The sequence below is a fragment of the Peromyscus eremicus genome, chromosome 5 (assembly GCF_949786415.1).
Source record: "Peromyscus eremicus chromosome 5, PerEre_H2_v1, whole genome shotgun sequence".
Taxonomy (NCBI): domain Eukaryota; kingdom Metazoa; phylum Chordata; class Mammalia; order Rodentia; family Cricetidae; genus Peromyscus; species Peromyscus eremicus.
The window spans coordinates 13826529-13891507 of NC_081420.1; the positions used below are offsets into that span (position 1 = coordinate 13826529).

The 64979-nt window shown below is 44.5% G+C and overlaps 2 long non-coding RNA genes and 1 pseudogene across 4 annotated transcripts; all 3 read right to left on the reverse strand.

The window, feature by feature from the left end:
* Positions 1-15838: 15838 nt before the first annotated feature.
* LOC131910974 (uncharacterized) lies at positions 15839-35269 on the reverse strand. Of its 2 annotated transcripts, XR_009379273.1 has the most exons (4): positions 34996-35269; positions 34557-34759; positions 34417-34473; positions 15839-15905 (listed from the first exon to the last, which is right to left on the reverse strand). It is a non-coding gene; the product is annotated as an uncharacterized LOC131910974 (long non-coding RNA). The 2 variants fall into 2 exon arrangements; XR_009379272.1 differs by having other exon boundaries at positions 34557-35269.
* Positions 35270-38185: 2916 nt separating this feature from the next.
* LOC131910975 (uncharacterized) lies at positions 38186-51023 on the reverse strand. 2 transcript variants are annotated; one of them, XR_009379275.1, is made up of 4 exons: positions 50802-51021; positions 41284-41415; positions 41091-41201; positions 38186-38719 (listed from the first exon to the last, which is right to left on the reverse strand). It is a non-coding gene; the product is annotated as an uncharacterized LOC131910975 (long non-coding RNA). The 2 variants fall into 2 exon arrangements; XR_009379274.1 differs by having other exon boundaries at positions 41091-41415; positions 50802-51023.
* An 892-nt stretch (positions 51024-51915) lies between these two features.
* On the reverse strand, positions 51916-58536 carry LOC131910595 (elongation factor 1-gamma-like; annotated as a pseudogene).
* Between the last annotated feature and the right edge of the window lie 6443 nt (positions 58537-64979).

The following is a 64979-nucleotide window of genomic DNA, read 5'->3' on the forward strand; positions in this document are numbered from 1 at the left end:
CTGTGGTCTTGGTTTGGAATTTTATGTGGCTCAATTTGCTTCCTCTAGTGTTTGCAATATTCAATGACGCCATCCACACCCACCTTTAAACAAGACTGTTCCACCCCATGAGTACCATGGCCTCCTCATAACAACACAACAGCTGTAGCTTCTCTATGCCACCTTCGCATTTCTAGTGTTCCTGTTGCCATTCATCTCACTTACACAGAGGGCTATCCACCTTTGTGTGTACTTGTACATGCACACTTGTATACACTGTTATTCTGTGCCTAAACTGTTAGCGTTCCTTCCTTCCTTCGTTTTTCTTTTTGTGTACATGTTCACATATATGTGCATACATGTAGAAACTAGAGGACACCCTCGGGCGTCAATTAGATGCCCTTTGCCTTATGTTTTGAGGTCAGTCTCTCCTTGGGATGCTGGATTTGCTGATTAGGCTAGGCTGGTTATCAGGCAGATCCTGACTGATCTCCCCACCTCTGGGATTATGTCATATGCCAGGCTTTTACATGGGTGCTAAGGACCAATCCCAGGTGCTCTCAGGCTTGCACAACAAACGCTTTACCGACTGAGCAATCTTCCCCACCTCGGTTGGATGAATTATGAGTCAGAAAAAATGAGATGATTATGTGCTTTCTCCTTCAGTGTTCTTCCTTTCCTTATGTAGATTCAAGTTTCTGACCTGTATCCTTTTTCCTTCTCTGAGAATTTCCCTAAGTTTTGCCTACCTGAAATGTCTCTTACTTTTATGTGTATGTGTCTATGTGAGCATGTGCATGTGAGAGTGAGTTCCCCTAGAGACCAGGGGTTCAGATGCTCTGGAGCTGGGGATAAAGGAGGTTGTGAGCTGCCTGATGTGGGTGCTAGGAACTGACCTCAGGCCCTCTGCAAGAGCAGTAAGTCTCTTAACCACTGAGACATGTCTCCAGCCCTGGTCTTTCACCTTTGAAGGATAATTTCACAGCTGACAACACTCTATCATTGGTGGGGTTTTCTCTGGATATTTTTTAAAATAGGCTTTATTATTTATTGCTTATTTTCATTTTATGGAGTACAGGAGTCAAAGTCTCAATATGTAACTCTGGCTGGCCTAGAGCTCACTATGTAGATCAAGCTGACCTTGAACTGGGGGTGGGTGTAGGACAGCCAGGGGCTGGGGGGCAGCAATCCTCTCCTTCAGCCTGCCGGGAAGAGTGGTCTTACAAGCATTTGGCATCATGCTCAGCTTTAAACACAGGTTTTGAGTCTCTTTTATCTTAAGTATTTAATTTGATTAGTTTTAATTATGTGTAGGTACAGTAAAGTGGGGGCTTTCCCATTACTGCATAGGCCCCTAGGACTTGGCTCAATGTCATTCTCTTCAGGACAGCCTCTGCCAGGAAATCACTTACTGTAGCCCAGTCAAACAATAGCAACATTGACTAAGACTCCCCTGGGCCAGGAACACACACACACACACACACACACACACACACACACACACACACACTGCCAACCACAGCATATCTATCCTCTACCAGGCTACTCCAGGTCCACCACCTTGGACCTCTGTACCTCCTTCTACCACATATTAACACCTGCAATGGAACCTCAGGCTATCCCACTGGAGTATTCGGTCCCCAACCTCAATGCATGCTGGGTCTTTTACTAGGCAGATCTAGCCTGACTATGTTTTTATGTTTTCCCAGGCATCACTGGTGCTAATTATACAGAAAAAGTTAAAGTTATAGCTCATTCTCAAGGAATTTCCACAGTATGCTCTAATCAGCAGATAGGCTGATTAGTTATAGTCCGCTAGTTAAAGGAAATGATCGTGTGTTTACTGGTCTTGGGGGAACATAAGATTTTGGTTCATCTGATTGTTAGACGAGAAAAAACCATTTCCACCACTGTCTGATTAAAGCAACCTGTATTTAGACCGACCAGACCACTGCCTCCCCCTAAGTCAGGGTTTCCGAGAGCAGCCCCTCACTGGCTTGTGAGGTCCCTTGTCTGGGGAAGGGTTAGGTTGATAGAAAACAGCTGTAGAGATAACAGGCCATTACACCTGGACAGAAGAGTGGGGGACTCAGGGCTCCGGATGCCTGTGGGGTAGATAAGTGAAAGGGTACATAAGACGGAAGGGCAGGCACCACAGGTGTTCAGGAGTTTAGTGAGGCAATGGGAGGGGGGCAGAGGGGGGGCATGGCTTACAAGTTCAGCTTAGGTTGAAAACCATGGTTTGCAGGACTTATTAGGCTTAAGAAACAAATTTATTCATGTAAGGTATGGAGACGTAATAACAATGTGGCTCCTGTTTGGGTTTCACAGATGCTGCCTTTCGTTATAATCAGTGGGGCTACAACATCCTGAGTTGCAGCTAAAAATTGATGGCAATGGGTTTCAGAGCCTAGTTCAGCAGTTCTCAGCCTGCGGGTGGCATCCGCATTGGGGGGCCGCACATCAGATATCCTGCATATCACATATTTACAATTCATAGCAGTAACGAAAGTACAGTTATGGAGTAGCAACAAAATAATCATATGGTTGGGGGTCACCACGGCATGAGGGATTGTGTTAAAGGGTCGCAGGATTAGGAAGGTTGTGGGTACTGAGTTGATGTATCTGTGATAAGGCTTGAGTGCCTGGCCTAAGGTCTGGCCCCTGAAGGAGGCTATCACAGAGCTGCAGAGTGCTAGCCAAGCACAGAGCCCTCAGAGGAGTGCTGTCTTTACCGGAAAACAGATGAGGGTCAGCAAGGACAATTTCAACCATACTGAAACCATATTGTCTTCCCACCTTGCCCATTAATTTATGGAGAAGAGATGTGCTCTCTATGGAAGGAGCAATGGTGTATGTCCCCACGCCACTGCTGCCCATCAAATGTTTCAACAAGATTGTAACACCTGAGGGGGTTAAATTGAGAAGGACAAGAGATGATTTCTCCTATTTTCTCTGTCACCTGGGCATGAAGAGCCTATTGTATGGCTCACTGCACAGCCAGTCCGGGTGGATCAGTGGCCCCTCACTAAGGAGAAAGTAGCAGCTGCTGCATGGTTGGCTGAGGAGCAGCTTTAAGATGGACATATTGAGCCCATTACTAGTCCCTGGAATACTCCTATTTTTGTCATTAAGGAAAGGTCAGGACAATGGAGTTATCACAAGACCTCAGAGCTGACAATGGTTATGCAGCCTATAGGAGTTCTACAGCCTGGCCTCCCAGCTCCCTCCCCTGTGCCTTTTCCTCGGCACCTTATGATAGTAAAGGATGCATTCTTTACTATTCTCCCGTTATCCCCAGGACCTCCTCACTTTGCTTTCAGCCTCCCTTTATGTAATTTTCAGGAACCTATGAGAAGATTTCAATGGAAGATGTTACCACGGAGTATGGCCAATAGCTCCACCTCGTGCCAATAATTTATTGCTCAAATTTTATTTCCAGTAATAAAAAAATACCCCTCTCTCATGATTATTCATCATATTGATGATTTGTTTTTAGAAGCCCCTACTGGAGAATTATTAACTCAGTTGTTTTCTGCTGTCCAGCTTCATCTATAGGTTCAGCTAGCAAATACTCCAGGAAAAAATACGGCTCCATTTTCCTATTTTAGAGGAACATACTGTTTACCCACTGAAGGTACAAATACATGTGGATCAACTGCAAACACTTAATGACTTTCAGAAGATGTTAAGAGACATTAACTGGCTTAGACCTTCATTAAAAATTAATCACAAAGTGGGTGTGGTGGTGCACGTCTTTAATCCCAGCACTCAGGAGGCAGAGGCAGATGGATCTTTGTGAGTTCGAGGCCAGCCTGGTCTACAGTGTGAATTCCAGGACAGCCAGGGCTGTTACACAGAGAAATCCTGTCTCAAAAAAAAAAAAAATTAATCACAAAAGATTGTTCTCCTCTGTTTTCCATTCTAAGGGGGGATAGTGACCAGTCTTCTCCTAGACAACTTCACCCTGAAGGCAAAAGGACTTCGTAAAGCAAGCCATCACTCAGGCATAGTTGACCCATATTGACATGGAGCTTTCCCTCTCACTCATATTATTACTTATTCCTACAAATCCTCCGGCTGTATTCCACAGGGGGCCTATAGAGTGGATTTTTCTGCCTACTGATGTTGGCCATGCTTTGACCCTTTACTATGACTCCCTGTGGCTTGCATATCAAGATGTAGCCAGCACATCTGTCCAGAGTCAGAAATCCATCTGTTCAAGGATACAGCCAAGCATGGTGACCCACGCCTTTAATCCCAGAAAGCGAGCCTTTAATCCCAGGGAGTGGTGGTAGAAAGCAAAAAGGTATATAAGGTGTGAGGACCAGAAACTAGAAGCATTTGGTTGGTTAAGCGTTCAGGCTTCTAGCAACACAGTTCAACTGAGACCCATTCTGGATGAGGACTCAGAGGCCTTCAGTCTGAGGAAACAAGACCAGCTGAGGATCCAGCAAGGTGAGGTAGCTGTGGCTTGTTCTGGTTCTCTGATCTTCCAGTTCACCCCAATACCTGGCTCAGGTTTGATTTTATTAATAAGAACTTTTAAGATTCATGCTACATATCTGCCTGCATGCCCCTATGATTCCCACCCTGATAATAGACGGAACCTCTGAAACTATATGTAAATGTGTTCTTTAAAGAGTTAATGTGGTCATGGTGTCTCTTCGGTGCAATAAAAACCCTAAGACAGTAATCCTTTTGACAGTACTGGAAGGTATTTGTTGCTCAGGGGATGTTGGGATCTCTGGGACACTCAGGCACAAGTAACTCATCTGTTTTTTTAAAATAAAAACAGTGGAAGTGTCATGGGCTAGATCAACCTGAGGCTTTGCTCAAGGTCCTGATGTATGAAGAGGGAACATAGCTCCTCATCTAAAATTAGGACTAGGTTTTGCAGAGCCAGTAGTGGGCTGGGGCCAGGACCTTAAGGGAGCTGAGGCTTTGGATCCCGAGAAATGAACCCTTCCCACACTAAGGAACTGTGTATTCAATTCAAGGCCACTGTGTGCTCTGCCTCTGATGTCCTTGAGATATCCTGTGTTCCCCTTGTGTAACACTGATTTGCTTCCCACTGACTTAGCCCCATTGTATGACAGGTTTTGTTTTGTTTTGTTTTGTTGTTTTGGTTTTATTTTGCTTTGTTTGCTGACCTTGTCCCTATTTTCTCTTTCAGGAAAAGTTATAGATGATACTGTGCTTGACTTGCTTGGTATAATACATAGCTTTGTGAAAGTCCCCAATGCCAGCTTTCTTATGTTCTCTTTCTCATCCCTTGGGTCTACTCTCTATCAGGAGCCTGTCGCTGAACAACAATTTGATGGTCCAGGTCATCCAACCACAATGCCTTCTCCTGAAATCCTGGTCCAAAATAAACCCTCCCTGCCTCCAGCTGCTTCTTGTCAGACATTTGGTCACATCTCTGAGTAAAGGAATTAGTATAGTCTTTGGGGACAGAAAGTAAGGAAAAACTACTTTGGGTTGTACCCAGCTATGACCGGAATATTTCTTGCTGTGATCTTCCAAAGATCCATTGTGAGGAAATTATAGGCACCTGTCCATGGAGGCACTCTGGGGCTGCGTTTTTTGTGCTTATACTGCAGAAGCTGCTGGATGGTTGGAAAGTAGTTTGGACTTCAACACTGGAACTGATAGGAGTTGGAAGTTATTCATCTTTAGAAATTGACATCAGTGACCTCTTTGACCTCAACACAGTTTGTTTACTGGTTTGGTGGTTTTGGCTCATGGGGTTTGGTGTTTAAGTTTTGTGAAAGCCAAAGTTATGCTTTAAGTTTTAATTACTGTGCTGAAGAGATCCATAATACAAACATGCTTTCCAACCTGCAAGCCCCTTGTCCAAGGACAGATACATCCTGAGGTGCTGGAGGCTCTTGTTCATATAAGGGAACAAGCCACATTTTCACTTCCCTAGACAAGTTTGGTTGCCCCAATTGCACCAAATGTGCTTGGTCACACTAGGTGGGAAGTATGTAGGAAGGAGGGACAATCAGGATGTATTCTTGCCCCCAACTGGACAAAGGTGGGGAGTATGTAGCCTTGTGGGTTTACTTTTATGATTACCTAACCAACAATGGCTTGTGGCCATTTTCTGGGAACCTCGGAACTAACCTGACCAGTGTCCATCATCCTGGCCAGTATAAAGCTTGCTTCAAACTTGGCTCCAAATTATGGTAGTGGTCTTATTCTCACCCAGTGGGGTTAACTGTTTTAAGTTTTTATTTACTAATTTTTGTTTTGGGTTTAATTAGTGCTCATGTTTTCATTTTTATTACAGATGGTTGTGAGCCACCATGTGGTTCCTGGGAATTGAACTCAGGACCTTTGAAAGAACAAGCAGTGCTCTTAACCTCTGAGCCATCTCTCCAGCCCTGTTTTCATTTTTATTCATTAATATTTTCTATTTACTTTAAAAAATACTTGTTATTTCTTACTTTGGTTTCCCTTTCCTTATTCAAAAATGTAGTTTATACTGACTGTACACAATAAGGAAATTCATTATAACATTTCCATACATGCATATATTGCATTTAGATCATATTCATCTGCTCTAATTTTTCCCACATGACTAATGCCCCCCACCTCCACATGCTTTCATAAAAAGTCCCATCAACTTTTCCATGTTTCTGGGAAACTGGCTTGTTCCATGTATTTTTCTGAAAATGACAAAATTTTGTTTTTATGGCTAACTATGAGACTCTAGCCTTGATTCTGCTAAGATGCTGCCTTTTTTTTATCAATATGTGTATGTGGGATTACCTAGCACTCTTTGGTGAACTCACCTTAACCATGAACATTCCCAAGTAACCCTCAGGGTTTTAGTTGTATCTGTAAAAAGGTCACCTCCTTTTATCTCCAGTTTTACTGTCTTGGTCCTTTTGGACAGGTTTTAGTAACCTTGCTTGTCCTTTTCAATAGCCAGCTCTTCCTCTGACCCTGGTCATGCTGCATGTCCACCTCCTCCTCCAGCTGTCGTCAGCCGTGGGTTTGTTCTCATCTCCCCCCAAGTTATCATTGGGTTCCTGTGAGTACTTTCTGATGTTGGAATTGATAGCTATAAACATCTCTCTTAGACCCGTTTTTAATTTAAAAAAATAATTTATTTGGGGGGGGAATTTAATACATACAATTTAAACATTGTTTTCCTGTCACATTGACTCCCTCTTCCCCTTACAATTCCTGCTGGATCCACCACTCAGGTCCTCCTCCCAACGGCCTATCCAGCTAGTGCTGCTCATATCTGAGAGTGGGAGGCCACCTACCATGGGCCACACCCCTAAAGAAAATTGACTCTGGCCCCCCTACCAGTCATTAGCGGTCAGGAGCACCTCAGCTAAGGTTGAGGGCTCCTGTGCCCCTACCCCACCCATGCTGAAATGTTGATGGGCTTGATCTTGTTCAGGCTTTGCAGGCAACCAGAGCTGCTGTGAGTTCAGTGACTCTTGTCATACTCAGGAGACAAAATTTCACCCCAGATCTCCCTGACCTCTGGCTCTTACAATCTTCCCGCCTCCTCTTCCGCAATGTTCCCTGAGCCTTGATGGGAGTGGGTGTGATACAGATGTCCACGACACTTGTTCTCTCCACTTGATTAGGTCTGAGTCTGGATATTAACCACCAACCACAACACAAAGATGCTTCTTTGGTGAGGACCCGAGCTGGACTGGGTAGAGAGGTCTTTAGAAGGCAGTCTGATATTATATCCATTTAGCAAAAATAATAGTGGTGGGAATGGGAACTAGTTAGGGGAGGTTTAAGCAGGGAGAAGAGGAAGGATAAGAAAGGGAAAGGTTGGAGGGAAGGATAACACTACGGATACTTTAATGAACCACATAGAAAAACTATTTAAAATACACACACGCAGGCATGCGCACACGCATGCACACAGAGTTCAAATGAAGTTACTCTACATGGAGGATAATGCTTCTTCCAGAAGCCACAAGCTGCCAAATAAAAAGCCCACCCAGTGCCAGGTTTGGGATACCTCCCCTCAATTGCTGGTCAAGGGGTCCCAGAGATGCCCCCAAACACTGCAGGCTGTTACTACTGTTCTTGGCTTGGCTGCCCAACAACTTGATAGTAAGAAATCCCCCCGCCCCTTTGCTGAAGACACCACACACTTTGGCCACAGAACTTGAAGAACTCAAGCACTGGAAGTTCACTCCCTGCTGGCTAGCTTCTATCGTGCTGAATGGTGCCATGAGGGTGCTGAGGAAGTGTCACAGTCAGCCTCTGCTGTCAACTTGACACAAGCCTAGAGTCACCTGGGAAGTGGGGACTTAAGCTCAGGAATGGCCTCAAACGGACTGGCCTCTGGCCATTTCTCAACTGTTCACCGGTGTAGATGGTACCTATCCCACTATGGGTACACATTATCCGAAGGCAGGTAGGCCGGGGATATATAAGAAAGGCAGCTCATCTTGAGCCTGGGAGCAAGTCAGTAAGCAATATTTCTCCAATGTCTCTGCTTCAGTTCCTGCTCTAAGTTCCTGCCTTAGCTTTTCTGGATAATGGACTGCGACGCGACCCATGAGATGAAATAAACCCTTCCCTCCCCTAAGGGAGAGAAGTTGCTTTGGGTCTGTGTTTTATCACAGCAAGAGAAGCAAACCAGAACAGGAAGAAAGTCATAAAAAGTGTTACCCAGCTAGGAACCCTATGAGCTATCACAGTGATCAAGCTGACAATACAGGACACTGTAGTGGCATAGGTATTAGGGGGTGACCAACCACTTTCTTATTAGATTCAAGGCCTGTTACACAGGAATACATTCATACTTGATACTGTAGATCCAGTTAAGAACCTGAAGCTAGGGAGCTCGGGAGTCCTAGGGGCGAACCTACTCCTATTAATGTTTTAAACGTAGCACTGTGCAATGAATGGTGTCACTTCCCGGAAGTTAAGGTGGTAGCAATGGAGTGGGATCTGATGTCTAGGACCGCTAATGAAGACATCATCTGAGTATTACAATATTTTAATGACCCTTGGCTGTGGCACCACCTTTGCAGAGATGCAGCTGCCCGTGCCACATCTGCAGAGATACTCAACTGGTTTTGAAGATCTGAGCTCAACAAGAACAAAAACAATGCCTCCAACATCACTGAGGTAGACCATATAAAACCATTAGATCACCCAGACATCATCAAACTTTTCCACAGAACTGATACATCATCAAACTTGTTTGTCATCATGGAACCTGTGGCAGGAAGAGCGCTAGTGAGCCTCATTGGGGCATCGGGCTGTGCACCCGAGGAGGAAACAGTTCCCATTGTCTGGCAAAAGGTACTGGCAGTTCACTATCTCCACCAAAACAAAACAGCACACAAAAACATTTAACTGAAGAGCATCCTTGTAGCTGAGGAGAAACACCCAAATCCTGTAGGTAGAGTTTTCCTGCCTGGCCCACAGTCAGGACAAATCTCTCTCACCTGCCAGTCCCACAGCCGCTCAGACCCAACCAAGTAAACACAGAGACTTATATTGCTTACAAACTGTATGGCCGTGGCAGGCTTCTTGCTAACTGTTCTTACAGCTTAAATTAATCCATTTCCATTAATCTATACCTTGCCATGTGGCTCATGGCTTACCGGCATCTTCACATGCTATTTGTCATCATGGCAGCTGGCAGTGTCTCTCTGACTCAGCCTTCCACTTCCCAGCTTTATTCTCCTCCTTGTCCCGCCTATTTCAGTGTTTTATTTATTGACCAATCAGAGCAACACATTTGCCATACAGAACATCCCACAGCAAAACCCTGTGATTTCAGGCTGGCCACGAAAGTATCTCTGAGCAAAGACTGAGGAGGCGTGTGGCACCCTTTACTATATAACCTTAGAGGTGTTAGTGGGCAGACACTATGACAGACTTGCCAGTGACCTGTAGAGCCTTGGTATAGTGCTTTATGCAATGATGACAGGGTGCTTACCATGCTAAGCACCAACCTTTTCTGGGATGCTCCAGACGATCATGACTACAAAGTGATAATCCACCTAACCTCTTAAAAAAAAAACCAAAAAAACCAGAACACCAAAAACTTCACTGTGTACATACTCAGTGTCAACCCCGGATACCAGATGACTAGAGACCAGCTCACGGGGTACCCATGGCTGTTTCACAGTGAAGAAGGTCCACTACCTTCCTCTAGAGAAACAGCCCCACAAGTCTCAATCTCCAAGATTGTAGAGATCATGTTCACCATGGGATACAACTTCCATGAAACTGTGGAGTTTTTAAAAACATTGAATGTTTAATGAAGTCACAGCAACATACATCATATTAAGTTATTAAATTCCAGGGAGAGCTGTTAGCAGACAGTGAAGCCTATGCAGCCCTGTTTTGACAAAGGCCTTGCAGGGCCTCTCACTGTACTCCTCCCTCAAAAAGAGGAGTAGGAATGAACTGACTTTTCCACCTTCACATTGCTGAATGACCAGAAACAAAAGATGAAGGGTGGCAGAGGCCACAGCTCAACTTCCATGCTCTGCTGCCTGTGGATGACCTGCCCTTGCATATCATTCTCACATATGGTGCTGTGGGTTTTAACTTAGGCAGCGGTATTTTGAGCAACATTGAGATCAGCATGACATCCTATGATACCCCACCTGGAAAATCCATTCTCCTTGGAGTCACCCACGATATGACAACCACAGAGCCAAATGAAAATAACATGGGCTTATCCCCCTAGGACATCGCCAGGAGTCAAACTCAGATTGCACCCACAACTTTCAAGACCAACAAATGCAGGGGCTAGAAGCAGGTGAGGAGTCAAACTGCTAACACCCCGAGAACACTATGCTGCTGCCTGTCAGCTCCAAGTAGGAGTCAGGAATCCCAAAGTTAAGAGGCTACAATGAAGGGAGAGGGCAGTGAGTCCACAGGAAGCCTTGTAGGCACAGCTGCCAAGGTGGACGCACTTCTGCATTTTGTCTTTGCTTCTTGAATGCCTTTTGCAAAAAAAAAAAAAAAATCCTAACTCGTTATGGGGAATGCAACTTGATATCTGTCACCTTAGAAGGACCAGTCCTGCAGCATCACCCATATGTGGGAACCTGGGAAAGCTGAGCCGGAAGCAGAGAGAAGATGCGACCAGAGGGTGAAGAGGGAGGGGCAGGGGTTGGCAAGGGATCACAATTTCTGAAGGAGTAGTCAGGAAAAGAGCTACGATTCAGTTGATCTAGCTCAGCGCTAAGTCCTACCTGTGTCAAAAGTCACTAACAGAGACCCTTCCATGTGTCTCTGCTTTGATGTGGTGAAGGGAAAAGACCCAGTGGACGGCCACTTCATCGAGGGTGAAACTGGACAAACTCACAGATGCTGAGAGACTTGGTCAGGGTACTGTGTAACATCTGAGTCAGGTCTTTTAGCTACAGTTCCTTGTGCAGCCAGCCACAGGCCAGGTCTGTGTGGAAGCTTACTCGGAGTGTCTTCACCACATCTCTGCTGGACAATGTAGGAGAGGTTGAGCAGAGGAGGGAACAGAGCCCACGTACAAGGACTGCTGCTGTAGAACTGTTTCTGGCTGGGTGCTGCCAGAGCCTATTGCCAGAACAGTACCAAGGCCAGCCAGACAAGCTCACCCCTGAAGACTGAGGCCCCTGAGCAGGTCCTTCTCATATCTACTCAGAGGAGGTCAGAAGGGAAAGAATAAGAGCTGCACCTACTATCCCTTTAGTTTCTGAATACCAGCAAAAATGAACTTGCTGTTCTCCGAAGGGGCTGTAGACCTTAGCCTGAGGAATGTGGGGTTTTGCGCCAGCTTGTCCATTTGCCTAGAGTGTCCTTCCTCTTTCGTAGCTGCTTATCCACATCTTGTACTATGTAGCCAGGAGTTCCTTGACCCAGAGGCCTACACTGACAAGCCATGGTAGTGATGGCATAGAGAGCCCTCCAAGGGCTGGTTTTCCATTAAGCCTTCTGAGGTCTGGGGCTCAAAGGACACATCCCTTAAGGAGTTACCACATTTGGGGAGGCTGACTGTTACACACGCCCCCCTTTGGTCCTGTTTGTTTTTCACAGTATAAAAAGGTCACCCAGGCTGCTTTTCCCTCACAAATGCTCCAGAAAATCTTTCTGAGCAGATTAAGACAATGTCCCAGCAGAGCCAGAAGGGGATGTATGGTGCTCACCATCTGAGGAGGTTCAACTGTCCCTGCAACCTGTCCCAGGTCACTGTGAATGTGAAAATGAGGAACTTGAGATCCTCCAGGTGGGACAGCTCCCTCTTGTTTGCTCTGAAGGAGCCACAGCTGGGTTAGGTTGCACTTGGGATCAGATTCTGAACAAATGTAAAGGTCATGGTTGCTGCGGCTGCCATTGTGGCTACTCTGGTAGCTTACAAGAGCCCTGGATTAAACACCAAGAGCTCTCATATTGGTGACTGCAAAGCCAAACTAAGCAGAGTTAAGACATAGAGGAGAGAGAGTGACCACTTGCAGTGGGCAAGAAGAACACAGTGACATCTCAAAAGCAACGACCCTCTCCGAGAAAGCAAGGGGGCTCTATTCGGGAGCTCTAGATAAGTAGGTCCCTCCTGATTATGGTCTGCAAAGGAGGACACCACACTGCTGAGCATCCTCAGTGAAAATGTTCACTACACTTCTGAGCACTCTCAGAAAAGGAGTTCACTACATGCCCAAGCATGCTCAGTGAAGGAATACATTATATTCATGAGCTTGCTCAGTTTTAGGTCACAGAGTTCATGCTTAAGTGATGGACAGAAATGCCTGCAGGTATGGACAATTTGCACTGTCATATTGAAACTGAAAGTAACAGAAGGGACACTTCGAGGTGCCTTGATACAGTCTGCCCTGAAGGGACCTGTCTCACTTTATGCCTGACAGTACCACAGTGGACACTGGGGCTCACATTGCCATCTCTAGGGCACAAGGCTCACAGGGAGCTGTTTGGGCATAAGCAGTCACTTTTACTAGATTTCACATTCAAAAACCACTAGTGAGCTGTATCCATGTCACTCACTAGAAGTAGGAGCAAAATGCAGTCACGATGTGCCAGAAAGCACTGAATTAATATACAATGACACAGTTTATGTCCCTTCTGGCTTTCACATCTGGTCTCTTCATTCCTCAAAACATGTCTTCCAGGGATATAAGCATGGACCCCACCCCCGCCCCCACCTCTTTTGCAATGGCTTCCTTATGTCTTTGTTCTGACCCTGTGAGAAGAGGGTCTGATGTTAATAGATGGTCCCCAGCCAGAGCCACAGGGCTCAAAACAAAGTCCTCATCTTCAGTGATAGGCCAATTATGTTGCTAAAGTGTGAGGGCACATCCTTACTTTAGTCAGACTTCTTTCTCTGCAAGGACCAACTTCCACACTTGGAGAGGACAGAGGTGTCCAAGTGGTACTAACTGTCCTCTGCATTCTCCAGGCTCCTTCCTGCTGTGGCAGGACACTGTGTCCTTGTTGGCTCTGCCTGACAGGTTTCAAGCTTCTCCCTGGCAGCTGGATATTTGTGAACGAAATAAAAAAAAATGACAGTAATCAATAGAAAGGCTATACGCTAGGTTTATAGCAAATTTAGGGCACAACACACCCAGCAAGCTTCTCGGAGTAATAGCTGAGTAAACTCCCAACTGCTGAGTCAACATTTACCTACTTGCAAAAATCTTCTTTGCCCTAATGAATAAAAACTATTGGAATAGGCCGGGCAGTGGTGGCGCACGCCTTTAATCCCAGCACTCGGGAGGCAGAGCCAGGCGGATCTCTGTGAGTTCAAAGCCAGCCTGGACTACCAAGTGAGTCCCAGGAAAGGCGCAAAGCTACACAGAGAAACCCTGTCTCGAAAAACAAAAGCAAAAACAAAACAAAACAAAAACTATTGGAATAGAAATGTGGAGAGACTTTTATGAGTGTTCTTCAATTGTTCTTTGAGTCACAATGTCCCCTTTCCCTAAACTGCTTCTGTACTTACTGTCTATGATACTTTTTCTCACAATTACCCATCCCTCAAGATCCTTTTCTGTTCCACTATGCCTTTCCAGAATCCCTATGAGAAATGGCTACAGGCTGGGCCTCAAGGTACTGTCTACACTGCATGAGAGATGTTGACAGAGATGTGTGGGTGCATACTGTGGGCTAGGTGTGACACACTGTGGGTCTTGGACAGACTACAGTGGTCAAGATGCTGTCCTGTTCTCTGGTCGTGAGAGACCAGAAAAGGGTGAGGGTGCGGCTCAGAGGCAGGACACATACTGAGCATGCTCAGTCCCCAGTGCCTGAGCACATGTCTAGAGGATCGCTCTGCGGGTAGAGCATGAGGAGCTGCAGCATCCTGAGACTCATCAGAAGACTGTTTTGTCACCTGTTCTTTGGTGTTGGTGATCAATGCAAAGCCTATGTGCACATTCTGCCCTTGATCTAGACTCCTGGTCCACATTCCATGTTTGAGGTTTGTTTGGAGATATTCTGCCCAAACTGGTCTTGAATTCCCAGACCCAAGCAATTCTCCTGACTCATCCTCTCATGAAACTGGGACCACACACATATCATGACTCCCAGGCAACAGCTCTTCTTTTTTTTTTTTTCCCTGGAACTCACTTGGTAGCCCAGGCTGGCCTCGAACTCACAGAGATCCACCTGGCTCTGCCTCCCAAGTGCTGGGATTAAAGGCGTGTGCCACCACTGCCCAGCAGCATCTCTTTTTAACAGAAAATTGATGAGCCTCATTTCTTGAAACACTTCATCTTTGCATTTCCCCTGTGGAGTTTGTCTTTTTTCTTCTTTTGCAGCACTGGGAATCAAAGTTGGGCCTCACACAGCCTAAAAACATGCTCTCTCTCACAAACCTACACACCCAGCTGACCCTATGCCAGTGTGAGACTTAGTAATGGATCAGAGCAGAGAACCATGATGGGTAGGGAGTGTTCTGTTTCTGAACTGTTTGGGTTGGGAAAGACTTTTAATTCCCAAAGCTTCTCATAGCCTGGTCCCCAAGGCTGGACATGGGATGGAAGGAACCATTCTGAGTACCATGGAAGCAGAGAACTGAGTCATATAATAGCCCATCCTCCCCCAGGACAAAGGCTACAATGCCTGAAGCATTATGAGATGATTCAGTCCCTCCCAGGTTAGCTCATGAGAGCCATTAAGGACATTGGTTATCACAGGCTGAGGTTCCCATAACTATCAGGAACTAGAAGAAGACAGAAGGGACAAGCATTACCGACAGAATGAGGGATGAGAACAGCAGTGTCCGGTGCCCAGTTACCAGGCCAAATAAGACTGTGTTTAACTGCAGAGTAAAGAGAGGTTGATGCAGCAGGACTAGGCTGGGGCTTTGGTGGCTTTGCTGAGCCCCATGGTAAGAAGTGATATCTACATGGCAGGAGAAGCCCTAAGAAAAATGAATGACTCCACTAGGCATGAAAAATGGGATTTAAGAAGTGTAAAAACAGTGTGAAGGGAGGAGAGAAGGATAAAGGGGTCACTCAAAGTCCAGTGTGGCAAGAACTATGTCAAGTGGTTCGTTCCTAAGGAAACAGTCCACAGAATGTCAAGCGCTGTGCTAGTGAGAATCTGGCTTTGTTCACAAAGGACATGTGATTTTAAAAATGCAGATGAGAAAAAATTAATCTTGATATGGGAATAAGCAATTCTCCCTACCCCCAAGTATGTGGATTAAGGAATGCTAGGGTTGAGCATTGCTCTGGGCAAGAAACAGAACTCCAGGTAGGCATCTCACCCGCCCAACAACAGAGTGCCCAGGCCACGTAACCCTACTCTTTGAGTCAGGCAGGTACAGCCTCCAGAGTCAAAGGTAAAGCAGCCAGCCTATGACATTCTGGAAACACCACGCGGGAGGTCAGTGCTCTTCCAGCTTACCTGGGCAGTGGGCTGTGTGTCCATGGAGTATTCCAAACGGTCCCCTGGAGCCAGATCTTCCGCTTCACCTGGGAAGAAGTGCACATGCACGAGTTAGCTTTCCACAGGGGAAAGGCGGCAAGTCTGCCAGTATCCAGAAAACTCAGAGGAGGATGAGGAGACCTCCGAGTCTAAAACAGTGGTTTCTCAACCTGTGGGTTGCGACCCCTTTAGGTCAAACAGCCCTTTCACCGAGGTCACCGAAGACCATCAGAAACACAGATATTTGCATTACACTTAACAACAGTAGAAAATTACAGTTATGAGGTAGCAACAAAATAATTCTATGGTTGGGGGGTCACCACCACATGAGGAACTGTATTAAAGGGTCACAGCATTAGGAAGGTTAAGAACCCCTGTGCTAGAAGAAGCAGAGGCAGAGAGCACTATGCAACCTCTATCTGACTTTTGTAATTCAGATTTATAAAAGTAGTTTTTAAAGTTCATTCCAAAACCAGCTATGGACCATTGGTACTTGTGGATGAAGCCTCCTACGTCACCAGGGAGGAGAGGAGCGTGAGTGAGTATGAGAAAGGAAAGGGCTGGCTGTCAGAATGAAGGTCCTAAGGCCAAATTTAGGTGGACAAATTCAGAATTGGAAACTTCCCTTCTTTTTATTTTCCCTGGTGTAGTCTTAAACTCACTATGTAACCAAGGACAGCCTTGAACTCCTGATCTTCCTGCCTCCACCTCCCAAGTGCTAGAATGTGGTATGTGTCACCGTACCAGGCTCCAAGAATTGGAGAGTTTCTTAAGGAACCAATTCCCACTGTGTCCCCAGACCCATTGTGATCAATCCCACAACTACAATGACAGAAATACGCTCTTCTTTACAAGGCCAGTTAAATCCTCTGCTGGCATCACAGCTGCGTCAAGTAGCTCCTAAGGAAACAGCTAACAGAATGGCAATGTTGTGCTAGTGAGCTTCTGGAGGCTCTGAAGATTGAGAGGGCACTCATGGCCTCAGATTGAACACATCCTCAAATACTCATGAGGGGCCTATGTCCCTCAGTCTGGGGAAGGGGTGGGTGTACCCCCACCAAGGAAGCCACAAGATTTCTCACACACAGCCCCTCCCCCACAAATTCCCAAATGCACTTCAATTCATCCAGACTTTACCCAGGATCCAGGTCTCAACAGGGTCCCAATAGATAAGGGTGAGAAACGGTGAAATTTGGGGTCACTCACACCTTCTTGAGTTTCAAGCATCAAAACCCTAATACAGCATGGCCAAAAGTCTAAAAAAGGAGGCTGCGACACACACTATGGTGGCCCTCGAGAACACTGTAGTGACACACTATGGTGGCCCTCGAGAACACTGTAGAAAGTGAAACAAGCCAGGCACAAAAGGACAAATATAGCATGATTACACTCACCTGAGGTCCCTGGAGTTGCCAGAGTCATGGAGACAGGGAAGAACAGGGAGTGATAATGTTTGTTCTCTAGCATCCACATGCATGTGAATACGTGTATTTTCACACACACACACACACACACACACACACACACACACACACACACACAAATATTTTATCAAGAAGAAAGATGTTGGAGACAAAAACAGCAAAGAAAAATCCTGGCTTGTCTCTGATACTGGAAAGTGTCTTCTCCCAGTAGTATGGAACAGCCAGGCTCTGTCATCTTTCCACAGAGGACTCTGGCCCTATCCTTATCCTGTGTGCATGCTGTGAGGCAGTGGTGGCCCTAGGCTTCAGCATGAGAGACTCTGGAAGGCCAAGGCAGGACAATGGCTTCCTCACAGTCCAGTGACTGACGGCGCCATCTAGCCATGTCATATGAACAGAAAACAGGAACAAACCTTCACACTAACCGACCACAAATGCTGTCCAGCTGCTCAGTTCACACTTTGGAAGAAATCCACAAATTAAAAGTAAAGCTAAACTCCAGCTTGCTGAGGTTTACAGACTCCCTTCGCCACTCAAACTATGATGTGACCACATTGTGCTTCTGACTTCTCAGGAGTAAAAAAAAAAAATCCAGCTTTTCTCTTGCAAAGGTCAAGATGATGTGAAGACAGCGGAACTCTGTAGAAAGGAAGGGGATGAGGCCTAAGCTAACACAGTTGGGTCTGGGTGTCCTGGGATTCAACTAACTGCAGCCTCAAAATGGAGGAGGCAACACTGGTCCTGTGAGCGCAATTCAACTAGGCCCATAACGGTCGAATCTGTACTAAACACACACAGAGCATTTTCTTGTTATTCCCGAATTAATACAGTGGTGGTGGTTAACAGGTCCTAGGATCACCCAAGAGACATGCCTCGGGTCCTGTCTGCAGAGGATGTTTGGATTAGGTTAGTACATTGGTTGAGGTGGGAAGACTCCCCCAAATGTGGGAGGCATCGTACCATGGGCTGCAGTCCTAGACCGAATGAAAAGGAAAAGTGAGCTGAGCACCAGCGTTGTCTCTCTGTTCCCTGACATGTGACCACTGCAATGTGACCCGTGTCTCTTGTTCTTGACGCCATGCCTACCCTGCCCTGCCATGATGAACTGCAACCTCAACTAAATAAATACTTCTGTCGTAGCTGGGATTCCTATTGTGAAGAGACACCATGAGCATGCCAACTCTTATAAAGGAAAACATTTAATGGAGTGGCTTACAGTTTCAGAGGTTTAGTCCATTATTATCATGGTGGGACATGGCAGTGTGCAGGCAGACATGGTGCTGGAGGAGGTTGCTGATCCAAAGGCAACAGGAAGTGGACTGATACACTGGGTATATCTTGAGCATATGAGACCTCAAAGCTTACAGTGACACACTTCCTCCAACAAGGCCACACTTACTCCAGAAAAGCCATACCTTCTAATGGTGTCATTCCCTACGAGCTTATGGGGGCCATAATGAAGTTCACACTACCACACCTTCTCTCTCTCCCTAAGTTGATTTTTGTCAGGAATTTGGTCACAGCCACTGGAAAAGTAACTAATCAAACAGTGCAACTGTGCATTAACATTCATATTTATTAGGCATTGTGAATGTTAAACTGAATTGTTTAATCTAGCAAGTTTGACCTTGTTGTAGCCCACTAGGTCTCCTAGTGGCTGTACCCAGCAGGACTGCATAAGAGGTTGATTGGACCATGGGTCTGGGTACCAGGTGACTGTAACTCGCAAGGGGGCAGTTGTTTACTCCACCCCTTGGCATTATTATAAACAGACCTTTGGAATAAAGTTCTGGGCTGGTGGATAAAGATCCAGGCCCACCCGAGTCCATCCTGTGTTTTCTCGGTTTCTCTCCCCCTCTGTTTCTAACTAAGTCTCTTATTCCTCATTCCTCAAGAGTAAATAAGTGTGGAGCTGGTCTCTTACATGACCTAAGGGATTTTCCTACCTCATAAACTACAAACTGATGAAAAAAACCCTACTTTTACAAAAAGTAGTGGAGTCTCAATCACTCACAAACAGCCAACTAGTCCATATTCAAATAAGAAAAACAGGAAATGTAAAGAATTAGACTGTCTCTACCTCCCTTTCTGTTTTCTGTATGTTATTTCCTCTTCTCTGTCTATAAATACAGCCAAACATGTGGATACTACTAGGATGTTACAGAACTGCAGAATGGAAATAAAGCCTACTAAGATGCACAAAGTGACAGGGCTGAAGGGGTAGCTCAGTAGTTAAGAGTGCTGGCTGTTCCTCCAGAAGACCCAGGTTTGATTCCCAGCACCCACAAGGTGGCTCACAACCATCTATAACTGCGGTTCCAGGGGACCCGATGTTTTCTTCTGGCCTCCACTGGCACCAGGCATGCAGGTGGTACACAGGCATACATGCAGACAAACACTCACACATACAATGAAGCGAAACTTGGAAAAATATGCAAAATGAAGCCGGGTGCAGAGGGCTCCACATAGAGAGAGCACAAGGCCCTACAGTCAATCTTAGCTATGAAAAAAACACAAAAATGTATGTTGTAATGTTGACTTTTAGCACGAATAATGAAGGAGAAGTTAAAGCATGCTATACAGGAGCATATGTATAGGTGAGACACGAACATAAGGCATTCTGTACAGGGGACTTTGGTATGTACAAGGAGAGGTGGCTAACATGCAGAATTTAATCTCTTTGGGCACTGAAAGGAGACAGCACACACCCAGAGCATGGCTGGAAAATAAAAAACTATAGAAATTAAAATGGAAAACAGAACTCAGTCAATGCCCAGGCTTGCTCTGTTTCACTGGCTTACTAAATTTTCCAGTAAATCCCTTTTTTCATCACACCCCAGCTGACAGGCTGATACTTTTGATGACACCCTTGCTAAACACCCAGCCAAATCACCAGCAACAGCTCAGAAACATCTTCTCACATCTGCTCAGCAAATGAGGCACAGAAAAATGGTAACTGGACCAAACGCAGGATCAGCTGGTGCAAGCAGCTTGATTCTAGAGAACTGTGAGGTCTGCTTACACTATGGGCTTAAGAGAAAGTTCAAGAACAAACTCCAACAACATCAACTACCCTCTCTGTGATAAATGATCTGCATTTCACTTTTAAATGACAGATGGCCTCTGACCCAGGCCATGCATAAGGTGACTCTCTCCGATGAGGAGTCATTACAAAGCTGTACAGCTTCTCTCAGGAGCAAAGAAACCACAGGCACTTCCATTCACAGTAAAGGGTGGCCCATGGTTTTAAAAACAAACTTTTAAGGCAATTTCAAGATGGGGGGGGGGGGCGGGGAATTGTACTCTTTCAAATGGAAAGGTAGCTCTGTGTTTATGTGTACATGTTATACAGTGGGTGTGAGTGTGGGTGTAGACTGTAGAATTTAACAGGAGACCATGTTGTAGGGGAAGACATTAGGGGAGGGGGAAAGAGGACAACAGGAGACATGTGCTATGAAAGCTGAGAGGGGACGTCTAAGGACAGGAGGACACAATGTGAGGAGGGGACAGGGGAATTAAGGAGTAAAGAATCAACAAGAACAAAATCCTACATGCTAATAAAAGCAAACAGAACACATGGTTTGAAAATGATGCTGAGCAGAACAGTAACTATCTGCAGGTAAAGTGGGTGGACTAGACAGAGGCATTCACTCAACTCTTGCTTTTGACAGGCTCACGGTGAATCACAGGATTCTCACTAATCTTCAGATAAACACTGTAAATACTGTTCTTGCCTCAGACATCATCTGCCGGCTAGCAAGGGATCATCTTACTGAAGAATGGACAGCACCTCATCCATCAGCCTCTGAGAGGAGACAGTCTTCCAGGGAGATTCCCCACAAGCAAAAACCACAATGACATCTGAAGAAACCCAGGACTGTGCCCTGCAGAGCAGTCCCGAGTCCTCTTTTCACTGGTTAACCCAGGCCATCACGTCATCTGGCAGTAGGAAGATGTGTGGGTGGAGACGAAGATGCTTCCAAAAACCCAAGAACTATCTGCTGCAGGAGGAGGCTTCTCTGATGATGGCTGAGCAAGACACTGGTCATATTTGCCTTTGTGGGTCTGGGTTACCTCACTCATGATGATTTCTTTTCTAGTTCCCCACAGCTAGACAGTGACAAACCTTGGAACACTCTGCCCTAAATGGGATGTCTCCATCAACTCTCTCCTCTCAGAGCTCTGGGAACTCTGTGGAAGAGGAAGACACCACAAGGAACAAGGCCTGCTAAACGCAGCACAGGTGACACATGTATCAACTCACAGGACTGCGGCAGCACGCATAGGGTCTGCACCAGCAGTCCTGGGGCTGAAGGGAGGAGTGGACACACGCCCCCAGCCTTAGCCATGAGCATATCTCCCACTGATAACCATTTCAAATGAAAAACCAGCTTTCGCCAAGCGAGTCTCACTGGGGAAACAAACCGTTCTTAAGGGTAGGCCCCATGCCCAGCAGTAGATGCCAACCCAGCCACTCAACAGCATCTTTGGAGGTTCTTTGTCTCATAATGCTAAGTCAGGGCATTCTTTTTGTTTTTACCTTACAGGTTCTTAGTGCACGTATCATTATGGCTTTTGGTTTTATGTTTTTATGGGATTCCTGTGTGTGCAAATGTGTATGTCTCTGTGTCTATACATGTTTCCTGTACTTCCTCTTTGGCTCTTTTTCTATTCTGATTGTTCGTTTTTGTTTTATCTTATTTTATTATTATTACTCCTTAGATGTCTGTTTTCTATGGAGAGACATAAAGGGTGTGGATTAGAAGGGCGGGGAGGTGGGGGAGAACTGGGAAGAGGAGGGGAGAGGAAACCGTAATCAGAATATATTGTATAAGGAAAATCTATTTTAAATAAAACAAAACAAAATAAAAACAAACCCTAGAACTACACAGAACAACCAGCCCCACACAGATGGCATGCTTACACAGAAGTGGCACTCACATGAAAGGTAGATGGGACACCATACAAAAGGGGCACCCATGCTGAAGGGCCTCACACCACAAAATGGGTACCCACATGGAGGGGGCACCCACATGGAGGGAGTACCCACATGGAGGGAAGGGTACCCACATGGAGGGGCACCCACATGGAGGGAGTACCCACATGGAGGGGGTACCCACATGGAGGGGGTACCCACGTAGAAGGGGCCATTGTGGGATGTGCAGCCCTGACTCTGGATCATATAAGTATGCCAATGGGCACTATTCCCAGGCTGAGAATCTCCTAGCTGTGGCTCTTCAGCCCTATTGAAGCAAGTTCTTCAGTGTAAGTGTTAAGTAGCACAACTTTCCATCAGGACATATGCCCAGGACCATTTCACTCCCTTTCACAGTCTCTCATGCCCCGTGCATCAGTCCTCAGTTCTCTTCCTAGACATGTCTTGAATCCAGTCTCTTCTCTCTTCCCTGCTCACATCCTAAGAACAGCCCCCACTATCCTTGCTGTAGTTTACTTCAGTCCCCCTCCAGGTCCACACCTACATGTTTGACCCCCTGACAAACACACCCCTTCATGAGACAACTGGACTGTGTTGCTTCCTTTCTTAGGACCCTCCGAATGACCCCCTATGATCCTGCTGAGAGGTTCAAAGGACCTGCCTCTGTGTTCTAGGTAGTCTCATCTCCACCAGGTAGCTGCCCTGACCGTTCTGATGGGTTTGCCCAACCCAAGTATTTCCTTGCTCTGAGATGCAGATACATACTTTATGGCCTTACCACAACCTCAGCTCAAAGTCCATTTCCCTGCAAAACTCACCCTCCTCTCAGCTAGGACTTCAGTCTCACCTACTTGAGATCCCCTACACCACCCACATGATTTATCAATCTCTTCCTAACACTGTTTCTCTGGCACCTACAATGCCTATTTGTTACTTTATTGCCCTCACTCCACAAATGAGATGATTCCATGATTTTCAAGAAATGGTATGGTGGTCTTTTGTGACTTGCATGTGGGTTCCTCCTACAAATGGATACTGAGGTTTGGTCCCCAGTGTGATACAATGAAAGGCAGAGTGCCTTTAAAAGTGAAGAAGAGTCAGGCAAGATGGCTTATCAGGTAAAGTGTTAGAGGCAAGTGATAATCATGGAATCCGCATAAATGTGGAAGGAATGAACTGACTGTACAGAACTGTTCCCTCACTTCTGAATATGTGCTGTGGCAATGAACACATACCTACATCCCTACACACATCATACTCAATATAAGGGGCCCTTGAAGGTCTTACCTAACCCCTGAAGTCCCAGGTTTCAATAGAGACGTGTTGATTCACAACTAGTAAGGCAGATAATCTATCTAATATCCAGTAGTACTTACTTAACATGAAAGGGGCACACAGCAACAGGAACTATGATCTGCAGGCTTTTATTTGCTACATTCTGATGAGGGTATACTAGCCCACCAGCTATCTCACAGAGGAGTCAGCAGCATTCTGGCTGCCAAATGATTCTCAGGGAGATTGACATCAATGAAAACTCAGAATGTCTCACTGCCTGTCAAAGAAATATCACAGTTCTGGGACTGTCATCACCCATCATACAGACAACACACCATGAAAAATACATTCTTCACAGCTATCTCTCCCCCAGACCCAGCCATTTTGACATATACATGCCAGGAACACATAGAGATTGAAGGACCATCTGCATGACTAAGATACAGACAACTCTGAATCCATCTGTATACAGAACAACCCAAACTCAACATTGAAAAGAACTCATTGGTCTTAAAGAATTAACTAACACAATACAGAGAAATGCAGTAGTAGCTCATGGTCAATAGCCTGATGAACCAGTAACAAATCAAATAGATCTCTAACACATGCCAATTCATTGTTGCCTGAATACCTTTTGCAAAAACATCTGATCATATACATTGTATACACGAATGCATGTATACACACAAGGGGTATTCCAGTAAATTGTAAGACATCCTATAGGGAGGAGGGACAAGCCTTGGCTTTTACATCATGTAACAATATCATCAGGACAAATTTCAACCTAATGCCTGGGAAGAGATGAGCATCACCTGCTACCAATGCCAGTTCCTGAACACCCACATCCTTCCCCATAAATATGGCACACGGTCCACCTGCTCCCCATGTAATAGCCTCCACCCCAACCTCTCAGTCACAGCACATATTTCCAGAATGTAAATATTTCAGTTTGTGAATACATGCATATACCTACTATCTACATCCTGAACACACAGATATACCATGTGTTACTGCCTAACTGCTAGAGAAAAAACAAAATACCTACTTACTCTAGGTTATGTATATGCCCCTGCTACAACACATAAGCAACGAGTGCCTTTGACAAGCATGCACAACACAGATAGCTCATGTGAACACAATAGGAACCCAATAGACACAGACTCTACAAACCACTGAGTACACACAAGTTTCTCATGTATCACCCTGAATCGCATCCACAGGAAATTAACAGTCCACAATAAATATACTCCACAATTCCTGAATGTACACAAATCTCCACAGCCTCTCTGATTCCAATCACTGACAAGGAAACATCGCATCTACCATAGAACACCTGCATGAACCCAAGAATTCAAATACATGTAAAGCCCAAAAAAACCACATATGTACCTAACACACAGGACCAAACACAAATACTGGGAACACACATACAAGCAAAATCTTCAAAAATGCTACCCTAAATAAACATAAAGAGGACCACAGAGCCAGCTATATATACATTTTATATATACCCAAATATGCATATTCACAAAATCCATGAATGGCAAGCCAAACACTCAGATACATACTCACAAAATAAAAAAAAAAAATTTAATCTCTCATAAATAGAGCCCTGCCTGGGTTCCATGGCCAGCACCAAGAGGTAAGATAAAGATAGAGACATCCACATACACAACCATACAAATGCCTGTAAACTAACTTCTGCATAGTGTCTATATACATACGACTACCACACACACATACATGCAAACATTTCAACTACCTGAATATACATTTCTGTAACACAATATACCATATTTCACACCTAAAGAATACAGCCTCCCAAACTCATTCCCTAAACATACTCGTATATACCTAGAAACACTCTATCATTAACCAAACCTAATATACTACTAATACTCCTTAATTTAATTTTCTGTGATATATATTTCATGTACTTACCTGGATCTACACAATCACTTTAGATGTCCAACACACATAGAAGTGTTAGGATACCATTTAAAAATCACTTGTCCCTGTATCCTGACCCACAAATTTACCAGAGGCTAAGCTGGTACCCAGAACCCCAGGTAAGACCCTGCCTACAAACCACCAGCACTTCCTCAGAGCCTGCCCAGCTTTCCCCAAAAACCCTCCCCCATCACCATATCCCAGCCAACAACTCCAGCAGAAGAGCCCTGCTCTACCAAAGGCCACACCAGTACCCAGAACCCCCAGAACCCACCGAATTCATGTAGGCTGCCAAAATCCCAGCAGAGGCACCCTTCTAGACCAGAGGACTCACCAGCCACCAGAACCACAGGCCACTCAGGCCAGAAGACCAGAGAGGAAATAGAAACCAAGGGATAAAACACACATCCAACAAAGACAACTTGGAAATTGGCACCTGAGCCAACAATTATTCCAAACCCAGAGGCAAAGAAGCAGTGTAAGAACACAATCAACAACAGCCAGGGTAATATGTCACCACCAGAGCTCAGCTCACCACAGCAGGCTCTGAACAGTCCAACACAGCCGAAGCCCAAGAAAACGACCTTAAAAACAACTTCATGATGATTATAGAAGTCCTTAAAGAGGAAGTGAATAAATCTCTTAAAGAAATGCAGGAAAACACAAAGAATAGGAGGAAATGATTAATACCTTAAAGAAATCCAGGAAAACACAAAAGGGAAGAAATGAATAAATCCCTTAAAGCAAGCCAAGAAAAAACAAACAGGTGAAGGAGATGAATAAAACTGTTCAAGACCTGAAAATGAAAATAGAAGCAATAAGGAAAATACAAACTGAGGAAGTCCTGGAGATGGAAAATCTAGGTACCCGAACAAGAACCACAGACGCAAGCATCACCAACAGAATACAAGAGATGGAGGAGAGAGTCTCTGGCATTGAAGATACAATAGAATAAACTGGTACAATGATCAAAGAAACTGTTAAATCTAAAAAATCCCTGACACAAAACACCCAGAAAATTTGGAACGCCATGAAAAGACCAAACTTAAAAATAATAGGAATAGAAGAAAACAATCCCAGCTCAAAGACCCAGAAAATATTTTTAACAAAACCATTGAAGAAAATTTTCCTAACCTTAAGAAGGACATACCTATAGAGGTACAAAAAATTTACAGAACACCAAATACAATGGACCAGAAAAGGAAGGCCCCATGCCACATGATAATCAAAACACTAAACATACAGAACAAAGAAAGAATATTAAAACCTGCAAGGGAAAAAGAAGAAATAACATATAAAGTCAGTCCTATTAGAATTACACTGACTTTTCAACAGAGATTCTAAAGCCAAAAGAGCCTGGATAGATGTCTTCCAGATTCTAAGAGACCATAGATGCCAGCCCACACTACTATACCCAGCAAAATTTTCAATCACCATAGATGGAGAAAACATGATATTCCATGACAAAGTCAAATATAAACAAATATCTATCCATAAATCCAGCCCTACAGGGGTATTGGAAAGAAAACTCCAACCCAAGGAGGCTAACTATACCCATGAAAACACAGGAAATAATCTCACACTAGCAAAACCAAAGGAAGGCGTACAGACACATAAAAACACACAAACACACACTACCATCACCAACAAAATAATAGGAATTAACAATCATTTGTCATCGATATCTCTCAATATCAATGTACTCAATCCCACTCCCACCCCCGCAAAAAAAGGCATTGGCTAACAGGATGCACAAACAGGATCCATCCTTCTGAAGCATACAAGAAACACACCTTAACATCAAAGATAGACAATTACCTCAGAGTAAAGGGTTGGGAAAAAAATTTCCAAGCAAATGGACCCAAGAAGCAAGATGGTGTGGCTATTCTAATATCTAACAGAATAAATGTCCAACCAAAATTAATCAAAAGAGATGGGGAAGAACACTTCATACCCTTAAAAGAAAAATCCACCAAGATGACATCTCAATTCTTAACATCTATGCCCAAAAAACAAGAGTACCCACACTTGTAAAAGAAACATTACTAACGCTTAAATTACACATCAAACCTCACACATTAATAGTGGGAGACTTCAATATTCCACTCTCACCAATGGACAAGTCATCCAGACAAAACCTAAACAGAGAAATAATGGAGCTAATGGACATTATGAACCAAATAAACCTATCAGATATCTACAGAATATTTCACCCAAACACAAAAGAATACACCTTCTTCTCAGCACCTCATGGAACCTTTTCCAAAACTGATAACATACTCAGTCACAAAGCAAGTCTCAACAGATACAAGAAAATGGAAATAAATCCCTGTATCCTATCAGACCACGTTTTTGTTTGTTTGTTTTTTTTTAAGATTTATTTATTTATTATGTATACAGAAGAGGGCGCCAGATCTCATTACAGATGGTTGTGAGCCACCATGTAGTTGCTGGGAATTGAACTCAGGACCTCTGGAAGCGCAGTCATTACAGATGGTTGTGAGCCACCATGTGGTTGCTGGGAATTGAACTCAGGACCTCTGGAAGAACCGCCACTGTTCTTAACCTCTGAGCCATCTCTCCAGCCCCCAGACCACGTTTTAAAGCTGGATTTCAACAACAACAGAAAGCCTACAAACTCATAGAAACTGAACAGCTCTCTACTGAATGAGCGCTGGGTCAAGGCTAAAGAAAGAAATTACAGACTTCCTAGAATTAATGGAAATGAGTGCACAGCATATCTAAACTTATGGGACGCAATGAAAGCAGTGTGAAGAAGAACGTTCATACAGTACCTTCATAATGAAATTGGAGAGAGCTCATACTAGTACCTTAACAGCACACCTGAAAGCTCTAGAATAAAGAGAAACAAACATGCCCAAAAGAAGTAGATGGCAGGAAATAATCAAACTGAGGGCTGAAATAAATGAAATACAAGCAAAGAGAACAAGACAAAGAATCAATAAAACAAAGAGTTTGTTATTATAAAAAAAATCAACAAGATAGACAAACCCTTATCCTAACTAACTAAAAGATGAAGAGAGAATATCCAAATTAACAAAATCAGAAATGAAAAGGGGGACATAACAACAGACACTGAAGAAATCCAAAGAATTATCAGGTCATACTTCAAAAACCTATACTACACAAAATTGAAAAATCTAAAAGACATGAACAATTTTCTTGATAGATACCACTTACCATAGTTAAATCAGTATCAGATAAACAACTTAAATAGACCTATAACCCCTAAGGAAATAGAAGCGGTCATTAAAAGTCTCCCAACCAAAAACAAAGCCCAGGACCAGATGGTTTTATCACAGAATTTCACTAGATTTTCAAATTAGAGCTAATATCAATACTCCTCAAATTATTCCTCAAAATAGAAACAGAAAGAACATTGCCAAATTTACTTTATGAGGCCACAGTTACCCTGAAACTCAAATCACAAAACAAAGATTCAACAGAGAAAGAGAATTACAGACCAATTTCCTTCAGGTACATTGATGTAAAAACACTCTCAAATCTAATCCAAGAACACATCAAAAATATCATCCACCATGATCAAGTAGGCTTCATACTAGAGAAGCAGGAATGGCTCAATTTAAAAAAATCTGTCATTGTAATCCACCATGTAACAAACTGAAAGAAAAAAAAAAACACATGATCATCTCATTAGATGCTGAAAAAGCCCTTGATGAAATCCAACACCCCTTTATGATAAAAGTCTTGGAGAGATCAGTGATACTAATTGAAAGAAAGAAATTAAAGTATCATTATTTGCTGATGATATGATAGTATACACAAGTGACCCCAAAAGTTCTACCAGGGAACTCCTACAGCTGATAAACACTTTCAGTGAAGCTAGATATAAAGTTAACTAAAAAAGAAAAATCAGTAGCCCTTCTATATATAAATGACAAACAGGCTGAGAAATAAATCAGTGAAACAATACCCTGTAGCTGGAAATTTTCCTGTGTCTCACCCAGTCTGCAGCCACTCAGACCCAAGTAAACACACAGAGGCTTATATTAATTAAAACTGTTTGGCCATTAGCTCTGGCCTACCACTGACTAGCTCTTACACTTAAACTCAGCCCATTTCTGTTAATTTGCATGTTGCCATGTGTTCTGTGGCTTTACCTGTGTGCCATTACATGCTGCTCCCTGTACAGTGGGCTTGCATCTCCTGACTCAGCCTTCCTCTTCCCCGAATTCTCCTTGTCTGCTTATCCCACCTATACTTTCTGTCTGGCTACTAGTCAATCAGCGTTTTATTTATCAACCAATCAGAGCAACACATATTCACAGTATACAAAACATCCCACAGCAATACCCTTCATAATACCCACAAATAATATAAAATACCTTGTAGTAACTCTAACGGGGTAAGTGAAAGACCTGTAAAACAATAACTTCATGTCTTTGAAGGAAGAAATTAAAGAAGACATCAGAAGACGGAAAGATCTCCCATGCTCATTGGTCAGTAGGATTAACATAGTAAAAACGGCCATTCTACCAAAAGCAATCTACATATTCAACACAATCCCCATCAAAATTCCAACACAATTCTTTACAGATCTTGAAAGAACAATACTCAACTTTATATGAAAAAAAAAACAGGATAGCTAAAACAATCCTGTACAATAAAAGAACTTCTGGAGGCATCACCATCCCTGATTTCAAGCTATTGTATTGGCATTAAAAAGACAGGTCAATCAATGGAACCAAATCAAAGACCCAGATGTAAATCCACACACCTGTGGACACCTGGTTTTTTATAAAGAAGCCAGAAACATACAATGGGAAAAAAGTATCTTCAACAAATGGTGCTGGTCTAACTGGATGTCAGTATGTAGAAGACTGCAAATAGATCTATGTCTATCACCCTGCACAAAACTCAAGTCCAAGTGGATCAAAGACCTCAACATAAAATCAGATACACTGAACCTGATAGGAGAAAAAGTAGGAAACGGCCTCAAACGCTTGTCACAGGAGACATTTTTCTGAACAGAATACCAATAAAGTAGGCACTAAGATCAACAATCAATAAGTGAGACCTTAAAACTGAAAAGCTTCTGTAAGGCAAAGGACGCTATCAATAGGACAAAATGGCAGCCTATAGAATGGGAAAAGATTTTAACCAACTCCACATCTGACAGAGGGCTAATAGCCAAAATATATAAAGAACTCAAGAAACTAGACTCCAATAAACCAAATAATCCAATTTAAAAATGGTGTACAGATCTAAATAGAAAGTTTGAAACAGAGGAATTTCAAAAGGCCAAGAAACACTTAAAGAGATGTTCAACATCCTTAGCCATCAGGGAAATCCAAATCAAAATGACTCAGATTCCATCTTACACCTGTCAGAATGGCAGATCAAAACCACAAGTGACAGCTCATGCTAGTGAGGATGTAGAGCAAGGGGAACACTCTTCCACTGCTGGTGGGAGCTTGAAGTTGTACAGCCACTTTGGAAATCAATATGGTGGTTTCTCAGAAATTTGGGGATCAATCTACTGTTAGACTCAATTATGTCACTCCTGGGCATATACCCAAAGGATGCTCTAGCCTATTACAAGAACAGTTTCTCAATTTTGTTCATAGCAGCTTTATTCATAATAGCCATTGTGGTAGTTTGAACATAATTGACCCCCATAAGCTCACTGGGAGTGGCACTGCTAGGAGGTGTGACCTTGTTGAAGTAGGTATGGCCTTGTTGGAGGAAGTGTGTCACTGTAGGGGTGGGCCTTGAGGTCTCCCATGCTCAACGTATGCCTAGTTCAGTTCACTTCCTGTTGCCTACAGATCAAGATATACGACTCTCAGCTCCTTTTCCAGCACCATGTCTGATTGCATGCTACCATGTCATACCATGATGATAATGGACTAAATTTTTGAAACTATAAGCCACCAATGAAATGTTTTCCTTTATAAGAGTTGTCATGTTCATGATGTCTCTTCACAGGAATAGAAACCCTAACTAAGACAGCCAGAAAGTAGAAACAACCTAGATGTCTCTCAACCAAAGATTGGATAAAGAAAATGTGGTACATTTATACAATGAACTACTGCTCAACTGTTAAAAAAAAATCATGAAATTTGCAGGCAAATGAATGGAACTAGAAAAAAACAATCATCTTGAGTGAGGTAACCCAAATCCAGAAAAACAAACATGGTATATACTCACTTATAAATGGATATTAGCTTTAAAGTAATAGTAATCATACTACAATCCATAGACCCAGAGAGACTAAGTAACAAGAAGGACTCAGGGGACACATGAATCTCCCTGGGAAGGGAAAATAGAATAGATTTCATGGGTGGATTGGGAGTGGGTGGGGATGGGAACAGAAGGGATCAGGTTTGGGGTGGAGGGAGAGAGTACTTGGACAGATGACTGGAATTGGGGGCAAGGTAGAAACCTAGTGCAATGGAAACTCTCAAGAACCTATGAGGGTGACCCTAGCTAAGACTCCTAGTAATGGGGCTACAGAGTCTGAACTGGCCATCTTTTTAACCAGGCAAGGCTTCCAGTGGAGAGACTGGGACACCAACTCAGCTATAAAACCTTCAACCTACAATTTGTCCTGCCTGCAAGATGTTCTGGGGTAATTGTGGGAGTGGCCAGCCAATGACTGGTCCAGTTTGAGACCCATGCCACGAGAGGGAGCCCATGCCTGACACTACCTGGAGGTCTAGGAACCAGAGGCTGGAGAGCCCAGAAATCTAGGAGAGAACCAAACACAACTGGGGGGAGGGGGGGTCAATGAAATGATTCCTAATGATACTCTGCTATACTCGAGCCTAGCCTAATCATCATCAGAGAGGCTTTATCCAGCAAGTGATGGGAGCAGATGCAGAGACCCATAGCCAAACACTGGGCAGAGCTCAGGGAAACCTGTAGAAGAGTGCAAGAAAGGATTATAGGAGCCAGAGGGGTCAAGGACGCCATAAGAAAACCCACAGAATCAACTAACCAGGGCTCATAGGGACTCACAGAGACTGAACCAACAGCCAGGGAGCCTGCGTGAGACTGACCTAGGTAGGCCCTCTGCATATGTTATAGTTGTGTAGCTTGATGTTCTTATAGACACCTAACAGTGGAAGAGGGGGCTGTCTCTGACTCTTTCGACTACTTATGGGACCTTTTTCCTCCTACTGGGTTGCCTCGTCCAGCCTTCGTACGAAGAGAGGTGCCTAGTCTTATTGCAACTTAATATGGCATGTTTGGTTGAAACACCTTGTCTGAAGGTAAACAAAGGAAAGGTGGATGTGGGGGAGAGGGGAGGTGGGAGGAGGGACTGGGAAGAGAGGAAGAAGAGGAAACCGTGGTTATAATGCAATATATGAGAGAATAAAAAATTTTAAAAAATAAAAATAAAAATCACCTGCCAATCCAGAATTATCTAATAGAAACCACTTCCTCCCTATATCACCAATACTAACAAATAACCATATCATAAACCTTAATGCAGTAAATATATTTCCCACACTTGCCTGTGCAAACATACAATCTTACCTATCCATCAAATGCACATATCCTTACTTCCTATGTATATACCAATTACAATATGTAGAGTCATATAAAATATTCATCCAAATTTTCATGACCCTTTAGTAAACACACTGTCACCTAAACACTCCTCACACAAAAATCTGGTCATATCCAGAAACCATGCATACCCAGGAGGTATAGAAGAAATACAAACTCATCTACATGTGGCACTCTACAAGCACCAAACATCTATATAAATACACAGAACACTACAAATATGCAACTATATCCTCCAACATAATCTCATAAACTTCCTGCATAAACAAGATAACATACTGTGAATGATCACAAAGACAATTCTATCTTCCAAATGTCGAGTCATTTGAACTCCACATCTTAGATATATACACCCATTCTACCAGTCCCTAATTGCTCACACACTGGACCTCACATGCTAAAATACACATAGACAAATTCTGTAACCATCCATGTCATCTCAAATACAAATAATTCACCTACATTTCCCAACAGTATTTACCCATTTGCACAATCAGATATGCATTCCATTTCTTTAACACTGTTCTCATGCAATTATTTCTTGCCCAGCATATGTACATATACATTCCAAATTCCATGACAAACTAAAATATCCCAACTTTCAAGGGGAAAAAACCAGAATATTCCCAAATTATACATACCTAACCCCAAATCCAAGTACAAACATGTACTTTATACACTATCAAAATCCTTTAATTCAAAATATCTAAACAAACACCATCATCCACATGCAAACATACACATTAGATTCTTATCACTCAGTTTAAAACATAATCCCAACTAATTCAAACATTAATCCCAATTTATGTCCTAAAAAGTACACAAGTCACACATACTCTGAGTTGCCACACTAGGCAAAAAGCCAGCAAGCACAGCATTACATGTATACATGACAATTCTCACCCCACAGTTCTCATGTCCTCCAAATCAAAATCACAGCACACCCTTCCCCACATTCCCAACACACACGGAGTCCCAATAAACCTGCCTGCACGCACACACACACACAAACTACATAGTAGATAAATCATATACAATTTAATTAAGTCTTTGTTCTAAGTTCCTTTTACCCTTCTGATTCTCACACAATAATTTTCTTATTATTGCCACTATTGTGTCCACAGGAAGACACAAATTGAATGAAAAGACTGCTAACATCACTCCATTAGTGGAGCTACAGCATGGAGCTGTAGCACGGCTGATCTTTCTGTTTACATGGACAAGTTTCATAAGTACAAGGATGACTCACCATTCCAATGATAGGAGCTATTCTGTTGAAAGGTAATGATTACAAACACTTAGTGACCCATGAGACACACTTTCAAAGTGCATACTGTATTTATTGAATTCTCCTATACAGGTCAAAAGCCAGGCTACCTACAGAGCAATGGGAGAAGCCCTGGTCCAAGCACTTACCTATGCCAGTGGTGTGAACTCCCAGGAGGGCACTCAAGTCAGTCAGGGCCACACTTCCTGCAAGATACAAGAAACTCACAGCCAAGGGCAGCGACAGTGGTGACTGCATGCTCAGGAAGTTAGGCCCAAGTTTCCTTTACCTTGCTTTCTATATAATGGGCACCACCATAATCAGCCAACTGCTCATAGTGCCTCCGTGCTCACACCCCTCCACGTTGGTGCTGGTGTCTCCGAGCTTGGCCTGGCATCACATAAACTTGAGCCAACATCTTAGGACTGGTGCTTGCACCCCAGTCTTCTGTGCTCACACTCTTCATGCACGTGACAGCGTGCACGACTCTTCCTGAGTGGGTGAGCAATGGACTGACTCTGGGAGCCACTGGGAGATGAGAAATACCCGAAAACACCTCAGCCAAGAGAATGAAAGTATGTAAGTGGGAAAGGAAGCCTGGAGTTCCGCAGAAAAGGGAAGAAAAATGGCACACTATGGGTGCCCCAGCCTCGTCACAGAACCTGTGTGGCCATCCCTCTTAAATCCAGAGATCATAAACTTTCCATCTATGCGTTTAGCATCCTCACCTGAAAATGTCGAAGAAGTCTGGCCTAAAGCCATCTTCTGCTGGCCACACACTTTGGATGATAATTGTCTCCTTTATGCTTTTCAAAGAGCAGCATGTCCCCTTCCAGACCATCTGAAAGTTCCATTAAGGAACACTTCTAGAAAAAAATTCAGACCCAGGAGATACTCTGAGACATGATTTGTCCAGACTCTTCTTCTAGAGCCCTTCCTATGACGTCCACTGTGTTAAGTTCACCTACTTCACACTGAGAGCTCTGTTGATAATAAAGGTCGCTCTGCCAACAAATGTCCGTCGCAAACACTTCCTATGGAATTTTTCATTCTACCTTTGAGACTTGATAGTCTGGGTCCCTCTAAACCTCTCTTCCTGTCCCAAACCTCTGCCACAGCAGGAACACTACTGACTCCTACCAGGGAAGTGGGGCTTGCACCCAGCAGCTTCTGCGGCAGCTCTCTGGATTCTCAGTCCACACCCCCCTCAATCATTTCCTAGCAACCCTTCTTGTCACAAGGCAAATGAGATTACTGTCTCACAGCCTTATGACACTGATAAAATGAGACACACATATCAAAAGAGAAACAGACAAGCTTTCTTTAAAGGGGTGCTACAACCATACCCACACACAGAAAGGCACTTGTCCCGTTAGCTATGATTCTGTATGTCCCTAATAAACCCACCATCAGTGGAAACATCCCAAGTCACTATGTGTTTAACACCCAAACTATCAAGCATTACAGCCTTGAATGGCCTACCTTAATCATGCTCAGAACACACATTAGGGAATAACTAGACAAAATCATCTAGCAGTTTATGATAGAGTATCAAATATCTCATATTCATAAAAACTCAGGTGTTTTTTAGACATATGATTCAAGGACACAAACACAATATGCAAGCACGCTAACAGCTCCCCACAGGACAGAGTACCGGCTCTTTTATTCCCTGTAGCTAACAGAAACTGCTGCTCAGTGCCCCTGCCTAGCACTGTTACCCTGAGAACATCTCCAGGCTGCAGTAATCCAGTTCTGCAACTCACTTCCAGCCCAGAGCTAATTGGCAATATAACACGCAGTCTACATCTCAGAACAGCTACTTCAGGCAGGTGCTCTTTGACAAGGTAACTCTTACAGAAGACATCTCACTCAACCTTTTTGGTTGGATTCCACAGCATTTTCCATGGTGACTAGAAGTGGATTTCTTCCCACATGTTTACCTCATCAAAATCATCCAGAATGTAATCAGGATAAAAACATTACACCACTAACTTCAATATAAAAACAGTTATTTTTAGTAAAGGAATGCTAACTGCTGAAAAGGGAAAGGAGAACGCTGAGACATACCAGAAGTAGCCACTTCAGAAATCCACTTCATATCCAGAGATGAGGGGAAGTGACTAAGGCAGATATTTTCAGGCTTAGATTCAAACCTAAGCAGAAAGGGCTATAGGACACTATGATCTATGCCAGGGAGATCCAGCCCACAGATAGGTTGGGGTCATTTTTTCAGAAGAGCTGAAGAATGCTTAGACCAAGAAATGATTGTCAACACTTTCTGGTTGTCTTACAGAGGCTAGTTTTTCCAGAAGCTTTCTTCTTCGTTGCTCACCTAGTAATGATGTGAAAAGGCTAACAACATGCCCTGATGTAAAGAGGTCAGAAGTGGGAGTTAGAGTTAGAGCCAAGAGAGGAGAATTCAAGTCAGAATGCCAAAATATACTTTTATAAGAAATGAAGGGATATAAACTTAGTGTAGTTCAGGCAGAGAGTGAAGGCCTCCTCCATTTCTGGTTTCAATGAACTCATCCGGACAGTTCACCAGTTAATCCCAGCACTCAGAGGCAGGCAGACCTCTGTGAATTTCACATTAGTCTGGTCTACACAGTGAGTCCCAGAATAGTGGGGTCTACACAGTGAGACCTTGTTTCAAAAAAAAAAAGTATTTTGGAAGGCTGAGGAGACGGCTCAGTGGATAAGAGAACCCAATGTGTATGCTTAGTTTGGATCCCCACCACCCATGTAAAAGGCCTGAAATAGACACACATGCCTGTAATCTAGCACTGAGGGCAGAGGAGGGATGTGACTTGGTGTCAGGAATAACAGTCGTTTTGGTGAAGAACATCTAACCATAGTAAAATTGCTACACAGTGATAGTATGATAGTAAATATAAATATAAATAGTAAAATTGGGGCCAGAAAAATAAGAGGAACTCTAAGAAGAACCAAGTAGAAATTCTGCAGATGAAAACTAGGTAATTGTGTTAACTAAAATTTGCTAAAAGAAGAATTCTATAAACAGCCAAATTACCCTTCAGTCATGAAGTGTACATAAACGCATTCTCAGATAAAGAGTTATGGCTAGCAAGCCCACCTCATAATAAGGACTAAAGAAAGTCTTTCAAGTGTGGAAGGAAATGGTACCAGATGGTAAATTAATTTGAAACTGATAAATGACAAGTACAGAGGTAATAAAGTCTGCATAGAAATCGACACACCCAAAAGGGCTTGGTGTCATATGAAGTATTAAAACAATGTGTTGATGGGTTTCCATCATAGAGATGTAATAAAAATGGCCATTATGGCACAGACAAGGGAAAGCTAACAGCTGTGTTAAAACAGTTTCTCTATTTTATCAAAGCTAGGTTACTATTAATGTGAAATAAGTTTGGGTGCATCATTAGAGTATCTAGTAACCATAGTCACAAAATTAGCAAAATAATCAATATAACACAGTAAAATAGCTGTATAGTACTAAAGGAATCAGTTGAGAAATAACGGGGGGGGGGGGGGCTGAAACAGAAAATGTCAAAAAGAAACTGCTCAAGGCTAACCACATCAGGAAGTGTGCTAAATATGAACAACCTAGACCTTGTAGTTTAGAGGGGCAGATGATAGCCTTAATGAAAGAACACATTTTTGAGAAGGGGTTCTTTCATTACGGTAGCCCAGGCTGGCCTTGAATGTCAAGGTTCTGGAGCCTCCGCTTCCCCAGTGTTGGGAATGTCAGTATTTAGCATCACACTGAGATAAAGGGAGAGGAGTAAAAAATGTGGTCTCCAGTCCAGGAGAGAAGAAGAAAGAGGGGGGTGAGTGCAGTGGAGGGAGGGAGGGAGGGAGAGGGAGAGGGAGAGGGAGAGAGAGAGGGAGAGAGAGAGGGAGAGAGAGAGGGAGGGAGGGAGGGAGGGAGGGAGGGAGGGAGGGAGGGAGGGAGGGAGGGAGGTTGGTTGGTTGCTCATCCTACTGGGACTGCAAGTAGAAGTTACATTCATAGAGGACATGAATCTGTATGTTGAAAACCCCAGAAAGCTCATCAAAAAAAAAAGTAAATAAAGTGACTAGAATTAATAAACAGTTTTACATGTTATAGAAAATAATATTACTATTAAAATTATGTTCCCAACATGCACCAGACTCACACACTTTCCTTCTACTCCACCTATTGGCCTTCACCAATGACTAGTCAACAACCTAGTCAGTGGAACGTCATTTGCCAGGTCCCAGCTGTGGCAGAACACTCAGGCCAGGCCAGCCTTTGCCTCTCAACCTCCTCTTTGCCTACGGTGAATCACAACAAATGAAGAGAGAAAAGGGGATGCTGGCTCCCTCCTCCCTCCCAAGAGCACAGACTAGAAGTTTGGAGCCCGCTAGACAGAGTGCACAGGTGTTATGGGGAGGGCTCCAGGTGTGTCTGCTCTCCAGCCAGCGGTGGTGTGGAGTCCTGTGCTCCTGAAAGAGAAGAGCGCAGATGAGACACAGTATAAGAGCAAGCGTCCAGAATTTGAGCAAGCAAAGAATACACTATTTTTCAAGAAAAGTGGGCCTAGCATAACAGTCTCATTTCTCCTATTCCTGTTACCTTTTCCTGTACCTCCCTCAGAGTGGACACATGAAGCACAGAGGTGTGCTTCTCTTGGAGGCCCATTTTACCATGAATATAACTATGTATATTATATATAATGCAAGAACACGCATAGGGGCATAGGGGTCTAAATACATCCATAGTTGGAAAGTTTATTAGAGGAAAGGGTAGCAGTATTCTGAATATGGTCCCCTGGCCAGGAAGTACCTGAAGGACATTAAAGCTATCCCAGCCAGTCAACCAGGACCACCTATTATCCTATGGGTCCTGTTTCACAGTCCACCACCATCTTTGCATCCTGCTTGGACATGAGCTGGCCCATCCGGAATCTAACACTGCACTGTCTTTCCATCTTGACCATCAGTGGACTAATACCTTTACCTTTACATCCTAACTATTACTCTTTAGGTCCTATTTGGGGGCCTTGTTTGTCACTCCCTCCAGGAACTAGCCTCCTGCCTAACAAAAGAACAATGTGTCTTACACTAACAAACATCTGGAGTGCACCTTCTGTCCACCCCAAGCCTAGAGGCTCCACTCGGGGAAAGGAGGAAGTGGACCTGGGAATAGCCTTGCACCATCCCATTTCAGCAGTGTGACTGGCTCATCCAAGAGGGTGGAGGCCCCATCTTGAGCCCTGTGGCTGTGAGCTGCACATCTCCACTGGACACCAGGCCCTCGTCTCACAAGGTGAGACCAGAGATGAACAGGAACACTGCAAAGCAGGGTTCTCAACCTGTGGTTTGTGACCCCTTTGGGAGTCATATATCAGATATTTACATTAAGATTCATAACAATAGCAAAATTACAGTTATGAGGTAGCAATGAAAGTGATTTTATGGTTGGGGGTCACCACAGCATGAAGAGCTGTATTAAAGGGTCACAGCATTAGGAAGGTTGAGAATCACTGGTTTAGAGGAAGGATATTAGACATGAAGGCCAGAGGGAAAGAAATTATGTTATTCTACATCCTTTTCATGAAATGGCTCCTGCTTGCACTGATTGAAGTGGACACAGCTTCCCAGCAATATTTGAACATAAAGTCTAGAAGAAATGGCTTCCAATTTCAAACAGTTCCACGTGTGCCTTGTGCCCAAGGGCTGGCAACATGTCTCAGTGTCCACTGTGGCATTCTTAGCCACATTGTGAGGCATGCTTAGGAATGTAGTGAACTTCTGTACTGAGAATACTCAGGATACTAGGGTCTTCCTCCACAGAGCACGCTCAGGAATGGACCCACATGTCCACTGTTGGAGGAAGGGCATGGCCTTCCAAATTTGATACCCATGCTCTTCTCACCTCCTTCAGGTAATAAACCTTTCTCTTCTCTTGTCTCATCTGTTGTTGTTTTTGCTCTTTTAGGAGGCCCGCCACCCAGCTCACAAATAAATCACTCACAAAGGTTTATTCTTAATTATGAATGCCCAGCCTTAGCTTGGCTTGTTTCTAGCCAACTTTTCTTAAATTAACCCATCTGTCTTTTGCTTCTGGGCTTTTCCCATTCTCTTACTTCTGTAAATCTTACTCTTACTCCGTGACCTGCTGTATAGCTGGGTGGCTGACCCCTGGAGTCCTCCTCTTTCTCTGAATACTTCTTTCCTCCCAGATTTCTCCTTCTATATATTCTCTCTGCCTGCCAGCCCTGCCTATCCTTTCTCCTGCCTTGCTATTGGCCATTCAGTTCTTTATTAGACCATCAGGTGTTTTACACAGGCAGTGTCACAGCTTCACAGATTTAAACAAATGCAACATAAACAAAAGTAACACACCTTAAAATAATATTCCCCAACACTCATCCATGATTATTTTGTCTTTGACTCACTGCCACGAGAGTCATTGATGCTGCCAGTGTTCTAAACTGTCAGCATAGCTCCACACAACAGGTATCAGTCATGGTGTCCTCTACTGTCCTGCATGTGTAACATCACCTGCAGGGCCTAAACTGGCTGTGGCTCCAGCAGAGCAGTGAAAGTCCTGCAGGAGAGATGGATGTCCCAAGTTCCTCATACTCATATTAAGTGTTCTGGGAAGGGGAACAGGAAAACAGCCCTTCCTCAGGTGATTCAATCCAGAGGACAGGCATAAACGTATGTTCACTTCTCAAGATTCAGCTGAAACTATTCTTAGTCTATTTAGGAAGTTGGTTGGTGCATCTGCCAGGGAAGAGAGGACATGACCTTTCAGTCTTGTAAAAATGCAAATGGGGCCAAAGGGTCCCATTTCTTATAGGTGGCTTACCTGTTAGTGGTCAAGATTCCAGAACATGATGCAAATACAAGTCAGAAGCCAGGATGATGGTGCCATGCTTAACCAATTTGACCAGAGCATCATAGCAAGTGCTGCAGGAAGCTGAAGGAGGAGGAAGCAAGTAGCTAAAATCCAGCAACTGGAGGAAGGGTACAGGAACTTGTGCCCAGAGTGTCTTCAGTACCTGATGGGTGTACAGGCACACAGCCCAATGGAGCTCTGGCTTGGCTCCTTCCTCTGGCTCTCAGTCCATGCCAGGCTGATCTCTGCTCCTCATGGTTCAACAACCACAGAGATGGGCCTTTCTCTTTCACCACTTGAAAGGAGAAAGACACAGGAAAGAGACACGGTTAGTGACTTAGTACTGAGTAGTCCCGAGCAATAGCAACAGCATCCCCTAACCCTTGTTGGAAATGCATTCTGGACCAGAAAAAGCCATTACCCACATGGGACAGGCCAAAGAGAGGTGGCAAAGCTCTCCCTGGGAATCTGAGTATGAGTAATTCTGAAGGATTGATCAATGTGTGCAAAGTCCAGCAACTGTGGCTCCCTCTATTTCTTCACAGAATTGTTTACCTTTGTACTGAGAAGGCCGGGAAAGCAAACTCCGCATTCATCCTGTGCAACCTAAAGTCCTTAGGAGACTGTAAAACACATCCGCTGGCCCTGCCATGTTCCACGTGTGTTCAATGTGTCTGACAGTAAGTTTGCCTTCTTACTGAGCAGAAAGCATGGGAAAGTATCAAAGCACAAGCCCTGCCCACATGGACACCCTGCCCCCTGCTCCTGCCCACCAGACATGTCTAGAAGACACCCTCTTCCCGCCTGTGCTACATGAGCCATTAGATATGAGGACCAGCAGGACAGACCCTGCTGCCACCTCAACACACTGCTAGCTAGCACACCTACTGCTAGATATCTCTGTTGGATGCCATCCAACTCCTGCTGGCCCACTACACTACTGGGAATGGGCTTTGAGGGAAGAAGGGAAAGGATCATCAGAGGGTGTTGCCAAGTCCTGCAACGTAGCAGTGTACACTGGTGGTTTGGGGTGGGTTGTCCAGCAGGGCCGCATTCTTAGACATCTATATGCGGCAATGACAGGGGCGTCCAGCTGAATACTAGAAGTGTGTGTGAGTTGGCTGTAGAATGGGAGGGTGCACAGGAGGGTCTGATACCCAGCAGTGGGTATAAGATGGCTGGAGGAGGGGAGGGTGCACAGGAGAGTCTGATACCCAGCAGTGGGTGTGAGTTGGCTGAAGGAGGGGAGGGTGCACAGTAGGGTCTGATACCCAGCAGTGGGTGTGAGTTGGCTACCGAGATGGAGAATGTCAAATAGGGTCTGATATCTAGTGTAAATGGGAAAACTTGGGCAGCTGGCTAAAGCAGTGTATATGGGGGAACAGCAGGAGAGTGTCCAGCATGGCTTAAAAACTAGTCGTGTACACAGATGGCAATGACTGGGAAAGGGGAGAACATGCATCCCACAGACCTGTCCCTAAACACTGTATGTGGTGGGAAGGTCCAGTAGAACCTGCTTTCACACATAGTACAGCAGCAGCAAGAGGAATGGTGTCCCGTGTGGCCTCATTCCTCGGAGTCTCCTAAGTCTGGGAGTCAAGTGTCAACAGGACTAAACCTTAGCAATGTACCTAGAGTGTGAGTCAGGTGTCCAGCAGGGCCTAACTCATAGCAGTGGATGTGATGTGTCTAGTAGGGTGTGACACCTAACACTGTATGTGGGGCAAAGCACAGTAGGTTTACCAGCAGAGTCTGAAACACAGCAGCTGTTTATGGGTGATGAGGACAGAGAGGGAATGTGTCCAGGACGGTCTGATATTAGTCCAATACATCAAGTGTGGGTAGAGTTCCAGTAGTATCTGTTTCAAAACAGTGTATGTAGGGCTGCAGAGTGGTGTCCACCAGTTTATGTGGGGTAGGGGCCAGTAGAGCCTGATTCCTGGAAGGTTTTTGTGCCCAGGGATGCAGTAGTAGTTGATATCTTCCAGTGCATGTGGGGTATTAGCAAAGGGGTTTGCCCAGTAAGGCCCAATGCCTAGACCCCCACTCTCCCATGCTGCTGCCCTATATACAATGGTAACTTACAGGCAGTGTAGGACACACCCATTCTAGCATCCCACATAAACTTTAAAGTGTTAGGACCCACTGGACAGCACATAAGAGTGGCTATACCACTTACTATACTGGGTGACTGACAACACACCCTCCCTGCCACCATCTGAAAAACATAGGTAGTTATCAGGCCCCACTAGACATCCTGACAAAGCTCCACGTATACTGCTATACTCAGATCCTTCTGGACATCCACCGCCATCCACAGCACAAACACTGAGGTTTGAAGCCCTGTAGGACATCCCCTCCACTAGTACACACAGATACTAGATAACAGGTCCTGCTGGACTTCCCTTCCCCCATTCCCTTCCTCCAAACACACTGCTTGGTATCACTCCTTGCTGGATGCACACACACACACACACACACACACACACACACACACACACACACATTGCTATTTTCCAGGCAAGAATGGCCACCTAAAGTCACCTTCCCACTTAACTATTAGGCCCTCCTAGACACCCCTTCCCTAAGGACGCCACTCCACACAATGCCAGGTATCAGACCCTACTGGATATCCCATATACACTGCCACACAGCTTGACCTGGTAGACACTGCTGACACTGTACATAGACAGCTTGGTATCGGGACCTTCTGAACACTCCCCTAATGCCCTACTTGTACTGCTAGGGATCAGGCCCACGAGACACCCTACTCACCCCCATTGCTGGCCAACATACACTGTTTTCAGGCCATGCTGGACATCTCCTGATGCTGCTCATATAAACTCCGAGGCATGAGACCTCGCAGGATGACACCCCTGCCCAGTGCCACTACCCCATGGACAATGCTAGTTACCAGAGTCCATGAGACATCCTTCTACCCCACAGCCATTAGACATACTGTTAATTACCAGGCACTGCTGGACATGCTTCCCCTGGAAATAATCTAGACATTACTGGGTCTAGGCCCTGCTGGTCACTATAGCCCCACATACCCTTGTAGGTATCAGCCCTCCTATAGACCTCTGATCCACTAAACCAGTGGTTCTCAACCTGACCCCCCTTTGGGGGTCACACATTAGATATTTTGTATATCAGATATTTACACTATGATTCATGACAGTTAGGAATAGCAACAAAATAATTGCATGGTTGGGGGTCACCACAACATGAGGAACTGTTGTATTAAAGGGTCACAGCATTAGGAAGGTTGAGAACCACTGGGAGTCGGGTCCTGCTGAACACCCCATCCCTGACACCCCACATACAGTGCTAGGTACCATAGACTTCAGGACACATACAGCTGCTTATCTTATACTACGTATCAGTTCTAAGTCAACACCTGCTTCCACAACAGTGAATACATTAGTATAAGACCCTGCTCGACACTGTGTCCCAACAGCCCAAGTCCCACATCTACTGACTTCTGACAGTACAGGGGCATCAGGAAGGGGGAGCTGACCACACGGTGGGTGGTTGGGGCTAAGCATGACCAGTGGGCTCTAACAAGTAGAGTTAAGTGAGGTGGCAGCCTAGGGACAGGGCACCATCAGTTCCTTATATGTAACAGTGTAATGCTGGACTGCTCAGAAAGGCTGGTTACCTACAATTCAGATGGGGTGTGGACAAACAGAGTACTGTATAGCCTGATCTACAAAACAGTCTATTTGGGTTTTTGTTTTAGTTTTGCAGAAATAGGGTGTCTTGTCCAGAATCTGATGTCCAGCACAGTCTGTAGCACAAGGGAGAGGGCTCAAGGTGGCATCCCCCAGGGCTTGCTGCCTCACAAAACACATGCAAAGATACTGACAGGGTGGGGTTGCCAACACCACTGTTCGGGGGCCAAGCTGCAAGTGCAGCTGCAGTGCCTGACATCCAGAAGAGAATTTGGGCCGGGTGGTGGTGGCACATGCCTTTAATCCCAGCACTTGGGAACTCACTCTGTGAGTTCGAGGCCAGCCTGGTCTACAGAGAGAGATCCAGGACAGGCACCAAAACTACACAGAGCAACCCTGTCTCAAAAAACAAAACAAAAAAAAAAGAAGAGAATTTGACCTAGGGTGGGCCAGCAGGAAGGCCTAAAACCAAGCCGTGCATGTGGGGTGTCAGGTAAGGCCTAAGTCTGACACGTAGCAGTACATGTGGAGGTGGGGGTGTCAACAGGACTAGTACCTACAAGCAGCAGAGATATGGGCTGTCCAACAGTACTAATAAGTAGCAACATAGGTTGTAGCACTGTGGTGGGGCAGGTGACTGGCATTACCAGATACCTAGAACTCCATATTAGATGGAGGGTGTCCAGCTGGGACCGGATACAGAACACTGTATGTGCAGCTTCCGTAGTTGAAGCAGGAGTGGGTGGGGGAGCTGTCCAGCAGGGCTGATGCTGCCCCGTGTATGTGAGATGCTAGAGGAGGAATGTACACCTGACTGTGATACATAGTAGTGCAGAGGGTAGGGCAAGAACATGTCCCACAGGGCCTGGCACCTGGCACCTAGCATATGTAATGTGTAGGCGGTGATTCAACAGTCTTACACCTAGCAGGGGGAGGGGAGTTGGGCTGTAGGGGCTTGGCTACCTAGCAGGACCTGACTCCTGGCAGTGTACGTAGGACACAGCAGGGTCTGGGGCTGAACCAAATTGTATGTGCAGCTGTGTTCAGCAGGGCCTAGCAGTTTGTGCACACTGTGACAGGTGTGACGGGGTGGGAGGTTGTCCAGATGGGCTGATACTGAGCAGTGTTTGTTGGGAAGCAGGGTGGTATGCAGCAGAGCACAACACCTAGTATATGTGTTATTGCAGAGGCGGGGCACACAGAGCAACTTTGCTGGGGTAGGTGTCCAGTTCATATAAACTTCTAGAGGATCAGGCCCTGCTGGCCCATACTCTCAAAAAAAAAAAAATACCACTATTTATCAGGCCTTGCTATATTCCCCTTCCCCTGCTTTTCAAGCCCCAGATGCCCTGATTGGTCTCAGACCTTGCTGAACACCTAACCAATCACCACACATTCTCTGCCACAATCTAAAATATACTGTAACCCAAAAATACACCGCCATCACCCTAGGCTCACATTCACTGCCAGGTATAAGGCCCTGAAGCACACCCTCTGCCCTACCACTTCAAACACCACACACAGTCAGGTCCTACCTGATAATACCAACCACCACCACCACCGCTCCATGTACACTGTTAATACATGAGCCCCTGCTGGATACCCACCTGGCACCCTACATACACTGTTACGTATCAAGCCCTCCTGGACACTCCCTGGCATCCCACATACATTACTGTGTGTCAGGTCCTGCTGGACCTAGACAGCTCCCAACTGCTGCCACCCAACATACACTGTTCTTAAGACACTGCTGGACATCTCCCTGTTGCCGCTACAAAGAAACAACTTGGTATCTGGTGCTTACCCCACCACAGGCCTTACTAAATACCAAACTATCCTGCTGCCAAAGCCACCCATGCACTACTGGGTATTGGGCCCTCCTGGATACCCCTTCCCCAGCCACTAAAGCCTGAAACATACTGTGTGGCTTCAGGTCTTGCTGGACACCTGCCCCACAGCCCCGTAGCCCTGTGTGTGCTACCATGCATCAAATCCTTCGGAACCCTCCAGTCCAGATTCATATATTGTGTCAGGCCCTGCTCAACAAGCCCCTCTTCCTACACCTGAATTGTTACCCCAAAGCACTTCTAACTTCCAGTTGTACTGAACACCCCTGCCACTGCCTACTAGCGTATGTGGGCAGCAGACTCGTGGGATGTCAGGCAAAGTCTGAGCCTAGCACTGTATGTATGGCTGCAGCCTGCACAGGCGTGGCAACAAGGATCTGATACACAGCCTTTGTGTGGCAGCCGATGTCTAGCAGGGCCTGAGAACGTAGCTGTGTATGCTGGCCAGCAGTGCACACAGGAGGGAGGTGTGTGTCTGTCCTGGTCTGAACCGAGCATGTCATGGGGTGGCATCTGATACCCAGCACTCTATATGCTGCTGCGGCGGCGGTGGCAGTGGCTCTCATGTCCACCACGGCCTGATAACTAGCTTGGGGGCCTGATACACAGCACTTTTTGAGGCTGGGGGAGGAAAGCAACAGCTGAAGCTTTAGCAGTTAAGTGGGGTGTCAGCAGAGAAAGGGTGAACTGCAGGGCCAATACCCAGCAACTCTGTGAGGTGCAGCAGGAGAAGCTTCCAACGTATTCTGATACCTAACATTTATAATGGGTAGGAAGTTAAATGGAGCCTGATACCTAGAAGTGGACGTGTGGTCACAGAGGCAGTGGTGTCCAACAGGCCTGACAACACTATACTATTGGAGAGCAATAGAGGATGTAGATGTTCCAACAGGAGCCAATACCCAATAAAAATGTTAGATGATAGAGATGAAGGGGTGTCTATCAAGTATTTCCATGAGAGCCTCACACTTAACAGTGTTGGGGGGACAGCTGGGCGTGTCCACCAGGGCCTCATCCACAGCAGTGTATGTGAGGCAGCTGCAAGGTGCAGGTGTGTGCTACAGGAACTTCATCTAGTTTTGTATGTTAAGTGGTAGTGAGTGAGGGGATGTCCGGCAAGTGTGATGTCCTAAAAGTTTACACAGGTTGGTGTCATGGGGTGTCCAGCAGGGCCTAACACACAGTAATGTACAGTGGATGACAGGTAAAAGAGTGTCCAGCAAGGCCTGAAAACTCACATTACAGTAGATCAGTGAGGAGGGCTGATATCCAAGAGGGTCCTGACAGCTGGCAGTAAACGTAGGTTTCACTGATGTGAGACTGTCAAGCAGGGCTCAGTGAGCAGCAATGTGTTGTGGGTACAGTGCAGGGGAGTATCCAACATGGCTGGATACTGAGCAGTTAACATGGGGTTTTGTTAGGGGCCATTTAGGACCCAACACCCAGAAATACAAGTGATGTGTATATTGGAGGCTTGTCCAGCATGGCCCAATACGTAGCCGTTAATGTGGGGTTTAGTGGGAAGTCGTAACTGGCCCAACACCTAGGAATGGATTTGAGGCAATGGGAGGTTGTTCAGCAGGGTCTGGCACCTAACAGTGCAAGTGAGGTGGTATGGCAGTGGTGTCCAGCAGTGTATATACCTGGTGGCCTACGTCAGAGCAGGAGGTGTCCAGCAGTAAGCTAGCAGGTTATGTGGGTCATGGAAAGGAATGTCCAGCAGGGTCTATCACTGTATCTCAGGTTAGAGGGGTTAGAAGTTGTCTAGCAGGGTCTGGTACCTAGCATTGTGTATAAGACAGCAAAAGAGATACTGTCTACCCAGGCCTTATATCTAGAAATCTTTATAGTAAATGTCCTCCATGTTCTTAAGGAGTGTCCTATATATCCTTAAGCTAACTAACATTGTATGTACACTGTTAATGGGAGGGGGGTTGCACGCACAGCACATACAAATTTCTAGGTATCAGGCCCTGCTGCTCACCCCATCCCACTGTGCCTGCCAATACAGTGCTATGATCAGATCCAGCTAGACGGCTCCTCTCTGTCACACATAACGCATTGGATATCAGACCTCTCCAAATCACACACTATACCATCACCTTTGAACTCCTGCCCAGGGGTGACTTTGATGGCTAGGCCAAAGTCACACAGTTTGACGCTTCCTTTGCCATCCATCAGGATATTGTCTTCTTGTTGCAACTCTGTGTGCACTGATATCGCTGTGTGCAATGCTGTTCTCCTGGCAGTACTTAATTGCACACATCATCTGTGTGAAGATGTGGTGAGCCTGCTCCTCCTGCAAACAGCCCACCTTCTCATACGGCTCACTAGATCTCCCCCAGCAGCATGGTCCATCACTATACAGATGTGCTCTTTGGTTCTGACGATGTTTGGGTGGTCCAGCACCTTAATGGTGTTAATTTCAGTCCTGCTATTGGAGTCATTTTTCTCACCCCTTTCCAGGATCCTGACAGCAGCCTGTACCTCTGTGTGGAGGTGGCACACCTCTGTAAAGCTGTCAGGGTCCTGAGGACGGTGCGATGGTCCATAGCATCACCTCTTCAGAGGAGCTGGCCTCCAGCTCCAGTTACAGCTTCACCCCCCTCTTCTTTTTCCTGCAAGTTGCTTGAGAATTTCTATCCTAACACCAACCGACAGAACCAGATTAAAAACAGTGAGAAGCAGGGCTAGGAGGAGGGTTTATAGCTTTCAATCCCTACATGAAAAAGTGAGAGATGCGAGATGACCTCACAGTGCACATCAGGGTCACAGAAAAATAAGGACAAACTAAACTCCAAAGCAGTAGCTGATAAACATGCTGAAGATAGAGCTGACCCTCGTGAAAGAGGCCATAAAGAACCATGCAAAAAAAGGAAAGGGCTTGGCTATGCAAAAGGATGAATGAAACTGACAAAACGTTACCAAAACTAGTCAAACGAGAAGATACAGAGCAAATCCAGAGACAAATGAAGGTGATGGTGTAGCGTTATTATGATATGTCAAGGTTCTAAGAATCATTAGGACCAATTTAGAAAACCTATACTGCAATAATGGTAAAACAGGGAGAAACAGACAATTTCTAAGTGCATATAAAATGCCTGAATAGATCAATAACAAGCAATGAACTTGAAAGATTAATGAAAAATAGCAATAAAAAAGCCCAAGGCCAGACATATTCGTGGATGAATTCTACCAGACCTTTAAAGAGGAATTAACACTAATGTTCCTCAAACAATTCCATAAAATAGAAAGGAAGGAACACTTCCCAATATGTTCTACAAAGCCAGCATTACCCTGGAACCAAAACTAGACACAGGGAAGCGGGCCGCCTCAGTGGGTATAGCTGCTCACTGCCAGACCTGAGGACCTGAGTTTCATTCCTAGACCCCACATGATGGAAGGAGAGAACTGACCCCACAACATGTCCTCTGACCTTCACATGTACCCACACACAAATCCATTAAACTAAATATTATACACCAGTATTTTTTTTATGTAACAGATGTGAATGAGAGTAGTTGATACTTCATACTAGTTCAACAACACATTTAAAAGGCCATGTTCATAATCAAGATGAGTTCACTCAATATAAGGTCACTTTGAAATACACAAATTCACAAACAAAGTATACAAAGAGGATACAAGACAAAAAGGCACCTAGCCTTAAGAATGACATTTTCAGCCAAGCAGTGGTGGTACACGCCTTTAATACCAGCATTTGGGAGGCAGAGGCTGATGGATTTAAAAAGACATTTTGTCATTTTCCAGAAAATAGGTGGAACTAAAGATGATAATTTTATATGCAACAAGCCAAATCTCTAGAGACAAATATGGCTTGTTTCCTCTCGTAGGCAGAATGTGGAGGTTTGGGGGAGCCTGAACATAAAAGGGGGACAACTAGGAGCATGAAAGAGGCAGGGATCTGTTTCCCTGGGATGGTCCACAGTGTGCTGGGCAGGGGGCTGGGTGTCACAGTCAACCACACAGTCCAGGGACCGCTGCATAGAGTTCTGAGTGGTTCAGAATCCGGACTCAAGCAACCCTGAGCTCTCCATTAGCCAGGCAGTGGGAAAAGGGTCAATGCGTAAAACCCAAACCAAAATGGTTTGAACAAATAAACCACAAGGTGAAGGGCTCATGAAAGCGAGACTACTAACCGAAGACAGCAGCAGACCAGGATGTACCTGGGAGTCGGATGAGTAGACGGGGCGCACCTCTCTGGAAATCATGGTGTCACACACGGCCTAAGCGCACTGTTTCTGCCATTGGAGTCCTTAACTATCACAAACCGGTCACCAACTGTCTCAACTACCTCGCACCAACTGTTAAGTGCTGATCTAGGACCTGATTGGTCACATGTCCAGAACTCAGCCAATCAGACTGGCTAGCCAACCAAGACCCTCCAGATCGGTCATGTTGAAGTCATGTGACCTCTGTATCGAGGAGACTCTTAAGTACACCCCGTTTGGGCAATCTTGTACTGCAGGGTTAGGGAAGGAGAAAGGGGGTGGGTGCTCTGTGCTTTGTTTTCCGAGATGTGCCAGCTAGGGTATGCCTCCCTACCCACGGCCTTCTGTCCACAAGGGAACTCATCGCTGCACTTTGGTTTTCAAAAAACAAACTTATTTTTGAAAGTCAGGTTTGGGGTTTGCTCTCAGCTTCCAGTCCTCCCTAAGTGAAAAAGACCATCAGTTATTCAGTCAATAAATGTTTACTGCTCACTAGGGATCACATGCTGGGCCCGAGGCTCAACAAGACTGACTGATACTCTAAAACAGTGCGACTCTTCAGCCTGCGTCTCTGTCTAGTGTTTACTGTCCTTTCCCTAAGAGCCCCTCTCTTCCTTAACACCGCCTGTGCTTCCATGTATCTTAACATCTCACATTAGTAAACTCCAAAGTTGCATCATAGAATAGTCATGGCTTAACATCTTTGGAGCTGGTGCCAAATATCTTAAAATTAAAAATTCTTTTCCTCATTGCCTTTTCCCATTCTGTGCACTGCTTTTGTGATGGGTCGTTTTAATCCCACAATTTCTTTCCTTTCTCAGCTGTAGCAACTTTCCCAAATTATTCATAATTTCTCCTGTACTTTTGGAAAATATTTCCATCAGTTGTTGAACTAGTCTTCATATTTCCTGTGCACTTTCTATGTTTCCTCAACATCACTCTCAACCTTCGATTTTGGTTTCTTCTAATTTAATGATTTTATATATATTTGAGAACTTCATACACAAGAGCTGCATCTACATCACTCATGCTCCTCCCCTCTTACACCTCAGCCCCTCCCATAACCCCTCCCAAACCCATGATCTCTTTACTGTTACATACATGTGTGTCCATGAGTACTGGTCTTACCTTCCAGGGGCGACAGCAACAGCCCATCTTGTTGGGGGGGGGAGAGGGGGTCTCTTGGATTCCTCCGACCAACACCACAAAGGGCGATTTCCCTGGCACCAGGACTTTTTTAATCTATGGCTCTTGGGAGGATCACTATCATGCCAAGTGGGATAACTTTAAATTAGTATACACTTAAACACGTAAACATGTATGTGTGTGTATTTTGTCAATAATCAGTTTCTGTTTAATGGCCCCCATCTCTCTGAAGGGTGAGTGTAGGCAGCCCTGCACCTGCCAGAGACGTTCACTTGATCTTGCCTTGATTGAAGGCTTTGCCCACATTTTGGGAAGCCCCATCCTGGGAAAAAGACTCTCAAATCAGTCTTGGGGTTCCTCAAAGCCAGGCTCCACTCTTTGCCATGTTTATGATCCATAGTCCACATGCCAATCTGAACTCCACAGAAAGGCGACCTCTCACCCTTGGGAGACTCACACCCCAGAAATGGAGCTGCTGCTGGTGGTGGCAGAGAGGAAAATACAGGCAGAGGCATTCTTCCTCAGCTTCTCCAATTGCTGGAACACTCCAGCGATGAGGTGGCAACTTGTGAAGGCCTGGAAAGCTCTTCAGGAGACAGTACTGAGTACCACAAGGGCCAGCCATCCTTATCCAAGTGCTACCAAAAGATGGCAGTGCCACAGAGAGAGTGACCTCATGGGAGTGCTTGCACTTAAACTCAACAACACAAAGTTGCACTTGGGCAGGTGAGTGAAGGAGTCCTGGGGCTCAGCAGCCACTGCCTGCTCACATTTGTCCGTATCCTCGGGAGCTGGCAAGGTGGCCCTTTGCCCCCTTCCACTCAGCCTGGGGCTTCTGCAGCTCTTCCTTTGAACCTCCCTCTTTCCATGGGGTATCAGTTTCAGGTTGGCTCTCTACAAGCTTCTTAGCTTCAAGCTGGGCCATCTCCTCATAGCTTCACTGGCCCCAAGACATCTCTGAATAGGGGCTGGTTAATGCAGATGAGGAACCAGCAGTTGGTACTGAGGAAGGTCTAGAGAAAAGAAGACTCAAAGACTCAAAAAATAAAGAAGACTCATAGAGCCACAGCAGGATACAGAGAATCATGATGCAACATCAGACCCTGCTGGACACCCTCCTATCTCCACCATCTATAAACCTCTATGTGTCAAGCCTCCATGTCAATCATTCAGCCATAGTTTGGTCATTTATGTAAAAATGAGTAAGCATATGCATCTCATTTGAGTGAAATGGCTTTTATTTTTAATAAATGGTAAAGTGATATGTATACAATATTGTTTTAAAACAAATTTATGGTTTATTTGCAGTAAATATTTGATTGGCATACTTATACTGCAAATATAGACATACTTTGGGTCATGTGAAAAATTTCTTGGTTGAAAACATTTGTGAATGGACAAAGTTTAAAGCGTCCTGGTTCTTCACCACAAAGGAAGACTGCCTGCTGCTGTGTGGGTCACACAGAAACCTTGGCAAATTCATGATAGTCCTGGCAATCCACAGGCCTAGGGTAGAGGTGGGCACTGGCACTGGGCTCCCATGGTTCCCAAAGTTAGAATGTGCTACTAGGAAAATATCCCAGGGAAACACACACAACCCTGTGCCTGCCCAGCCTCAGGCTATGAGCTATCCTGAGTCCAGCAGGGCCTGACAGAGATATAGCAGTGTACGTGGGGTGGCAGCCATGTGGTTTCCAAAGGGCCTGGTACCCAGCAGTTCATTCAGGATGACATCTCTCTGGACTGCCTCATACATGGCTATATATCAGGAATTGCTAGATATACCACCCTCCTGCCATCAAATCCCCAAATATACTGCTAGGTACCAGGCCCTGCTGGACTTCCCTTCCCCCATTGCTGCAGCCCAAAATACACTCACTGGTTGGTATTCCTCCCTGCTGGATGCCCATAAGCACATTGCTTCCAAAATGCACTGCTCTCTTTCAGGTATTAAGGGTCATCTCCAGCCACCTCTACATTTAACTTTTTGGAATCAGGCCTTGCTGAGAATCCCTTTCAGGACAATGATCCACATACAATGCTAGGTATAAGACCTTAGTGGACACCCAAGGACATAGAATTACAACATGTCTGAGTTTGTTGATTCACAGCCTTTAGATAGATTAGATAGATAGGGAACAAGTGTGCCCAGGGCTCACCCCACCTGCAGATAGGAAAGTGCTGCCCCAAGTTAACCTCGCACTAACAAATTCTTAACTCCTTTTAACTTTCACCTTGGTTTACTAATCATCTTATTATTTAACCACACTTAGGAATGCAGTATTACACACGGATTCCCTTTTTCCTTCTTAGATTTCCCTAATTGATTTAAGATCTCTCTCCCTCTCATCTGACCCCATTCCCTTTAAGAGTTCATTGAGGCTTCTACAAGTCACCCCCTCCTTGAGTCGTGAAGAAAGCCTGACAGTCACTGCCTGGTGTAAACTCTCATCTGCTTTTATGACTCTGAAAGAATTCAAGCCTTGTGACCTTGCTTTGGCCAGAGAATTGCTGATTGTATGTGTGTAAAACCTGGAAACTTCAGAGACTCATGGTAGAACTAAGAGAACAGCAGAGAAATGTAAGAGAGAAAAGAAGCTGTAGGTTTAGAATTAGCTTACATAGAATAATAAAATAAATGGATTGAAAGAGCATGGTGTGAATAGATTCATTTGGTATCCCTCAGATTAGAATCCTGCTGCTTGTAAGCACCTTCCCCCACCCCCCACTCTAGAAGAAAAGCCCTCGGGGCAGATACCTGTGGGCCATTTGATAACACAGGCATTTGTTCAACTATGTTCATAGCAGCATTAGTATTGTAATAGCCAGAACCTGGAAACAACCTAGATGCTCCTCAACCAAAGAATGGATAAGGAAAATGTGGTACATATACACAATGGAGTATTACTCAGCTGTAAAGATCTCATGAAATTTGTAGGCAAATGGGTGGAATTAGAAAAAAATCATTCTGAGCAAGGTAACCCAGATCCAGAAAGACAAACATGGTATATACTCACTCATAAGTAGATATCAGGAGTAAAGTATAGGATAGCCAACCTATAGTCCACAGCCCCAGAGAGGTTGGATAACAAGGAGGGCCAGGAGAGGGATGCATAGATTTCCCTGGGAAGGAGAAATGGAGGGGATCTCCTGGGTGAACTGGAGGTAGGGGAGGGTGTGGAGGCCCAAATTACTCAGGTCAGAGAATCTGAGATTGCTTTACCCAGCAGGGCTGCATAAGGAGATGATCTGGCCACAGGCATGTTTACCAGGTGTTTGGAAGGGTCTACACTTGGCTGTACGGTGTGCTTTGATCTAGTAAGGGGAAGGTCTTTTGCCTCTCCTCTTGGCATGTTATAAAAAAAAAAAGACTTTTGAATAAACCTTCAGGGAAGTTGGGTATTGATCCAGGCCCTCTCAAAGCTATCCTGTTTTTTTCTTCTCAGAAAAACAGGCTAGGTCTTTCTTTCTATCTAATATATTCTTATCCCTCTCTCCTCCTCCTAAGAACCCTAGAAAAGGTGGGAAAGGTAAGAGCTGGACTCCCACAGTCTCCCACAGGAGGGAGGATTGAGGGATAGGAACTTGAAGGAGCAGGTTGGGTGCTGGAGGCAGGTTGGAGGCTGGACAGAGTGGGAGAGTAACAAAAGAGACATCTTGATGTGGGGGCGCTTGGGGGTTAGGGAGAAACCTGGCACCAGGGAAACCCCCAGGAATCCACAAGGATAACCCCAGCTAAGACTCCTAGCAATAGTGGAGAGTGCCTGAACTAGCCATCTATTGTAATCAGATTGGTGACTACTCTAATTATCCGAGATACTCTATGCAGTAACTGATGGAAGCAGATGCAGAAATCCACAGCCAAGTACTGGGCTGAGCTCCAGGAATCTTGCTGAAGAAAGGGATGAGGGATTTTATGAGGTGGGGGGTCATGACAGGAACCCACAGGGGTGACTGACCTGGACTTGTGGGAGCTCATGAACTCTGGACCAACAGTTAGGGAGCCCCCATAAGACTGACGTAGGTCCTCTGCATGTGTGTGACAGTTGTGTAACTTGGTCTCTTTGTAAGGCTCCTAGCAGTGAGATCAGGACCTGTCCCTGGCACTTAGCTGGCTTCTGGGAACCTGTTCCCCATGCTGGGTTACCGTGCCCAGCCTTGATGCAAGGGGAGGAGCTCGGTCCGGCCTCAACTTGATGTGCCCTGCTTTGCTCAAGCCCATGGAGCCTGCCCCTTTCTGAATGGAGATGGAGGAGTGGAAGGGGCGGGGTAGATAGGAAGTGGGGGTAGGGGGATAGGGAAGTGAGGGGGTATGGGACTGGGAGGAGAGGAGGGAGGGGAAACTGCGGTTGGTATGTAAAATAAATAATTTAAAAAATCCTATCACAAGCAAGCGGTGGTGGCACATGCCTTTAATCCCAGCACTCTGGAGGCAGAGCCAGGCAGATCTCTGTGAGTTCGAGGCCAGCCTGGTCTACAGAGTGAGATCCAGGACAGGCACCAAAACTATACAGAGAAACCCTGTCTTGAAAAAAAACAAAAACAAAAACAAAATCCTATCACACAAATGTTAATATCCTTTTCCATTAAAATATTCACAATAAAAAACATATTATATGTTGTTGGCAATAATAAAAACATGCATAGTAAAAATAAAAAATAAAAATAAATGAATAGGTGACTTCATCCTGCCTGCAAGATGTGCTGGGGCAATATGGCACAGAACTTGTGGGAGCAGCCAACCAATGACCAGTCTAATTTGAGGTACACTGCACAAGAGGGAGCCCATGTCTAACACTGCCTGAATGACCAGAAACTAGAGGTTGGATAGCCCAGAGACCTAGGGCAGAACCAAACATGACTGACCAAAAAAAGAAAAAAAAAAAGGATGAAAGAAGGAAGAAAGGAAGGAAAGAAGAAATGATTCCTAATTATGTTCCTCTAGACTCATAGATTGGTGCCTAGTCCAGCTGTCATCAGAGAGGCTTCCTTTGGTAGCCCTTGGGAGAGGATGCAGAGACCTGCAGCCAAACATTAGCCCAGGCTGGAGGTCTCCATCAGGTCCCTCCCCTCAGAGACAGGGTGGCACCCTGTGGAAGAGGGGGATGAGAAATCGTGAGAGTCAGAGGGGTCAAAGACGTGAGGAGAGCATGGTCCCTGAAATCAACTAAGCAGGGCTCATGGGGGCTCACAGAGACTGAAGCAGCAATTGTGGACCATGCAAGGGTCTGCACTAGGTCCTCTTCATATGTGTAATGGTTATTGGCCTCAGGTTTTGGAAGGACTCCTGACAGTGGATCTGGGGTGTTGACTCTTTTGCCTGCTCTTGCGACCCTTTTCCATCTATTGTGTCACCCCGCCCAGCCCTGCTGTGAAGGTTTGTGCCTCGTCTTATTGTACCTTGTTGTATCATGTTGTGCCATGTTCAGTTGATAACCCTTAGAGGCCTGATCTTTTCTGAGTGGAGACAGGGGTAGGGGGTGGGGGGAGGGTGGATCTAGGAGAGAGGGTGATGGGAGAACTGAGAGGAGTGGAGGGAGGGGAAGCTGCGGTCGGGGTACATTGTATGAGAGAAGAACAAATAAAAAATTGAAAATAAATAAATTAATATAATACAAAGAAAAAAGAATAGGCAACATCAGTACTACAATTGTGGTGATACTTTATTTGTGATGAAATGTGATATTTTAATTTGTATGTTAATAAATAAAGTTTGCCTGGAGATCAGAGGTCAAAGCGAGCCATAAGCAGAAGTCTGGCGGTGGTAGCACACACCATTAATCTGATCACATGGCAGGCAGAGTCTCTGTGTGGTCAAGGACACAGCCAAGCGTGGTGATATGAGCCTTTAATCCCAGTACCAACCATAGAGACCTGGATGTCTGTATAGACAGGCAGTGACGAGGAAGTCATGTGGCTGGGGTTGGAGCCAATGAGAAGGCAGAACAGAAAGGCAATAAAATCACAAGTCAGGCAGGAAAAAACTCTCTCTGGGGAAGCTACTGATGGTGGTAAGCTAAAGTTAGTCGTGACTATTGCTCTGATCTCTTTGGCTATTTCCTCTGTATTTGGCTCTGTGTTTATTTACTAAGACTGTTTAGAATTTCATCTACATACAATATTAGGTTAGATAGGTCATTCAAATGAAAATTAATAAACTTTAGACTTAAACTGTACTACAGATTAAAATGGACATAGTAGATAGGTACAGAATGTTTCTATCAACAAGTACAAAATACACATTCTTCTCAGTATCCTACGTAATCTCTAAAACAGGCCATATTCTAGGGCACAATAAAGTGTAGCGAGAAGTTTTCCTATGTCTCACAGCCACTTGGTTCCAAATAAACATACAGAAGCGTATATTAATTACAAACTGTTTGGCCTATGGCTCAGGATTATCATTAACTAGCTCTTACAACTTAATTCAACACATTTCTATTGATTAATGTTTTGCCACGTGGCTTCATGGTGTTACCTGTATTCCATTATATCTTGCTCCCCAGAAGTGCTCCATGTCTCCTCTGACTCCCCACTACAATAAAGTCTTAACAAATAGCAAGACATTGAAGTAATTTCATGTATCCTATCAAAGAACAGTAGAATAAAATCATAACCAATACAGGAGAAATTACACAAGTACTTAAGAGAATGAACTGTGGGTTGTTGAAAAATCTCAGGGACAAAATATTAAAATTCTAGAATCAAAGAAAAGTGAAAACACAGTTTATCAGAATCTTTGGGATACAGCTAGGACAGTTCTAAGAGGAAATTTTATAGCAATGTGTGTTTGCACTAAAAAACATAAGAGCAATCTCAAACAAATACTCTAACGATGCATCCTGGGGTAAGAAAAACAGAGCAAGCTGCCACGCCCCACATGCAGTCCACGGCAAGAAATGGTACAGACCTAATGTACTAGAGACTAAATAAACAACATAGAAAATAAGTCAAACAAGAGTTAGTTCTTTGAGAAATAAATAGGATTGAAAAGCCTCTCCCCAAATTAATCAAGGATATAGAGTGCTAGAATAGAAAAATTAGAGATGAGGGGAGAGATGCTGCCAGAGATTTTGATGAAATTCAGAGGATGGTTAGGGGATATGTTGAAAATATACATCCTGCTGGGCGGTGGTGGCGCACGCCTTTAATCCCAGCACTCGGGAGGCAGAGCCAGGCGGATCTCTGTGAGTTCGAGGCCAGCCTGGTCTCCAAACGAGTTCCAGGAAAGGCGCAAAGCTACACAGAGAAACCCTGTCTCGAAAAAAAAAAAAAATATATATATATATATACATATACATCCTAAAAAAAATTTTTTTAAAAAACTGGAAAATGTAGAATAAACAGATAAATCCACTTGTCAAAAATAAATTAGGGGCCAGGTGTGATAGAGCATGCCTTTAATTTCAGTACTTGGAATGCAAAGGAAGGCACTCACTCTGTGAGTGAAGCCAGCCTTGTCTACATAGTGGTTCTAAGCCAACCAGTGTGCCAGTGTTACACAGTGAACCCCTGTCTCAAAAACACAGAGAGAGAGAGAGAGAGACAGACAGACAAACAGACACCCACAAAGCAGCTTTACAACCTCCTGTAACTCCAGCTCCAAGGGCTCCAATCACCCCTTCTAGCCTCTGTGGGCTCCTTCACACATGTGCACATTCACACACACACACACACACACACACACACACACACACACACACACTATTGTTTGGAGATTAGGAAGATACAAACAACTTAAACACATCCACTTGCCTCACCACTGCCTTGCATTCGTCCCAGGTTCAACAAGAGCAAACCAAAAACTGTACCACCTGCTATGACTATGCTGTGCATAGAAATCCCATGGCCATCTGAATAGGCCACAAAGGGCATTTGACCAAGTTCAACATGCTTTAAATGATAGAAGTCCTAAAAAACTATGATTTGCAGGAACATACTTCAATGTAATGAAAGCTTATATGACAGCCCTAAGGCCAACATTATATTAAACATGGTAAAACTGAAAGTATATCCTCTAAAACCTGCAATGGGATAAGAGTGTCTGCTCTCTAGTCTCTTATCCACTGTAGAGCTTGAACTCTTAGCTAGAGCAATAAGAAAAAGAAATTAAATGGTTACCAATAGGAAAGCAAGAATCCAAAGTATCCCTATATGCAGACTGCATGGGTCTATACTTAGAAGCACCTACACACTACACCCGAAAATGTTCAGATCTGACAAACACTGCCAGTGAAGGTGAAGAGTAACAAGTCATCATAGACATGTCAGGAGCTTCCCAAAACAGCAAACACACTGAACATGAAAAAGAGAAGGCTAGCCCATTCACTACAGCTGGAAGAAAACTTAAGTTCTGCTGTGGGATGGTCTGTATGTCAAGTGTGTTGCTGATTGGTCAGTAAATAAATCACTGATTGGCCATTGGCTAGGCAGGAAGTATAGGCGGGACAAGGAAAAGAATTCTGGGAAGTGGAAGGCGGAGAGAGGGAGACACTGCGAGCCGCCATCAGGACAAGGAAGATGTAAGGTACCAGTAAGCCATGAGCCATGTGGCAAAGTAAAGATTAATAGAAATGGGCTAAATATAAGAGTAAGAGCTAGACAATAACAGGCCTGAGCTAATGGCCAAGCAGTTTAAATAATGTAAGAGTCTGTGTGTTTATTTTATAAGTGGGCCCTGAGACTGGCGGGACTTGGTGGTGGGAGCTGGAGAGAAATTCTCCAGCAACAAATGGCGCCCAACGTGGGGCAAGAGTTTCCACCTAACACCTGAGTAAAAAGATTCTAAAATGGAGCTAAAAACAGCTTCCTAATTGTCTCTCTCAAATGAGCGGCAGTTGCTGGTTTGAGCTACTGGCGGGTTCCTAGCATGCGTGCTCGACCTGCCGCCGTATGGCGGGAATGAGGCCTCTGCGAATGGCACATTAAGCTATGTGGTGAATTTAGCCTTTGCTAGCACAAAACAAAACAAAACAAAACAAAACAAAAAAGAGGTTTCTGCGCTACACGCTGCTTTGATAGAAGCATAGACCCACTGTTTCTGAGAGTTGATGGCTCCCAGAGCTGGCGGAAAACGGACTACCGCCATGTTGGGAAGCTGAAGTGGGCGGAACCAGCAGCCACAGCGCCAGTGCCGTTTCAGGCTTAGAAGGCTACAGTTTAAAGCAATAGGCTCAAGCTAATATAAAAAAATAAGCCACGTAAAGATGGCTACCACACGGAGAATCTGGATTATGTTCTCTTTGATATTCGTAACTGCAGAAAAACATTTGATTGTAAAAGCTGTTGAATTATGCCAAAATGTATATTTTAAAGGTACCTTGACTTCAAAATTTGGATATAAGGATATGTTGCTTTGGAAAAGAGTCTCTGCTTTTGTTTCCACAGAAAGCCAGAGACTATGGATTTGTTCCAGATTAAGATACATCAGGTTTGACCAGCCAAGACCCCCTGAAAGGTCTCCAATGACACCATGGCCCAGATGACTCAACATCCAGAATGGTTTCAAGGCAACTGGCTCAGACAATACAGCCTCATGGACTACTCCATGATCCTAAAATTTTCTTTGTGTCCCCATAAGATACAGCGCCCCCCTCCAGCAGGAAATAGTAAGAGAAGCTACGCCCAAATTCCCAAATATACCAAGCTGGCTTTAGAGATGGAATTGGCTCACTCCCCCTCTAAACCCAGACATATTGCTCAAAAAAAAAATGGTTAAGAGATTCTTATGTCCCAAATCAGAAGAGCCCTCTGGTGTGAGACAGAGAAAAACCAATATTTTTATTTAAAGCAGGTTGATTATAAATACAATCTCTTTCTAAAGAAAAAAAGGGGATAGTTTAGATATGATAGGATAAAAGGGTAGATTAATAAACCTACTTTTAAAGAATAACAACTTGTTTAAAATGTTTTACATTGCTATAGATTTTAGTTTATTGATACAAGTTTAAACTTAATTTTGTTATACTATATATATATTTCTATTCTTGTTTGAGGTATTATGTTTATGTAACTCATTTAAAATTATAATGGATAATTAAAAAATAGATTAATAATTAGTCATCTATGATAATCATATTTGTAGCCATGTTAATTAAATCTTCTAGGTATACATAGTTATATTTCAGATAGATAGGTAGTCTTCAAACACTTCAAAGACCTACAGAATATGGCATTTAAAATGTTTTAAAAATTTAGACTTTCTGGACAGTGAGACATGTCTGCTCCTGACAGCACCGATTTACTTCAGAGAGGAGGATGGGCATCGAAGACACTCCATACGGAGTTTATCTTCACCTTGACAAAAATAGCCATTTGGGCAAGAAACTGTTCTTGCCTGGACTGCCTGATCAACTGGACATACAGGACCCATACAAAGATGACCACTGAACTTTGCTTGACAAAATGGTCCTTCAGGTTCCTGCTTTGCAGAGAAAACTGCCAGACATTCTACAGGACACAGAAAAAAGTAAATAAGAGACTCTAGGCCTGTGGGCTAAAGACAGATGCCCCAACTTTACAAGAGAACTTTGAATGACTGTCCAGGCTGCCAGCTGTCTCTGTCTACCCTACAAGACTCCTAAAAGTTGCTTATATCCTTCTCCATTTCTCAGGTAATAATATATCCTTCTGAGGTCTTTGATATGGTTAAAGACTAGATACTTACAATTTTCCTTAGTTATAATAAAAGATAAATTAGATATAAAACCTTAAACTTACAAATATAAGAGATAAGATCTCTTCTTTAATATTGTAACTGTAATTCTTGCTTGATAATTGTTTTGTTATATGTAATTTTACTATGTTAAAGTTAAAACCTTCCTTTTTAAGAAAAGAAAAGGGGAAGTGCTGTGGGATGGTCTGTATGTCAAGTGTGTTGCTGATTGGTCAGTAAATAAATCACTGATTGGCCATTGGCTAGGCAGGAAGTATAGGCGGGACAAGGAAAAGAATTCTGGGAAGTGGAAGGCGGAGAGAGGGAGACACTGCGAGCCGCCATCAGGACAAGGAAGATGTAAGGTACCAGTAAGCCATGAGCCATGTGGCAAAGTAAAGATTAATAGAAATGGGCTAAATATAAGAGTAAGAGCTAGACAATAACAGGCCTGAGCTAATGGCCAAGCAGTTTAAATAATGTAAGAGTCTGTGTGTTTATTTTATAAGTGGGCCCTGAGACTGGCGGGACTTGGTGGTGGGAGCTGGAGAGAAATTCTCCAGCAACAAAGTTCCTAGTAAAAACCCTAACCAAGGAAGTGAAAGACCTCTATGAAGAAAACATAAAACTGTAAAAGAAATTAAGGAAACACACTAGACAAGTGAAAGACCATCTATGCTACTGGGTTTAATATTGTGAAAAATGCTACACTACAAGTAATAACAGGGTCAATATATTTCCAATAATATACCTCTTGAAACTAGAAAATATTCTAAAATTTGTATAGGGACTTGGACAGCCAAAGCAAGCAAAGCAGAAAGAACATGGCTGGAGTCAAACGATCCCTGGCCTAAAATATACCTCAGATCCATAGTGATGAAGACAGCAAGGACTGACTGAGAATCTAGTGTGAAACCACAGAGTACATGGCCCAGGAAAAAACACACACAGTTAGGAAACCTAACTTTTGACACAAGAATCACAACCATATTCTGCAGAAAAGCCTAACACTAGGTGGTGCTGGTAATACAGGACATCCACCTGCAGGAGAACAAATAGATCCATCTCTCTCACCCTGCACAAAACCAGTTCAAAACAGATGAGGGGCATGGACTTAAACCTTGAAATGCTGGAGTGGCTGGAGGAAGAGAAAGGGAAAACACTTCATACATAGGTGTTAAGTTTCAAACCAGGGACAAACGCTGAGGTGCCTACTTAACATATCAAAGCAGACCTGGCTCCCAGGTTCTCCCAGCACCCCTCAGTTCCTACCTGTTCCAGGGTATGGATCACAAGGGCATGCCTGGCTCTCTACCCTGAACTCTCCATCCCCCAGAGGCTCTTCTCTACATAATTCAGACATTTTCGTCACTCCCCCCCTCTTGTACCTTTGGCCTCCTGGCTGCTGCACCAGGTTCCCCTCCCTCCCTTCTTCCTTCCCCTCCCCCTCTCCCCACATGGCCCACCTCAACCTGGTCATGTCCACTCTGGACTCTCCCCAGATGTCCCTGCCTCTGACTATGCTCTCCTATATATCTTCACAATAACCCTTCTCCACCACCATACCTAGGTGCAGTCATGTCCTTTCCTTTCCTTCTTATTTCTTTTTTTCAATATCATTGCAAGAACTCTGACAAGAACTCCAACAGCACAGGAAAGAGCCCCATAAACTGACAAATGAGATTACATGAAACTAAAAAGCTTCTGTGCAGCAAAAGATGCTAGCATGAGGAGCCTAGAGAATGAGAGCTCATCACCAGTGCAGGGCCTTAACGTGTAAAATGTACAAAGAATGGCAATTACTACACATCAAAAACCAATCAATCAATAAAAGGGCTAGTGAAGTGAACAGTTTTCAAAGAGAAATACACGAGGGCCAGTACTTTTTTTTTTTTAAATTTTATTGGTGTTTTGCCTGCATGTATGTCTGTGTGAGGGTGTTGGACCTGGAGTTACAGACAGTTATGAGCTGCCATGTGGGTGCCAGGAATTGAAACCCAGGTTTTCTGGAAGAGCAGCCAGTGCTCTCAACCGCTGAGCCATACCTCTCCGGCCCCGCCAATGAGTATTTTACAAAGTCTTCAACATCTTTATCCTTCAGGTAAATTCAAGTTAAGACCACTTTGGATTCCATCTCACCTAAGCCACAATGGCTGCAATCAGACAAGCAATGAGACATTCTGGCAAGGATGTGGGGAAGGGACCCTCACCAACTGCTATTGGGAGTCTAAACTGGAGCAGCATGGTGGAAATCGGTACAGAGGTTCCTAAAAAACAGAACTACCATAGGCCCAGGTCTACCAATC